Source organism: Coptis chinensis, chromosome 1 (assembly GCF_015680905.1).
Source record: "Coptis chinensis isolate HL-2020 chromosome 1, ASM1568090v1, whole genome shotgun sequence".
NCBI lineage: Eukaryota > Viridiplantae > Streptophyta > Magnoliopsida > Ranunculales > Ranunculaceae > Coptis > Coptis chinensis.
Window position 1 is genome coordinate 33013755 of NC_141456.1, and position 72089 is coordinate 33085843.

At 37.2% G+C, this 72089-nt stretch overlaps 2 protein-coding genes and 1 long non-coding RNA gene across 3 annotated transcripts; all 3 read right to left on the reverse strand.

Annotated features, from left to right (window-relative positions):
- Positions 1-8155: 8155 nt before the first annotated feature.
- On the reverse strand, positions 8156-8981 carry LOC147523540 (uncharacterized). Its single transcript, XR_015196577.1, has 3 exons — positions 8737-8981; positions 8530-8602; positions 8156-8429 (listed from the first exon to the last, which is right to left on the reverse strand). It is a non-coding gene; the product is annotated as an uncharacterized LOC147523540 (long non-coding RNA).
- A 29970-nt stretch (positions 8982-38951) lies between these two features.
- LOC147523541 (uncharacterized) lies at positions 38952-39473 on the reverse strand. Its single transcript, XM_086571456.1, has one exon. The coding sequence runs from the start codon at positions 39471-39473 to the stop codon at positions 38952-38954; it is 522 nt and encodes a 173-aa protein (XP_086427582.1).
- Positions 39474-40727: 1254 nt separating this feature from the next.
- On the reverse strand, positions 40728-42794 carry LOC147523542 (uncharacterized). The gene has a single exon (XM_086571467.1). It carries the CDS (start codon positions 42792-42794, stop codon positions 40728-40730), a length of 2067 nt encoding a protein of 688 aa, XP_086427593.1.
- Positions 42795-72089: the final 29295 nt, after the last annotated feature.

A 72089-nucleotide genomic window follows, 5' to 3' on the forward strand; every position in this document is an offset into this window, starting at 1 on the left:
TTGTTGCCAGTTGGTTTTCATTGTATTAGTGTTCTTTCTTTATATTAATGACTTAATTAAGCAAAGCTGAAAAAAATAAGTGGTTTTCTACTAACAATATAAAAGAATTAATGCTTGTGTGTTTTATTTTTGTTTTATTGTTTTTTGTTTTTCTTAATTTTCTTTAACTAAAGAAAAAAAGGAGAGAGGGAAAGAAAGAGAACCGGATGAAAGAGTAACAAGTTTTTCATCTGTAACGGGCCTTCACTTGATTGGGCTGTTAGCCTGGTACAACACAGTAGCTGTCCCGCTAGCATTTTCGGAACAATTTTTGTCGTCATGTGCTATTAAGTACATAATAAACACACGTTTCCTTATCTTCAGTAGTTAGTTTGGATTGGTCTTCCGTCTTCCTTCCTTTCTATCATTTATCTTTTAATTAAAAATAGTTATCTTCAGTAGTTAGTTTGGATGGGTCTTCCGTCTTCCTTCCTTTCTATCATTTATCTTTTAATTAAAAATAGGGATGCATGCACATCTTACAGGAGAACAAAAGTTAGACCCAACAAATTGACAATTAGTTTCTCACTCAGACGCCAAAGAAAAAAGACCATTAGTATCATCGAATGAGGCTTCTTTCATTATTTAATCCGATGATCATATGAAGTTAAGAATGTTGTGATTGGTTAAATCCTTCCGTGAGTCTTTCGAGTGATCAAATTGTAGATATTGACTGAGTTGTAACTTGTAAGTATTATGCTGTTTGATGTCAGTGAGTGCGTATGCATTGAGACCAATGACCAAAAGGTAAAATAGTAGCAAACAAACTTCAAATATGACCCTGTATGGCTGTCGACCTTATTTCATTAGTCTTCGTTTTTGGTTTTGTTTTATTGTCTTGGATACTAAGAGAATTGTGAATCTTCTTATGAATTCAATAAAAATTTAGGCCAGCAATTCAGAATATACAAGATATAGCTATATGGCTAGATGCATGGAACGTTAATGCCAATAGAATTGAGCCAACAAGCAAAGTTCAAGTTCCACTCTGTGTTTTCAAAGTCAACACACCCAGTGGACTGCATACCACTCAATAGTCATGAGATAAAAAATAAAAAAAATGCGCCATTTTAACACAGAGGAAACACTCAATGCAAAGAGAAAATTTATTTAGGAGAATCCGTTTTTTTTAGGAAGCAGTATTTGGTCTTCTTATACTGACGTACTGTACGTTAAGAAAGGAAACAGCCAACCCGAAACATGTTGATCCGATTTTATTGGGATCAGATTTTATTGGGATCATGATGTAGTTATCAAAGCTCTAATGTAGATTTTCCAAAGAATTAAATTTGTTTTGTAGTTATCAACGAAAAGAGAGTTACAGATAAAAAAATGCTGCCAGATACAAGTTTCTTTTTGTTGTTCACGAACTAAATTAGATCTTGTATATGACATTTGGTGGGATTCCTTGTTTCAGACCCTCTACCCTGTACCTTTCGAGGGCGCGGCGCGCTATGGTTATGACGTAGATCAATTTCTCCTAAACATAGCGCTATGGTTATGACGTAGATCAATTTCTCCTAAACATATTGTATGGACCATTTTCATACCCTCTAATCTCACATGCCGGATCTTCTTAGTATTGTTATTTCTATGTAGAAGCTAATTTATGAGAAAAATGAAGTGTGTGAGCTTCTTCACATCACTTTCTATTTATTCAAATATAAGTGGAACCCTAAAAGTTCAATAAGGTAATTACAGGATTAACAAAAGGAAATAACAATACTATCCCTACTTACAGCATTTTGCATTCATTTTAATGAATACTTTCTTGTAAATTCATTCAATCAATCAACTATTTTGCATTCATTATAATGAATGCTCTTTTGTATATACATTCAATCAATCAAATGTTTTGCATTCATTCTAATGCAAGTTTACTTGTAGAAAAAGTGTTCTGCATTCATTCTAATCCAAACTTACTATGTAGACACATTTAATCAATCAAGTGTTTTGCATTCATTCTAATGAATGCTCTCTTATAGATGGATTGACCTCGTTTTCCTAACCTCTTTTCTCTCCCCTCTCCTCTCCTTCACTTTAAATCAATATTTTTGGACCTTTAAGTCAATATTTTTGGACCTTGAATGATATTGGCCTGTCCATTTGGCCAAATACCATACAAGGTGTACTTGCCTCTCTATACCCATTTTGGGTTAAGTTCTGTGCTCTCCTTTTATATAACTGTTATACCTTTGGGCTCTTCTACATGTGAGGTCAGTAGTCATGAATATGGCCACTACACATATAGATCGAGTGGTGTGTAACCAGTCCATAATTATGCAAGATATGCAAGGAATGTGCTTAAAGGAAGCAACATTGGGTGAAAACTTTGTAGAAATAAGTTTTCCATCAACTAAAAAACCTGTGGGTGATCTTCCCTTGATTATAATAAATGATATATCGTCTAGGCTTCAACTTGAGGATACTGTGCGATACAGATGCGTTTGTAAGTGTTGGTGTGACTTGATCAAATATCCTTTCTTTGCAGACATGCAATTCAGCAAAGGAGTTCAATCACTTAGCTTCGACTTCTCCAACTTCATATTTGTTACTCCAACATACATATTGTTGGTTATTTTAATCATTTTTGGTATGTTTACAAACAAAAAAGGAAAACGTTTTTTTTTTTGGCTGTAAGTCCGTAACCGACCTTTAGTTTGGAACGTTATTTTTTGACAATAACGTTGAGAGTTGACCGAACGTTACACTCTCTCAACTCTATAAAAACAAGGCTTTACAGCAGACCAATTACACCAGTTTTTCATATCTTTCCTCTCTTTAAGAAAAACTTCTCTCCCTGATAATGGCAGTAGACTATTAGTTCTTGTTCTCTCTTCCAGGTTTGGTTTTTTTTGCGGTGATCATCAAGACTTTTACAGAGGTCAAGCATTATCCCTCGAGGTTCCGTAATCCAATGCGCACTGGGAGGAACAGACCATAATACCTTAAAGAGAGCGACCTAGTCCGCGCCTCAGCTTCCAATTTCATTGTTAATCCTGTTTTTGCAGATTGTTTTCCAACACATATTACCGAGAGACAGTCTGTATTTGATGATGACGGGAACAATAAAAAGTGGGAAGGAAGAAAGATTCCAATACAAGGCCTTGTGGCAAATGATCTGCATATCGTTGGTTCTTGCAATGGATTGCTTGGCATGGTTTAGTTAGAAGGAAAGTTACAATCCGCTTACAAAAGGAAAGCTAAAATTGCCCAAGTTACCAGACAACTTTCCTAAGGTACTTTAACTTTGTGGATTTCAGGATTTGATCAATGTAGTTTTCAATTTGGTTTTGGATTTGATCAAGCCAGCAATAAATACAAAGTAACTATAGTATCCAATGAGAAATGCATGTCATGGGGGTGGTTTTAATAACTTCATCACAAAGGGTGACATCATAACATTACATTGGGTGAAAGATCATGGAGAACTTTACATTTTCCAGGCGAAGTAAGAATTTGTGGTGCAAAGACAGTGTTCTTGAATGGGGCCTTCTGTTGGCTGATTCGCAATGAAACAGAAATAAGGCCCAATATGGAACCTATCCTTGTGTTGGACATCAGCAACGAGGAGTTTCAAATCATTGATTTTCCAACTCTAAGAGCATTCCCAATGCAGGTGAAAAAGAAAGGAATGTGAAAATTTTCACCTCTTTTTTGTTCAAATCCAGTGCCCAATGCAAAGGTGAAAACGAGGGTGACTATTTTCCCAAGTCATTACCAGGGTGAAACCTTCAACCGAGATAGTGGCTAACTTGTGAACTTTGGGCGGGATGTTGGATTCCGTCTCGTGTGTGTGTGTGTGTTTTTTTTTGTAAATGGGTTTTTTTTTCAGACAGAATGTTTCATTCTGGCTCGCATGATTTTTTGACTTTTTTCGGTTTTTTTAAAAAATTTCAGACGGGACGTTTCATTCTGTCCGGAGCGTTTTGTTTATTTTTACGTCCAGACGGAATCTAACATCCCGTCCGAGATTAATATTCACATTTACATTGGGCAGTTTCACCTTACTTTTAACCAAAACGGTGATAAGAGGGAGAAATACTGCCTACGTGGAGGTGATAAGAGGGGGAAATTAAATATTGACATGCATTGGAAATGCTCTAACATGGCTGAACTAGTGCTGTCAAATGGGTCGGGCCGGGCCAAAACGGGCTAATAGAAAATGTATTAAGCCCTTGTCCGCCCTTCAGCCCATTATAGAGGGCTAAGGGCTGGGTTAGAGAGTCGGGATGAGGGCCAGGTTAGAAATCTTTTTTTTTCTCACTGTAATTTTTGGAGCAGACTAGCAGTCTTCATTCAATATTGAAATACTGATTTTATCCCATACTACAATGCAAACACTTAGACCCAAAATAGAGTGTTGATTTATGGTTACAAATACATGTTTAATGTTTGGGATCCAACCATACAAAATGAGGAACAAATACATAGTTCTAAGTCTCAGGTGGTTTATGGCCCCATCCACTGTCGTGATTCAGCAATTAGGTCATGACTTCAAGGCATACCTAAACATGTAGCACAACGAGTCAACGACAATATACATGCAACTTTATAAAAATGTAGTATGTAAGCAACTTGTTACAATAAACTTCATACAGATTCACAAATAACAGAACCACTGTTATAAAAAACTTGCTCAACAATTTAATTTCATCTGTCAATGAAAAATTATCAGCACTACGTCAGATATATTAGCAATATACAACTTTAGAAAATCTGGGGCACTAACTTTATCTTCTTAAGACTACTCTCCATTATCTTATGAAGTATTGTGAACTTGACTACCGTTATCTCCTTTGGCCTCAAATCACAGCAATCACATGCTCATTCTGCAAGAGTGCCTAACAATACAAGGATTTTAAGAAATTTAATAGAATGCACATATAGTTATGTAGTTCGCTTTTTTATGTATGATTTTTAATACAAACCCAAAACATACATGTGATTTACAACATAATAAGATCTAGATATACGTGAAATGGCAATATTTGTGTAGTGAATGCCAAATAGCTTTATGACTATTGATTGATCAGTCTCTAGTTTCTACAGGCTTGTCAAATATATGTCTACAAAATCACCCACTGATAAGAGGTAAAAATGATAGTTTTACCTACGAATACAATTACGACAAGGTAAGTAAAACTAAAGCTAATTCCTATTCTATATATCAATATTCTACACTCTTGATGCTATTGCAATAAGTGGAGTAGAGAATTCGTTCCACTCCTAGTTCTTTAGAATTAACGTTAACTACGATAATCAGTCTATCAAAGTCAATGAGAGTAACGATGGAAATTATACTACGATGGTAATTCAACTAATCAAAATACGATAATTCAAACTACGAAAATACTAAATTGACAATATAAGGAAGAATTAGGGGGATTTGATTCCGCCTTAATTCAACTTAATCAATTAGTGAGGAATTGTCGTAATCCGAATTGCAATACTTTCGCATAACAATTGGGTCTTTCTAATATCTAATTGTTCATGGTAATCTCTACCAACTAACAACTAGCATGTGAAGCAATTAAACACATTCTCATGGTGAACTAATTATTTTCTAGAATGGAATATATTATTGCAAACAATTCTACGCTAACAACAATCAAATTTCATAAAGGCTTCCTCAAACCCCTCTAATGGAGGTTTTAGCCTTGAATCATTATACTATAATTTCTAAAACAAGAACAATCAAAACAAGTCATTATTAAATCAAAAGCCATATAATGCACTCAAAGAATCTTGCGTGTAAAATACACTGATTTGAGTAGCCAACTCAGATGGCATAAACCAATTGTATCACTACCAAATATGCAAAATTTACATTGCAAGTCTAAAAAATCTGAAGGCAATCTCAAGTATCAGGACAAGGAAATTAAGCTACATAACTAAGCAACATAACATGGAAATCACCTGTACAATATCAACTACTCTTGAAAGGTAACACCGACCCACCATAGCACTACAAAAATATGTGACCTGAATATACAATGTGATACCTACACCACCACAATCAGCAAACATAAAATTAAACTTAGTAAGACATAGTAATACTTAAAGAATAATAATTATTATAAAAAGGATATTGAAAAAAACTAACCATACCTTTCCAATAAATGGCCTAGTCACTAGTCAGACCATTCATCTCCCCACCAAAAATTTATCCAAAATTACCTACAAGTCTGAATTAGGAAAATGAAGCATGTACTTAATACTTGTTTGATAATGGAACGCAAAATGTAACCAAAATTTTATCCCCTTGTCCAAAATAGACATCGAGTTACAACTCGAGATCCTGCATCAGCTCTTCCATCACCTTCACACCATGATCTTGGAGCCCTTCTTCAGCTTGAAACCAATCCTTTAAGCACATCAAAGCCTTAACAGTCTCCGGCAACAAAGAGTTGCGGTACTGGCTGACCACCCTTGCACTTGCGCTAAAAGCTAATTCCAATGGAACCGTAGAAACAGGTGAAGTTAGTAAATCTCAAGCCATTGCCGACAGAATTGGATAAGTACCTTCCTGAGTTTTCCACCAATCCAAAATGTTAAATGGTGGCTCTTTGTCGACTATAATGACTAGCTGCTCCAAATAATGTTGCAAATCAAACTTGTTAGTATTGCTAGAAGATGCTCTTCGCTGTAACAACAAGTCAAATATAATGGCATCATCATCACCAAAATTAGGTACCGGTTGATTCAAACCAAATTCAGTATTACCCATTCTCTTTTCATATTCTTCAAAGATCTCAGCCAATTTGGTTTTATAAGTCTTCATTTTCAACTGATTAAATATAAGTTCTGAGTTTGGTACAACTTGAGGCTCAGATTCATAATTTAGGTCCACACACAACTCAAGAATCATAAACTTGTATCAGGGATCCATGCATGAAGCCAACCCAAGAACCAAAGGAACATCTTTCCAATATCTATCATATTTTTTTCTTATGCTAGTATACATAAGTTTGAAAGCAGGTTCACTATCACTTTTTTCAAGACCAACAAGATTTTGCTCAACTGATAACAAAAGGCACTAGATGTAACATACCGACTCCCTGAAAGCAACTTAGTCGCATCCTGGTAAATCTTTAAAAGATCTCTAATAACAATAGCATTTTTCCAATCAGTAAGAGTATGAGTATTTGCATACTCCTCACCAATCACCATAAAAGAAGAGATCAATAATTTTTTGGTACGGTATTGCATCTCTCAACATTATAAAGGTGGAATTCCACCAAGTCGGAATGTCAACGGGCAATCTTTTTGTCTTCATGTTCAAAGATTTACGGTTCTCAAAAAACTTTTCCAGATTACTTTGAGAAGACTTGAGATGTTTCACACTCTCTCTAATGTTATTAAGGGACACCTCAACATGCTTTAATCCTGCTTTTACTATCAGATTCATGACATGTGCTATACAACAAAGATAACACAACTTTCTACTTAATGTAGCATCACCAAAAAAATTATCTTTCAACTGAGACACAACACTATCATTGTTAGACGCATTATCAAAGGTTATAGTTCCTATCCTATCACATATCCCCCAACTCAACAAGTTGGCATATATTGCATCACTAATCGCTCTTCCAGTGTGAGGTGCAGGAAGCACGAGGAAACTAAGGACCCGTTTATGAAGTTTCCAGTCTTTAGTTATAAAATTGGCAGTTATACACATATATCCTAGCTTCTGATTTGACGTCCACAAATATGATGTTAAACAAACTTTACCAGGAACACTACTCAAGATATCTTTCAAAGCAGATCATTCTTTCTTGAAAACTCAACATCACATCACTTCTCATTGTTGAACGACAAGGAGGTTTAAACTGCGGACCAAATGCCATCTTAATCCATCTATGAAAGGTTGGTTTCTCAACTTTCACAAATGGTAATTCCTCAACGACAAAGTACCTAACAGTTTCTCGATGGGCAATTATTTGATTAAACTTAAAGGAATAAACCACACCATTCTCAATTCTACCAATTATTGTTTGACCCTTCTCAGTTGAAGTTCTAGTAACACAAGATTCTGCATGCCTATCCCCTACCCCTAGTAGAAAGATGAGTTTCACAAATTTTACAAACATCACTATATTTAACAGACCCATTAGGTTTTTTTTACTTCACTACCATCGTCATTCTTATCAGCCTTAACACTAAAATGGCTCCAAACAGAAGATCTTGGGCGTTTTTTACCAATGGATACTGAAGTAACTGAACTAGTAGGGGGCGGAGAACCAACTGACTCTACAAACTGAAGGTTCAACTGGAGATTCTACCTCAGAATCACAATCCAATATGTTATCCATCTAGTAAAGGAAATATAACAAGCTGAAGGAAGCAAACCTAAGGAAATAGTAATTTGTAACGCAGTGTCAACTCTACATTTAAAAACAAATGAGTATATAATAGAATATTAGTATTTATTTTGATCGATGAGAGAAGTAACTAATTTGAGGACAGTACTGAAAATCATTTTACCTTGACAAAGACACTTTGACGTGATTCAAGGACTTCTTATAGCTTGGTTCTCCACCACTACCAAAACAATAACCTTGACCATAAACAAAAAAAAAATGATAAGAAAAAGCAAGCATATGAAATAATGTTATCAATTAATTAATGAGGTTTAAAACATAAAATAATTGAAGTATAAAAAGAATGGAAACTAACCTTGAGAGATTCAACCTGTCGGCAACCATCTTGAGCATTCTATTTTCTATTAGTGAGGTAAAAATGAGGGGCAGGGAAAATAGGGTTTGTTGTTTAGTACCTTTTATATTAACTACAATGACAACTTTACCCAATTTCTAAAAGGGTAGATACTATAACCCTAAGGGTATTTTAAGTAAAACAAAACTTTGATATGGTAATAAGGTAATTATAGATGAGGGCTTACTACGGGCCTGAATGAGGGCCTAATTAGGGTCGGTTTGTGGGCCGAGCTTAATGTTTGAAGCCTAGGCCCTTACCCTCCCCTCATATGTTTGAGGGTCGGGCCGGCCCTGCCCTCAAATCAATGCGGGCCTTGTTTTAAGGGCTTTTTCAGCCCATGGGCTGGGTCGGGTGGAGGACTTGAAGGCTGTTTTGACAGCACTAAGCTGAACATTAGCCATGAGAAATTTGAATCTGCCAAGTTTCCACCTGACCAGTGCCGGCTTAACCCAATAGCAAAATATGCGGCTGTTTAGGGCCCCCCAATATAATTCAGCCCACCATTGTTTGTCAACACACCACTGCTTTTGAGCCCCCTATTTTAATAGGTAGATAACATTTTTACATTAGAAAGTAGAAAATTACGTTAGTTCTAAACATACCCTACGTTTCCCCCTTCTCCAACACAAAAAACCCTCGCATCCATTGCCATTTGACTTTTGCTTAGGGCCCCAATTGTCTTGAGCTCCCCAAGTCCTCCGAATATAAACTAATAAATTTTGGTGGGACGCTAGCTTTAGTTACACAAAATAATGACTTTTAGGGATCCGGTTCACCTATATTTCAATATGGAAAATAGTGAGTAGCCGGAGTGATGTTAGATGGCTCTACAAATACAAATTTAATACGTCTCTTGACCATTGAAACATAGTTTGCAAATTGTTGGGCATATTAAGTGATGGCAGTTTCTTATTTCAAGCAGAGGAGTGTTATGGTTATGAATCTAATCCTTAATCTGTGATCATAAATAATCTTATTCTTTATAATCAGGAGAAGAAATATAGTATCATTGTGCCAAGCCTTGTTTGTCCTAATACATTGGCAACTGAGTCGATCACAGTATGTGGAGTTGCTAATGAGCACATTAATGGAAGCGATGTAGCTGAAACAAGAAGTCCTAGCCCTATGAGAAAAGGCAGAGCTAGCAAAAGAGCTAGATCAACACCAAAAAAAGAAGAATGGCCACCACAAAACTCCAGGTAATAAGTTACAAATATTAGAAAAGTTAGAGGGCGAGAGTCAATTTTGTATCGTCGAATGTTAATATTGTTGGGGAAAACGATACCAATCAATCCCCGCTAAGATAGCTTGTACTTGCACAATCTACTACTCTAATAAAAAATTTAATCTTTCACTACAACCAATAACCACAATCCTAAACTATCGATATAACTATCACTAACAGACAATAGAAATATAAAGCATGTAAAACATACTACAGCACAAAGATGTACCGTGGTTCGGGCAATGATGCCTACTTCCACAAGAGCTAATCCTTTTATAAGTATGGAAAGAAAGATTACAATCACTCCTCTCAAGTCTCTCCACTTTACTAGATCACTCTCTCCTTACAAGCTTTTCGTTTTGCAAGGGTTTTCTCTCAATTTTGATGGCTCTAAAAATTGGGTTTCTATTCAAAACTTGGTTTTCCAAAACCTAACTTCTCTTTTTATAGTAATCTAAAATTCCAGCACGTCTGCAAAATTTCGCGTTTACTATAGAAAAATCAGAACCTGAGATGTTAAAGCATGAGCGTGGGCGCGCTCTCAGATAGGCAAATCTGAGCGCGCATGCGCCCTCTTATTTTTCCATCGCAAAACTTCAGCAGACATGTTTCGTGAGAGGTTGAAAAAAAACTATCTTCTTTTTCATGGCAAGGCCGCGGGCGTGCCTTGGTCACAACCAATCTGGGCGCGTGCGCGGTCAAACCTCGTCACACGAACAGTACCTCTTTTTCTTTTCTTCCTCATGTGAGGGATAACTCCAACAATCTCGTCCTCTCGAACAATGAGGGGGGCACCTCCATGCATTCCCAAATCAATAGGAGAAGTGTGCTACAATTTCGGCGGTAGCACAACAAACATCAAACTTACCTTTTGGTAAGACTTTGGTTATCATATCTGACTCGTTCTTGTTCATATGGATCTTCTCAATACACAAATGCTTGTCTTCGAGAACTTCTCTAATCCAATGATAACGCGCATATATGTGCTTAGATCTAGAATGAAAACTCGGATTCTTGCTCAAATGGATGGCGCTCTGACTGTCACATAAAACTACAAACTGTTTATGCTTTAGCCTTAGTTCATCAAAGAACATCTTCATCCATAGCATCTCTTAGCAACACTCAGTGGCTTCAATATACTTGGCTTCTATAGTGGAGAGGGCAAAAAACTTTTGCAACTTAGATTGCCAAGAAACTGCTACCCCTACATAAGTAAACAGATAACCAGAGGTGGACTTCCTCGAGTCAACATCACCTTCCATGTCTGCATCTGTGTAGCCTTCAAGTAAGGTCTTACTTTCATCAAAACACAAACACGCCTTGGAAGTGTCATTGAGATATCTCAATATCCACTTAACACCTTCCCAATGCTTTTTACCCGGATTTGACATAAATCGACTTACAATACCAACGGCAAAAGCAATATCCGGTATTGTACACACCATTGCATACATCAAGCTACCCACTGTGGATGCATAAGGAATCTTTTCCATTTGACTCTGCTCATGCTCACCCTTTGGATATATATCTTTGGTCATACAGAACTGGCCACCAGGCGGACAACTGACTGGCTTCGCTTGATCTATGTTGAATCTTTTCAACACCTTCTTAATGTAGCTTTCTTGAGAAAGCTACAACTTCTCAAGCCACAACTTCTCAGTTTTTCTATCACGAGTGATCCGCATCCCAAGTATCTTCTTTGCTTGACCTAAATCCTTCATCTCAAAGGACTTACTCAAGTTTTTCTTCAGCTTGGATATCTTGTTGATGTTTTGGCCAACTATCAACATATCATCCACATACAACAAGAGCACTATGAAATCCCCATCTGGAAATTTCTGAACAAGCACACAATGATCGGGATCAGACTTCTTGTATCCATTCTTCACCATAAATGACTCAAACTTTATGTACTACTGTCTCGGTGCTTGCTTCAACCTATACAAGCTATTTTTCAGCTTGCATACCAGGTACTCCTTGCCTTTTACCTCAAACCCCTCTGGTTGGTTCATGTAGACATCTTCTTCAAGATTTCCATGAAGAAAAGCTGTCTTGACATCTAGTTGCTCAACCTTTAGGTTCATACTTGCGATCAGACCCAATACCACCCTGATAGAAGTCATCTTAACTACAAGAGAGAAAATTTCATCAAAGTCAATACCTTTCCTTTGACTGAATCCCTTCACAACAAAGCGAGTTTTGTGCCATGGGTGTGGATTATTCTTCTCATGCTTGACTTTGAAGATCTACTTATTCTTGAAAACTTTTCCTCCTTTCGATTTCTCAACTAAGTCATAAATGTGATTCTCATGCAAAGAATCCATCTTATCATGCATGACCTTTAACCACTTCTCCTTGTCTGTACCTTCAAGAGTCTCTTGATAGTATGGGTTCTCTACCATCAGATAGTAAAACATACATATATATGAAGTGGATACCTGGTTGAAGTTTGTGTCTCTCTGTCAGACCTCCTTGCCCCATCTTCTTGTGGCTCAGGAGGATGACTTCTACTTGCTCAGGTGGTGGTTCATGCACTTTATCTACATCTTCTATATCAATAGGTTCTATCCCATCATGAGCAATAGGATCATCATCATGAGCTTCAAACCCATGGTTCTCTGCATTCTTAATGCCTCCTACATGTTCTATAATAGGAATTTCTGGTTCTAAGTTAACAAGATCATTTATGAAAGCTTCTAGCTTCTCAACCTTCTCAAAGTCTACTATGGTTTGGTCTTCCAAGAACACAACATCTCAACTTCGGATTACCTTCTTGTTGATCGGATCATAAAGTTTGTAGCCAAGCTTCTTATCCTTATAACCCAGAAAAATGCAATGTTTGGCTTTCTCATCAAGCTTGGATCTCTCATCCTGGAAAATATGAACAAATGCCCTGCACCCAAATATCCTCAAGTATCCATAATCAACATCTCTGCCTAACCATACTCTCTCTTGATAATCACTATTCAGAGGCTTCGAAGGCGATAGGGTGATCACATGTACGGCTATGTGCATTGCTTCCACCCATTAACTCCTTGATAACTTAGAGTGAGATAACATTCATCTCATCATTTCTACAATGGTCTGGTTCATCCTTCTCAGCTATACCATTGTATTGCGATGTCTTGGGAACGGTTTGCTCATGACAAATCCCATGACTCTTGCAATACTCTTAAAACGGCCCAATGTACTCACCCCTATTATCTGAGCGAATACACTTCAACGGCTTCCCTATCTCTCTTTCCACCATGATATGGAATGTCTTGAACACGCCATGTACTTCATCCTTGGTCTTCAGATTATATGCCCATATCTTTCTTAATGCATCATCAATGAAATTCAAGAAGTATAAAGCTCTCCCGTGGGACTTCACTTTTATAGGACCACATAAGCCTGTGTATACTAGCACAAGGAGGTTCTCCTTCCTATGAGAGGGGAATCTTTAGAAAGACACCCTGTGTTGCTTTCCAACTAAACAGTGGGTACATCTATTTGAATACGTACCTTTTATGTTTGGCAAGGCCTTTTGCTTGGCAAGAACTTCCATGCATTTTTCTCCCATATGACACAGTCTTTTATGCCATAGTTTGGAGGAAGTTTCTTCTTGTGCGGCATTTAACTCTATTTTACACAAACTAGGCTGTGTCTTGTAAAGCAAGCAAGTTTTCTTCCTTTTGGCTACTACAATGGAACCTCTGCTCAGTTTACATACCCCGTTACCAAACGAGTTTAGAAAATCATCATCATCTAACTTTCCAGCAGAAAATAGGCTTAGCCGAATGTAAGGGACATGGCTTAAATCCTTGAGTGTCAAGGTGTAGCCGACATTGGTTTATACATGAACATCCCCTATGCCTATAATCTTGGAGACACCACTATTACCCATCTTCACTTCACCAAATTCACAACAGTTGTAGGTAGTGAAGAAACTCCTATGTAGTGTGACGTGATAGGATGCTCCTTTATCTATCACCCACTCTATATCCTAACATGAGGTGCTAACACAGTATTCACCACAATCTGACACAACTCCCACTAGACCATTGTCGACTAGTGCAGTAGTATCTTTGCCCGTGCTTCCGTTCCTCTTTACCATGTCTTCATGTACACAGTTATTCTTGTCATCCCTCTTCAGTGTTCTACACTCATACCTGAAGTGACCCTTGGTGGCACAATAGTAACGTTGTCTCCCTGCCTTAGGAGTTCTAGCTTCACCCCTAGATTTGCTTTTGTCATCACCTCTAGAATGAGATGGTTTTATGCTTTTACCTCTCCCTCGCTTCTCTGTGCCAAGGATCTCTGAGTGAGAGGAGATATTTCATGAACCCCTTCTTATCTCCTCATTCAACAATGCCCCGGTAGCCATCTCCATGGAAATGATTTCATCCTTAGCGGCTCCGCCAAGAGAAACTGCTAACGTCTCCCAATTGTCGGGTAGAAAGTTTAATAGGAACAAAACCTCAACTTCATCACCCATATAAATCTTCATCAAATACAATTGATTGATGGTATTTTACACTTCATTAAGATGCTCAAACATTGAGGAACCTTCTTTGTACCTCGTGTTAGCAAACTTTTTAATGAGTAGTACCTTGTTTCCGGCCGACTTCCTCTCATAGAGGTCTTCGAGTTTCTTCCCAATTGTCGGGTAGAGTGTTTAATAGGAACAAAGCCTCAACTTCATCACCCATATCAATCTTCATCAAATATAATTAATTGATGGTATTTTACACTTCATTAAGATGCTCAAACATTAAGGAACCTTCTTTGTACCTCGTGTTAGCAAACTTTTTAATGAGTAGTACCTTGTTTCCGGCTGACTTCCTCCCATAGAGGTCTTCAAGTTTCTTCCACAAGCCAAAAGTGGTAGTCTCTTGGGATACATGGTGGAAGACATTGTCATCAATCCAATGTCGAATGTACCCAATTACTTTTCTGTTAAGCTTGCTCCACTCAACCGCCACTATTGCGTCTAGTTTTACCCCTCCATTCTTAATGGGTTGTGTCAAGTCATTGAAATAGAGCAAGCCTTCCATCTTGACTTTCCAAATAGTGTAGTTACCTCTATTTAGACTAGTCATACAAGTGTTTATAGAATGGTCCATCTCTACAAGCTATTTTAACTCAAATATCCTTTCATGAATTTTGTCAAACACCTTCTAGGCAAGATTTGGATAACAACCTTGTTGGGCTTAATCCAACCTGGCTCTGATACCACTTGTTGGGGGAAACGATACCATTCGATCCCTACTAAGATTGCTTGTACTTGGAAAATCTACTACTCTAATGAAAAATATAATTTTTCACTACAACCAACAACTACAATCCTAAACTATATATATATAACTATCACTAACAGGCAATAGAAATATAAAGCAAGTAAAACATATCACAACACAAAGATGTGCCATGGTTCGGCCAATGATGCCTACTTCCACAAGAGCTAATTCTTTTGTAAGTATAGGAAGGAAGATTACAATTACTCCTCTCAAGTCTCTCCACCTTACTATATTACTCTTCTCTACTTACAACCTTTTCTCTTTGCAAGGGTTTTCTCTCAATTTTTCTTTTTTTTTAAATATTTAGAGGGTTAAGGCAGACCCACATCAGTTACATTAAAAGACCCTAGCCCGAAGGCTTACATTGCCTGAAAGGAACCTAGCCCGAAGGCTCTCGCCGATGCACCCCACACCGGTTACATTGAAAGACCTTAGCCCGAAGGCTTACATTGCCCGAAGGCTCATCAACCCCGAAGGGAACCTAGCCCAAAGGCTTCCGCTGATGTGCCAGTTTTTAGTAGACCCAACCGCCTCCACCTTGTCCATGAAGACTTGCTTTCGCTCCTTGATCCACCCATCGTAGCAGCATCTTGGCTATAGCCCGAAGGCTCATTTGGCCTAAAGGCCCATCACATAATTACACAAGAAAGAAATTCCAACCAACACTTGGTAGGATTCGAACTTGCAACCTCTCCCATGAGGAGAGGGGTACACAACCAATTGAGCTAGAAGCTCTTGTGTAAACCTAACTTCTCTCAATTTTGATTGCTCTCAAAATTGGGTTTCTATTCAAGACTTGATTTTCCAAAACCTAACTTCTGTTTTAAAGTAATCTGAAATTTAGGCGCCTCTAAATTTTCGTGATTTATCAGAGAAAAATCGAACCTCGAGATAAAGAAGGCATGAGCGCAGGCGCGCTCTTAGATAGGCAAATCTGAGCGCGCCTACGCCCTCTTATTTTACCATCCCAAAACTCTATTAGACATCTTTCCAAAGAGGCTGGAAAAAAAAAATATATATTCTTTTTCACGGCAAGCATGCTGGCGCTTTGGTCATTAATTAATCTGAGCGTCGCATCACACACCTTTCACATGAACAATACCTCTTTTTCTCTTCTTCCTCATGTGAGGGATAACTCCAACAAATATATCTTTTCCCTTTTTTATGTAGAATAGAATTTTTGTTAGCCAATAGTCATAGCAGCTTTTCGATACTTAATTGCGCTTAATTTAAAAGAAAATATTGTGTAACTAGAACCTGAATTCTTTTAAAAGAATAAAAATCAATTAAGGACGGATACAAGTGCTTAATTTTTTTTTTAAAGAATTATATTAGAAAAACAATTAAAACGTATAAGGATGGATACAATCTTTATGGAGTCCATACTCTGTACAGTAATTTGATATTGTGATTAGATTGATTTCAGGGAGGGACCAAAAAACTTCTTTCATCGTAGGAGCAAGATCTGGGTTTAGTTGTATTGCGATGAACTGAGTATTTTAGTGTCAAAGTTGTTGTTATAGGAGTGAGCTTGGATAAGCTGCTTACTGCATAGGATCGGTCTGTGGACATAGTTACAGCAAAATTGACTCCATTTCTCACTTTCCATAGTTCCAGTGTTCCACCATAGCACTTAAAAAAAACATATAATTTAAAAGGAGCTCCAATGTGTTGCTAGACTCATGGCAAAAAGCTAGGCTTCAAGTTGAGGATATCATGTGATATAGATGTGTTTGCAAGAGTTGGTGTGACATGACAAACGATCCTTTCTTCATCGACATGCAAAGGACCAGAGAAACCCAATCACTGCATCTTCTGCTTCAAACTCTCATTTGTAACTCCAACGAATTAGCCAGAGACACTCTGTATTTGATGAAGACAGGGCACGATATTAAGTTTATAGGCAGAAAGATTCCAATACAAGACTTTCACACAGACGACCTGTGTAGAGTAGGTTCTCGCAATGACTTGCTTTGCATGCTTCTGCCAGAAGGACTGGACCATTTTTTTTATATTCAATCCACCAAAGTTACCAGACAATCTTGTTTTGGATTTGGTTTAGGTTTTGATTAAGCCAACAAGAAATATAAGATGGTTGTTGTATACAATCATACACATGGTAGAATAATTACAAGGAATTATCACAGAGTAACAAGATAACATTGGGTGAAAAATCATGGAGAACTTCACATTTTTCAAGCAAAGTAACGAGACACGGTTCCAGTGTATTGTAAAGCCAGTGTTCTTGAATGGGGCTCCATTGGCTGATTCACAATGAAACGCCAAGGCCTAATTTGGAAGCTATCCCTGCGTTGGACATCATCAATGAGTAGTTTCAAATCATTGAGTTCCCAACTATTTTAATATGTCACATAATGGATAGGCAGAGTGATGGTAGATGACTCTGTGAATACAAGTTTAACGCGCCCTGTGAAGATAGAGACATGGAGTGCAAATTGTGGGCATGTTTATGATTCGCAGTTTATTAGTCAAGTAGTAGAGTATTTTGATTATGAATACACAGTCGCACTCTTTATATTCCAGAGAAGAAACACAATATCATTCTCAAGGTACCTCAGAATCTAAGACACTGTCGGGCAACTTCTTTTGTCCCTAGCTTAGCTTGTTTGTCCTAGCATCTTGGCAACTGAGTAGACAGTACATGGTGCTGCTAATGGACACGCTTGTGGAAGAGATGTTGCTGAAACGGTTGGGGAAAACGATACCAATCGATCCCACTAAGATAGCTTGTACTTGGACAATTTACTACTCTAATCTAAAAATCTAAACTTTCACTATAACAAACAACCACAACCTAAGCTATGGAATTAACTATCACAAACAAACAATAACAATGTAAAGTAACTTACCACAATGAGACAGAATATGTAACGTGGTTTAGCTAATGATGCTTACTTCCACAAAAGCAAATCCTTTTATAAGTGTGGGAAGGAAGATTACAATCACTCCTCTCAAGTCTCTCCAAACTTACTAGATCTCTCTTCAATAATCTCTCCTAACAAATTTTTTCTCTTTGCAAGGGTTTCCTCTCAATTTTGGTTGCTCTCAAAATTGGGTTTCTCTCAAAGACTTTTTCTTACTAAAAACCTAACTTCGGTTTTATAGTAATCTGAAATTTCGGCGTGTTTGTGAAATTTCGGTTCATTGGAGAAAAATCAGAACTCGGTATGTAGAGGCAAAGGCGCGGGTGCCCTTTGGAACAAGCATACGAGGGCACGCGTGTGCCTCCTTATTTACCAAATTCCAGTAACATTGTTTCGCGAAAGGGAGAAAAAAACTATCTTCTTTTCTTAGGCAAGGGCGCGGCGTGTGCGCCCCTTGGGTTAAGCATCTTAGGGCACGCGTGCTGATAAACTGTAAAACAATAGTTTTACTTACTCTTAACTATTTATGCTATGAATAAGTAAAACTAAAGCTATTTACTACTCTATATCAAAGTTATCTACTCTCGGTTATCGTAAAATATGTGGAGTAGAGAATTCGTTCCACTCCTAGTTTGTTTAGGCGTAAGGTTTCGCTAGTTTAATTGATTCTAACAAAAATGAATGAGAGTAATGAATTTAATTATACTAATACGGTGATTGTAATTATGATAACTAAATTATACTAATGGCAAATTCATATTAAGATGTGAATATGGAGAAGGGATTATGGGGATTTGATTCCACTTGATGTATTCCTAATATACTAGTGTAGATTATTGCAATCGTAATCAATAAAGATTAAGTATTTGATCCCTAATTATTAATGGCAATCTCTACCAACTAATAATTAGCATGTGAGGAAGTTCAACCCATTCTCATGGCGAATCAACTAACCTACTAGAGTGAAACTCTTAAAAAGTAATAATTATAACTAACACATTAGGTTTTCATCAAAGCTTCATCAAACCTCTAATAAAAGGTTTCACTAAGAATCATGAGGCTATTGCAAACATAATAATAAATAGAAAAAGACATCACGAAGAACTACTTTATTAAAGATACTTGAATTAAATAAACTAAAGCTTTTATTAAAAGGTTCTAATGGAGGCTACAAACTAAACTAATTAACAAAACCTAACTTAAACTAAAGAGGGAGAGAGAGAGAACCCTAATTTATAACTAAACTAAAAGGGGAGTAACCAAGTTTTATTTAGCCTTCCTCTATATGTAGGAGAGGGTTAGGTTTACAATTTCGTGCATGAGCTTTGGAGCCATGTTTTGGGCCATGAAATCAAGCCCAAAACCTTATTACATATGTCCAAAAAGGGTTGCTCTGCGCAAAATTACTGCAACACCCTTTTCATCCACTTTTCCAGCTCTTATTAGGTTAAAGCTTGGAACATTAGAAAGCTCTTTCCGAGCCAGTCGTTTTGACATATAATAGGCCCAATTCCGAGGTCTGAGTCCAAAGATACGGCCTGCGAAAGTTCTATTGACTTTTCTACTCTTTTTCTACCCACGTTGACTTTGACTTTTCAGCTTTGACTAGGCTTTAAAAAGGCTTTTTCTCTTTGAAACTTAGGCTTTAACCATAGAACATCTTAGCAACCAACCTTTGCTTATTTCTCTCGCAAAAGTGACATATTTCTTCACATATTTGATTCCAAGACCTGAAATACACAAAAGCACGTAAACAGTACTAACTCTTGTTTATTATACACATAATTGGTCTAAATGTAATATTATTAAGGGGTTAAATCTACAGTATTGGGCTCTTATCAAACCACCCCCAAATAGCATTTTGCTTGTCCTCAAGCAAATATGAGAAATTAAAATAAGTGACCAAAAATTGAGTTCTAACTAATCTCGTTTCCCCGAGTGCAATTTCATTGACCATATGCAATAAGGCCTTAAACCACTAAGAATTCCCTAGTGGACGAGTTATAGCCTCATGAGAGTTTTCCAGAGAAGGTACTCACAAACTTCATCTATACTACAACAACTAAGAAATAAAATTATTGTTTCCTTATTTATTCTCAGATATCTATACATCTCACTAGTAATGAATACAGAATAATCAATTCGAAATCTAAGCTAATACGTGCATAATAATTAATCATCCACGGATAAACATATACATAATGAACTATACTATGAAATGCAATAACAGCTTTGTTTCTAAAACTTTGGAATATCGTCTTTAAGTAGATCTTCACATATATGTCAAGACAAAAACACTCTGATTTTTCCACTTAAGTTTTGCTCACTCCAGTGTGCAGTGGGCACACTTTACCTTACAATCTCAATGACACACAAGGAAGCCGAAGTCGATCAAACATATCTGCCACTTACTATCACAGTAACCTATTCCTAATTAAGCTAGAGGTCTTTATTAGGTGTTGTGGGGATTAGGTGATGGTTTAATAATGAAAAAAATGGATATTCAAAAAGAACAAGTCTGAGATAATAGAGTCTTCATATTATGTAACTAGAGAAAACCTTATTCTTACTTTGTTTCTACACTTTGTTTTCATCCTTAGCCATTTTTTTCTTTTTCTTTTGGCTTTTGACTCCTTTGATTATGTTTTTGGAGTTCTAACTTTTTTTTATTTGTTTTTTTTTTTTCTTTTTCTTTGGATGGAAACTTTTTTTTCTTTTCTTATTTAAAGCAACTAACAAATTCTTTGTTTCACATGTCTTTCTCTTTTCTATTCTTCATTTCATCTCTATTCTCAGACTTATTCAAAAATGGGTAGGCTGATTTTATTTTTATTTTGTTTTGTAAAAGGGTAAAGGATTTGCGGTTTATGAAAGGCTAAAGAAAGGCTCGGAGAGGCGGCTAGCGGAAAATAATTTCATATAGGTTTGAATTTCTTGCTATATCGATCCAAAAAGGGCCTAAATTCTCACTTAAGGATATAGTATATTGATCAAGCAAGTGAACGTATGATTTCTTTATTCGGTTTGAACTTCTCCCTTGTGTCATTTCTCAAATATTTCATTCATATAAGGCTTTAAGGCTATATTCTCACAGGATTTGTAGAATAAGTACTCTAGCCTAGAATTCAAAAACTTATTGCCAATACAAACATAGATGCTCATGCAATATATTTATGGAAAGATACAATGATTATTACTTACATATTAACCTAAATTTCTAAAAACTATTCTAATTTAAGAGCTAACGTGAAACTTCTAGACTAATATCATCATGGAGAAGGGAACAATACCATTATCTCAAAATGCATGATATAAATACTTTTTATTATTTTTTTATTTTCTAATTTTTATAAGACAAATAATACGTAATATACAACATAATATGTGCTTAAACATTTACAACGTGTTTCTATACCACCCCCAAACAATTTGGGAGAAGGGGGTTCATGAAATAATTCAATAGCACAATTAAATTATATAACTAACTAATTTTTATGATTTTTAACATTTTATAAATAAAAGTGCGTAATTTACATCCTTAAAGTGCCTAATTTTTGCAAATGTTTCTATCCTACCCCCAAACATTCGAACGCTTTGTCCTCAAAGTGTAAAAATATAAGGAAAGAAATTGACCATAGAAACGTGATAAAAATTGGCAGTACCTGTAACATAAATATTATAAATGTAATATGATAACATGAAGCACAATAAAACTGTTACATACTAACTAACACAAATTCTACTGGAGTAAACATGACAGGCAAAGAGTGGCAAAAAGATTTTAAATGAAATACCAAAAATACGCCACCTCCAGACAAAATTTGAAAACTCTTTTTAAGTTTGAAAATTTTTGTGGCCTATACTCCATTAAGGTGGTATTTTACAAAAAAATTATATGGGTCTTTTAAAGTCAGATTCCCCTAAACTTAATGTGGGGTCGTTTTAAGTCAGATTCCCCTAGATTGTGCACACCCCCAAACAAGCAAGGAACTGGGGTGGCACAAAATAGATGATGCGTGGTCAACTATAAACTAATAGTCTAAAGAGTTGGGGGTCTAGCCATAAAAACATGAAACTAAATGTACCCCCAAACAGAATAAAGTTGTATAATTTGAAGTAATCATGTAGAAGAATAAAAGAAAACTTATGCAAACCATTAAAGAATATATGCAAACCATCAAGTTGTATGTGTTTTAAAGAGTTAGAATGATCCAAAAGATGAATTAGTGATATTTTAGGTGAGAAAGGAATGAAGTATGGATCCTGATGTCTTTCATGAGGCTCAGATGAGGAAAAATAAGACAAACTAGGTTTCTCACTACACTCGGTCAAAGCTTGGCTCTCAACTACAGGAATGGTGTACTCATAGGATTGTGTGTTAGGCAAACACTCTTCACCGTGAGGGTTAAAAAATTTATAGAGGGTCTTTGAGGCAATTGGCTCAAGTGCAAATTCAAGATTTCTTTGAAATAGCGGGTGAATGGATGGCTTAGTTGTGGTAAATGGTTGGATTTTAGGAGGTGGTAACTCAAGTGGATGGTAGTTGGTTGGTGGTTCATCAGTTGGTGGATCCTCACATGCTCTTAAGAACTCTACATCTGGCTTGGCTGAATCCACAAGGTTGTACGTGGTTCATGGCTTTATCTTTAAGAAATTTATCTATTTCTTCCATTGTTATTTTCTCAACTGCCAAACTAAATTTAGATTCATATTGCGCTAAAGAAGTTACATCGTTTAACTCCTACACATTATCTTGTTCATGCCTTAGATTATAATTGTTAATCTATATTTCCTCACCCTCTTCCTCTAAAACACTATAAGTATCTTCAATGACATCATTCAAATGTGTCGAGGAATCATCCAGCCAAGTGCGGTTAGTAAACATAAAGGCCTGGATATGCTCAATAGGAGGGTTCATATTAAGAGAATGCCAATAGTTATTAAATGCTTCCTCCGTCACATCTTTATAAATATCTTCTAATGTGTCATCATTATATTCACCTTCAGATGGATCAGTGTGAGGTTCCTCGGAGGCATCTCTCAAATTTGAGTGGTCATCCAAAACAAGTCCTAAAGAGTCGTCTTCAAGAATATCCTCATCTAGGTGGTGTGTGGAGTCAACATAATGGTTAATGGGAGGGTCATGGGTAGGTAATGGTTCATGAAATTCAGGGTAGGTCTTAACTAGGTCGAATGGTGTGGTTATGGGAATAGGTTGTTCTACTTGTATGTCGATCTCTGGCAAGGTTGAAAGTTCTTTGTTAGGTGAGGGGATCATGGAAATCATCTGGGATATGTTCTGAAGCATAGTTAGGTTCTGAAGCATAGTTAGGTTCTGAAGCATAGTTTGGGAAATTCGTTTTGGGAAGGGTGGCGAACTAGATGGTTGGGTAATATTTGGTATGGTGGAAATGTCTGGCGTAGGTGAGCTTCGCATCAATCTTGTCCGTTCTAGGTCCTGAAGTATTATTTTGTTTTGGGCTATTATTTTGTCAAATGTCGTTAGCATAAAGGAAACTTGGTTGTGTGGTTCTGGTTGGTATGGGGTTTGATAGTCATAGGTATTGGCGAATGGATATGATATGAGTCCTTCTTAGGATATGGCATTTGAGTGACTCTGGTTGATCTCGTACTGTGATGGGTTTGGTTGAGGTCGAATAAATTTGGGACATGAATGGGCGGTGTGGTCTAGATATGAACAAATTGTGCACAGAAAAGTGTTTGGTTCATTGTACACACTTATTACGGAACTAGAAGTAAACGACACTAGTTGACTTCATGTATTGTTTGGATGACTAGAAAACTCTTAATTGTAAGGGTTACTATAAAAATTTGAAAATTGAGGCTCATAATTATTATTATATCCTATAGTAGGCTCTAACTCTTGATATGATGGGCAATGAGAAGCCCAATGGTAAGAACTACCACAGCATGAACATGGTGAAGGGTTTGCATAAGAACCACATGATTGTTGGTCTACATATTGATATGCCATAATTGTAACGCCCGTATTTTTAAAAGACATATTTAATTATTAATTAATTAATTTAATTATTTATTTTCAAAATTTGCTGGATTTGGATTTGAGATACGTGGGCCTGGTTTCTGGGCTCGAGTCTGTGTTGGGCTTGGGTTTCGGACCCAAGTATATAAACACATTTTTCTAGAAAATAGGGTTAAGAGAAAAATAATATATTAAAAATGGAGGCAGAGAGAAGCCGGTTTGTTTGAGCGTTGAGCCGAATTTAATCGGGCTAGGAGGATTCGTCGAAATGCTCATACAGTGAGTAGCTATTTGGCTATTTCACCGATTTGTAGTTTACATACATCGGGCGATAATCGTTTAAGCTTTTTTATAATCGCTTCATTATCCTATTGTATTGGAATTCGTGCTATTTGTGTTATTAAATTTTATTAAATTCCGGATTTGAATTTAACTGTTAAACTGTCGGGAGTGATGGGAAGTTGATCTTCGGATTGGAATCACTGGCAGTCGGGTTTTTATTTGTTAAACAATTCGGTTTGGGCGAATTGGTTTTGTTTATGGGTTTTTGGGAGTGGAGAGTGCGTCACACCTCGGAGATCGAAGAGTCGGGGACAAATAATGTTTTTCCCATTGCATTAGAAATTCGGGTGTGATAGTTTGGTATCGAGCATTTGGTTAGCTTAGACTAGGGTGAGTCTAGGTGATTCTCGGATCGTGGTTTATGGGTAGTGTTTAAGAAGTTTTATTTTCAAAACTATTTCCGCTAGTTGTTTTGTTTTTACAAAGAAAATGAAAAGAGATATAAAAATAAAGAGAGTCAATATATTTCTTGATTTGTTTGTACGTGTGATGTGTATATTTATATTAGTTACTTTTGTGGAGTGCATATGGAATGCTTTTATTTTTCCTTATCATATGAGGAGTGGTTATTTGTGTAATATGTTAATTATTAATGGATTTGATCAAAATGATATGTGCTGCTATAATGTTGTTTTATTGTGGGTGATCATTTTCACGTGGAGTATGGATTAAGTACGACCACATGTCTGTGAACTTTGTATTTGAGTGTTATGATATTATTCAAGAAATAATAAGATATTTTAATCTATATTGAATGAGCTGCATTAACTGATGAATGAGCTGCATTAACTGATGACTTTGTGACGTACTGAGTAAGGAACTAATTGCCTCGGTGTTGGAGGAACTATCTCGCCTCACTCGTACACTTTGATGGATGAATAATATTTTGAAGTATAAGAGAGTAATTTGTTAGATGTGATTAATTATAAATAGAAAAAAAAATAATAAAATATATCGTGTATTCTTTTTTTGAGATGTGTATACTTATGTATACACGTTTCATTTTATACTTTTGAGATTTCCTTTGAGATGTGTATACTTTATGATACACGCTTTCTTATATTATTGTATATGGATGAACTATCACCGTGTATATATGATGATAATATGATTTCACCAATAAGACATGCATGTGTAGGTTGTTTTCTTAGGGTTACGTTATTAATGATTAATTAAAATAATTGTGATAATTGTTATTTTTAAACTATATTGGAATTTATGTAGAGGATGTCCTAATATAATGATGATCGTATTTCAACAACAAACGGATTTTTATTTTGTCTTATAAGTGTGCTTCGTGCCGATAAATTATGACACGATAGATTAATATTGTTAAATTTGTTTCACATGATTTTGGCATATTCGAGTATTTATTCCTAATTGTTTTGTTTCAGTCTATATGATTTTGATAGATGAATATGAAAAATTATTTTTGGATACGTGTTATATTTGATCTAGTTGCAAGCATGAATTAGGATTCAAGGGTGGTTTTAAAATTTAATATTTCTGGGAGCATGACTAAAGTAAATATAAAGTTTTATTGTAGTATCAATGACATGAGTGATTTTTATATTTTTAGTGTATCTGGACACTAATTTTCTTTTATGCATGATAATAAAAGACTCCATAATGTTTTATGCATAGATGAACTTACCCTGTATTATTGATTAGTTACGTAGAATATTAATTTTCGTAGAGTTTACTACGTGTCAACCAACTACATGCTAAAAAGAAATGGTGTATTTATCTTGCGTTTAAGTGACTATAATAATGTGTTTTAATATAGACAGTTAAACTATAATAGATTTTGTAATGGCATGAGGATATATATTCGGGTATTATTTAGAAATAATTAATATCAATGTTATCTTGTTTAAGTTTAATCAACGTGCATTCTTGGGTATGTTCTAAGTTAATAACCAACGTTTTTGTTCGTATAGCTTTACTTCCGAATCTCGGGACGAGATTCTTTTGAGATGTGTATAGCTGTAACGCCAGTTTTTTTAAAAGACATATTTAATTATTAATTAATTAATTTAATTATTTATTTTCAAAATTTGCTGGATTTGGATTTGAGATACGTGGGCCTTGGGTTTCTGGGCCCGAGTCTGTGTTGGGCTTGGGTTTCGGACCCAAGTATATAAACACATTTTTCTAGAAAATAGGGTTAAGAGAAAAATAATATATTAAAAATGGAGGCAGAGAGAAGCTGGTTTATCGAGTTGGGTTGGAGCCGCCAATTTAATCGGGCTAGGAGGATTCGTCGAGCTGTTCATACAGGTGATTAGCTATTTGGCTATTTCACCGGATTTGTAGTTTACATACATCGGCATATACTGTTTCGTTTTTTTATACTGTTCATTATCCTGTTGTATTGGAATTCGTGCTATTTGTGTTATTAAATTTTATTAAATTCCGGATTTGAATTTAACTGTTAAACTGTCGGGAGTGATGGGAAGTTGATCTTCGGATTGGAATCACTGGCAGTCGGGTTTTTATTTGTTAAACAATTCGGTTTGGGCGAATTGGTTTTGTTTATGGGTTTTTGGGAGTGGAGAGTGCGTCACACCTCGGAGATCAAAGAGTCGGGGACAAATAATGTTTTTCCGAATTCTGTCGGAAATTCGGGGTGTGATAATAATGGTTTAAAAAAATATTTTAAGACAATTAATATGTAAATAAAACTCTAACTATAAGTTTCTAGATAGGCTTGTGCGTTAACGTTTACAATATATAACGCTAGATGGTTTTTTCTTACCAGACCTTAGTCTCAGGCAAGGCTAAGTCCAATATGAAAGAAATATAAACAACAGTCAAACAACAACCTGATATACTAGAATTAAAACTCCTCTGACAGAAGAGACAAGGAGTGAAAGAAGGAGTACTTGAATGCCTCCTTGCTACTCGTTTGAATAGCATCTTGTATACGCAATCTCAGAATATTTAAGAAGTTGGAAACACTGAATAACTTGAATGAAGAGAGTTGGAAACTAACCGGTGAAAAATCGAACTACTTCAGAAATAGGCGCGAGCGCACTTGCAAACAGACATAGAAGGGCGCAGGCGCGCTCTTGCTTGACTAGGTGTCCAGCGTTTTTAGGGCGTGCACACTCTCAAAATAGCGTACCTAGGGCGTGGGCACGCTCAAAGCAGAATTCTGAAAAAAAATTATTTCTGAACCTAACAAACACAGTTAGAACCAAACAAGGGTGGGTGGGTTAAATGGGGTCTTGGTAGGGACGAAAATACTAAAGAAAATGAATCTAAACAAAACTAAGATGGCAGCGGTGCCATTTGATAAACTGTAAAACAATAGTTTTACCTACTCTTAACTATATATGCTATGAATAAGTAAAACTAAAGCTATTTACTACTATATATCAAAGTTATCTACTTTCGGTTATCGTGAAATATGTGGAGTAGAGAATTCATTCCACTCCTAGTTTGTTTAGACGTAAGGTTTCGCTAGTTTAATCGATTCTAACAAAAATGAATGAGAGTAATGGATTTAATTATACTAATATGGTGATTGTAATTATGATAACTAAATTATACTAATGGCAAATTGATATTAAGATGTGAATGTGGAGAAGGGATTAGGGAGATTTTATTCCACTTGATATATTCCTAATATGCTAGTGTAGATTATTGCAATCCTAACCAATAAAGATTAACTATTTTATCCCTAATTATTCATGGTAATCTCTACCAACTAATAATTAGCATGTGAGGAAGTTCAACCCATTCTGATGGCGAATCAACTAACCTACTAGAGTGAAACTCTTAAAATATAATAATTCTAACTAACACATCAAGTCTTCATCAAAGCTTTATCAAACCCCTCTAATGGAGGTTTAGCTAAGAATCATGAGGCTATTATAAACATAATAATAAATAGAAAAAGATATCATGAAGAATTACTTTATTAGATATACTTGAATTGAATAAACTAAAGCTTTTATTAAAAGGTTCTAATGGAGGCTACAAACTAAACTAATTAACTAAACCTAACTTAAACTAAAGAGGGAGAGAGAGAGAGGGAGAACCCTAATCTACTATCTATATACTAAAGAAAATCTCTAATGGAGGATTTTCTCTCTCCTATGTGGCACTCTAATATGAGAGTTAGTTTTTTCTCTCCCCTATGTGGCACTCTAATATGAAAGATAATCTTTTCTAATAACCTACAATCCCACATTCATGGAACCTCTTTGGAGAGTGTATTTCTAATTCTTATATTTAGAGATTTTGAATGTATTTCCAATTCTTATATAATTTATCAAATAAAAAAAAACTTCTAAAAAATAGGTGATTTGTAAAAGGTAATTTCTTATTACGAATCAAACACTTTTAGTGTTCCAATTCTTATATATTTGATCAAATAAAAAAAAAATTGCTAAAAAATATGTGATTTGTATAAACTAATTCCCTATTACAAATCATACAATTTTAGTGTCTATGATAAAGCACCGACTTATTTCAAAAATATGCTTAACATGACCTCAAAACATAGTTAAAAATAATTATACAAAAAATAACATCACAAAATATATAATAGAAAATGAAAAAAATAAATAAATAACGGCAAAGTAATAATGACAAATATTTTTAAAAATATATAATATTGAATGAAACTAACGTCAAAAAACAATTAATGGGGAACCAAAAACTAGACGCAAATGCATCGAACTAACCTCAAATAATATTTAACGAGAAATTGGAAATTGAATGCAAATGTAAGCATTAAACTAATCTTAAAAAGTAATTAATAGAAAATTGGAATATGGATACAACTGTATTAAACTAACCTCAATGAATAATTAACGAAAAATCAAAACTTGGATGCAAATATATCAAACTAAAAAAAAAAAAAAAAAATCGGAAAATCAAAAACTGGATGCAAATGCATTGAGCTAACCCTCAAAGATTAAATTAACGGGAAATTGGAAACTCGATGCAACTGCATTGAACTAACCTAAAAAAAATTAATTATAAATTGGAAACATGATGCAAATGCGTAGAACTAATCTTAAAAAATAATTAACAAGAAATCAGAAACCAGATGCAATTGCACTGAACTAATCTCAAAAAATAAATTGGATGCAAATGCATTGAACTAACCTCAAGAAATAATTAACTGGAAATCGGAAACTGAATGCAAATTCATTGAACTAACCTCAAACAATAATTAACGAGAAATCGAAAACTAGATGCAAATGCAACTTTATCAAATAATAAACGAGAAATCGAAACTGAAACTGGATGCAAATGCATTAAACTAATCTCACAGAATAATTAACAGAAAATCAGAAAATGGATGCAAATGCATTGAATTGACCTCAAAGAATAATTAACTGGAAATTGGAAATTTGATGCAAATGTATTGAACTAACTTAAAAGAATAATTAACGAGAAATCAGAAACTGGATACAACTGCATTGAACTGATCTCAAAAAATAAATAACGGGAATTGAAAATTGGATGCAACTGCATTAAACTAACCTCAAAATATAAATAATGGAAAATCAGAAACTATATGCAAATGCATTGAACTAACGTCAAAACATAGTTGGGTTATATGTTGTGGGAATGTCTCGATAAATATAGTTTTACATTTAAAATGGTGTTTATCTTATCTCTTTCCCTATGATTGGGAACTCCTTGCTATTCAAGTAGCTTCAATATATATGAACTTCACCTTATTAGGCAATCTCACAAAACTTCAATCAAACTTCTTTTATTAAACAACAAAATGAAGTTGAAGGATTTTATCAAAGGTGAGTTCTTTTTTTTTAATAGAGAGTGAGGTTTTCACGTTATAAGAAATTTGGTTGAGTGATCAATATAATATTAATATATAATAGTTCTATATATTTGAAAATATTTTTCAGAATAATTAATATAACAACACTTGTTTGTAGATAATATTTGAAGATTCCACATAGTGAGTCATGCATAATTTAAAAAATAATTAATGGGAAATTGGGAACTGGATAATCTTCGATGATCCCACATAGTAAATCAATCATAATTTACTTTTTATGTCATGTTTGCAAGTACACTACAGATGGATCAGTAGAAGTTGGTATTACACACCACATTGGATAATTAAAAGGAAATTGGAAACTGGATTCAAATACATAAATGAGCTCAAAGAGTAATAAACGGGAAATTGGAAACTTTATGCAAATGCAATAAACTAAAGTCAAAAGGTAATTAACTAGAAATCGGAAACTGGATGCAATTACATTAAACTAACGTCAAATAATAACTAACAGGAAATTAGAAATTGGATGCAAATCCTTGAAAAATATTTAACGGAAAATCGAAAACGGTATGCAAATACATCAAACAAACCTCAGATAATAATTAATGGGAAATCGGAAACTGGATGCAAATGTATTGAACGAAATTCAAAAAATAATTAACAGAAAATCAAAAACTGAATACAACTGCATTGAACTAACCTCATAGAATAATTGGTGGGAAATCGGAAACTAATTGCAAATGTATTGAAATAATCTTAAAGAATAATTAACGGGAAATCAGAAACCGAATATAATTGCATTGAACTAACATCAAAGCATAAATAATCAGAAACTAGATGCAGATGTATTTAACTAACCTTAAAGAGTTATTAACGATAAATCGAAAACTGGATCCAAATGCAATGAACTAATCTCAAAGACTAATTAACGAAACATTGAAAAATGAATGAAACTGCATTAAACTAACCTAAATAAATAATTAACGGGAAATTATAAATTTGATGTAACTGCATTGAACTAATCTAAAAAAATAATTAACGGGAAATCGGAAACTTGATGCAAATGCATTTAACTAACCTCAAAGAACAATTAATATAAAATCGAAAATTGGATAAAACTGCATTGAACTAACCTTAAAGAATAATTAATGAAAAACCAAAAATTGGATGCAACTGTATTAAACTAAAATCAGAGATTAACTAACGGGAAATCAGAAATTGGATGCAAATGCATTGAAATAACTTCAAAAAATAGTTAACTGGAAATCGGAAGTCGGATGTAACTATATCGCACTGACCTCAAAGTATAAATGTCTGCTTTTTTAGCCTTCTCACATGAGTAATTACGAGTAATTAGGAACCCAAAATGTAAGTGAGTTTATAAAAACAGACTCTTACATGTATGCAAACTATATAGAAATTATAAACTATCGAACTAACCTAGAAAAACAATTAATGGGAAATCAAAAACTGGATGCTGATGTATTGAACTAACCATAAAGAGTAATTAACAGGAGATTGGAACATGGATGCAAATGCAATGAACTAATCTCAAATACTAATTAACGAAACATTGAAAACTGGATGCAACTGTACTGAATTAACTTTAATGAATAACTAACGGGAAATCATAAAATGGATACAATTGCACTGAACTAACCTCAAATAATAATTAACGGGAAATCAGAAACTTGATGCAACTGCATTGAACTAACCTCAAAGAATAATTAATAAGAAATTGGAAACTGGATGTAACGTACTACGTTAAACTAACCTCAAAGAATAATTAATGGTAAATCAAAAACTTGATGCAAATGCATTGAACTAATAACCCTAAAACATATTTGTATTATATGTAGGGGGAATAAATGTCTCGACAAATATAGTTTTGCATTTTAAGTAGTGTTAATCATAATTCTTTTATTGTGATTGGGAATGTCTTGCTATTCAAGTAGATTCAATATTATCTTCGCCACATTAAACATTCTCACAAAACTTCAATCAAACTTCTATTGTTAAACCTAACAATAAAAAGAAGTCGATGAGTTTTATCAAGGTTTGATGCTTCATTTTTATAGAAAGTGGTGCAAGAAATTTAAATGAGTAACTAATATAATTTTCATATCTCATAGCTATGCATAGTTGCTAATATTTTTTAGAATAATTTAATATAACGATACCCGTTCGTAGGGCACGTTCATGTGACAAAAAAATTTAAGTGGGAGTAGTGTATTCTTTGAAGATATGGAAACAATCAATCTGTTTTAGTGATTTGTACACATTAGTACGTAAGCCGAGCGGTGATGATTTACTGCTAAATCACTATAAATCTAATAAAACTATTATACAAGCTAGATCGAGTTTAAGATAATTCTATTTGAAAATTACAGATTAATATCCTAAACCACAAGGTGAAGAGGCTATCTCAATTTGATCTCTTAGTTTCCAAGTACTTATGCACCATAATCGCTGCTCATTAATGTATTTCGATTTATTTTTAATAAAAATATATTCTGATTCAAAAATTTGCTAAATCACCATAAATCTAAGAAAACTATTATACGAGCTATATCAAGTTTAAGATAATTCTATTTGAAAATTACAGATTAATATCCTAAACCACAAAGTGAAGAGGCTATCTCAATTTAATCCCTTAGTTTCCAAGTACGTATGCACCATAATCGCTGCTAATTAACGTATTTCGGTTTATTTTCAATAAAAATATATTCGGATTCAAAAATTTGCCGCTAAATCACTATAAATCTAATAAAACTATTATATAAGCTAGATTGATGTATACTCAAATATTACAACCTATGAACTCACTAGTATTAGGCTATCTTTTCTTCTCTCTCTCTCTCTCTCTCCTACTTTTCTCCTCTTCCTCTTTTTTCTCTCCTCTTTCTTTATATCTCTTTTTTTTTTTTCTAACTCCCTTTCTCATCTGGTTCGTCCATCTCTTCCTATCTCCTCTCTCTCTTCTCCACCTGTCCTTTATATATGGCAGTTCTCGGCAGTTAGGTTACCGCGGATCTGATCCGCTTGCGTCATGTATCCTCTTCACTACTCAGCATACGGCCCACTAGCCACATCACCTCCATCTCCATCTGGCTCGTCCATCTCTTCCTATCTCCTTTCTCTCTTCTCCACCTGTCCTTCTCTATATATGGCAGTTCTCGGCACTTAGGTTACCACGGATCTGATCCGTTGCATCATGTATCCTCTTCACTACTCAGCATACGACCCCCTTGCCACATGTAACATCCTACATCATGAATATGTCCACTACAGATTCCCTCTCTCGGTCCTGTTGATAGTCCACAGACAGACAATGGCGCCGAGACCTAATGTCTATCGTCCGAGGTCTATTTATATTATTTACCATTGTTTCCTCTGCTATGTAGCATGTGCTCCATCTATATCGACACGTGGGAATGGCGCATGTGACTCTGCCTCTGACTTTGCGAATATCAAGACCCCACGTGTCCCCTTTTCTCTGGTTTCTAGCTTTGCAATTACCTATTTACCCCTGTCCCTTCAAATCCCACTCAAACTCTTCATTCCCCTCAAACCCCAAACCCTTAACTCCCTTCTCTCTTTTATTCCCTTCACCTCAACTTTTCTTTTTCCTCCGCATATCTCTCTCCCTTTCTACAGTTCCTTAATCTTGTGGATCTAGCTTGCATCACCTGAGTTTCTCTTTTGGTCACTCCATTTTCTTAGCTACTACGTATCTCAGGTTTGTTTTTCACCGTCAATCTTCCTTTTTTTACTGTTATATTCCTGTATTGGTACTGTTATGCGCTCCTTCCTTCTTTCATAGCATATATTCTTCCCCATTGTTTCAAGTTACCACTACAATTGTTAATTTTAGCATGTCGGGATCGGAATCGGTGGATACCTCCACCACCAGATCCGATAGATCTAAGACTTCCACTTCCAAGTCTAGTCATCCCATCGCGGATCGATCAGGATCCCCGACCTCAGATTCTACCGGTCCGGCCGCTGTCCTCTCTACTTCAGGGAGGAAGGCTTCTCTTCCACCCCCTCCATCATATTACCACAGACCTAATTTAGTTGCAGTCAAAGCTGCTTATGGCATCCCAGATGATGTAGTATTAGAACACGTATCTGGCATCACTCATTTTCCCCACTTGGTACCACCGCGGCCCGGTTGTCTTGTTGCGACCGTTGGCCAAATCGCGGCAGGTTTGCGTTTCCCTCTGACCCTACTTGACGTCGAGGTATACAATCATTTCAATATCCCACCCTTTCAAGGCATAGGTAACCTCTGGCGTGTTATGTACGCCGCTAACCATTACAATAAAACCCACACTCCTAAAATCCAACTTCAAGACATAATCAGCCATTTTTATGTGAAAAAAATCACCAAGTTTGGTAGTGTAAGATATCTGTCTTTCTGTACCCATCCGCGGAAGAAGTCCTTTGTCCTCCGCCTTACGACTTATAACAAGGTGTGGCACTACTATCCATTGTATGTGTCTGGAAGTTTCTTTTCTGCGGATCTTCCTTCAGAAGTTTCTCTAAGGCACCTCAATTTCCTTAAGAGTGGTAAGTCAAACCCTTTAATCCGCCGTACTTTTGTATAACTTTGTTTTTTTAATCTGCCCTTTTCTCTGTGAATCAGGTTGGGCACCAGATTCGCAATCTCAACTATACACCGGCATCTTCTCTGCAATCTTTCAAGAGCTCCGTGATCTAGGAAACGCCCAGTGCGAAGTTCTCGGCATTGACCCTGAAAAAGGAAACCCTCTCTTGCTTGACCCCTCTCTACAAAATATTGGTAAGTACCACGGTCCCCTCTATAGGTTGCTGCCCCCAAAAGAACGAAAACCAAAATCCTCTCCACCTCCCCAACGAAAACGTAAAACCCACAAGTCATTTGGATACACAAACAAGATCTCCCACTCCCGAGTCGCCGCCCAAAGAGCCCAAAGAGCCGCTGCTCCATCAAACGCCCCTGCCCCCCATACCGCCCCCTCTTCATATACTGCATTAGCAGATTGGGAAGACGATTTTGCACATCCCTCTTCTGTTCCATCCTCCACCATGGCCTCCAACAAATCCACTAAACTCAAACTCTGGGATAGCGACTCAGATGGTGATGATCCTGTTGAAATCGCTGTCAAGAGCTCCCCAGCCAAAAAGGCCTGAACTGACCCTGTAGGTCCCTCTGCACCTCAAACTGAATCGACGCGGCCATCGACTCAGACCCGTAATCATGGGAAAGACCCCCATACGTCTGGTTCCCTCTCATCTGGTATCGTTGACATATGGCACCCACAATTCAAGGCCAGAGATCGTGAAGTTAACATCCGTGACTCGGCATTGGAAAACCCGGTGGTCGCAGCGTCTTTGTTTTTCAGCTCTCACCTTCCACGAGACCAAGCTTACGGCGATTCTGGCTCGTTCGCATATCACCGCGCAGCCATATATACCGGATGGGAAAAGGTGTGTTAGTGTCCCTTTCCCCTTCTTTTTCCTTGTAACTCTTTCTAACAAGTATCTGTCCTCAGATGAGCCTGGACATCGGCTATGTGGTACGCGGACTGACCAACACCTTGGAGGCTCTGAATGTCATGAAGAAGGAGATTGATGGTCCTGATGGTTGGAAAGCAAGATATACCAAGTTAGAAAAGGACAGGGATTATCTTCAAATCAATGCGGTGAAGGCCCAAAGAGCTTTGCAGCAAGCTGAGGACAAGCACCGCGACTATGTTGCGGGGGTCACGTCTAAACTGGATAGCCAAAAGGAGTTGGAGAAGATTGTTATTCAAGCTGCAGTGGATAAGGCTGTAAAAGATGCCTCTGACAGATTCTGAAGCTTGGCAGAGAAGAAGATAGCCCGCCAACTAAGTCAATAACTCGAAGAACTCTCTATTGCTGGTCGTCTACTCCCCATTGCTCCTTCAGTCCCTTCTATTAAAATTGCATCACCATCCCCAATTGCTCCTAAGGCCGCCTCTCTCACACCAATTGCTCCTGAGGCCGCGATACCACCGTCCCCTCAAGCCACTCCCAGCACGGTCACCTCTCCGATTGAAGTGGATGATGACATCACCACCGTGGTAGAGGCTACCTAGGTGTCTTCTCAAAGGGATGTAGCTGAAGGCCAAGAATGATGCACTGAAATTTGTATTTGTATTTTTATTCATCTGACATGCACTCATCTTGACATTTTGATATTTTGGGTTTGTATGTTTATACTCTAGCCTGTTTTTATGGGTATGCCCAGCAGGTTTTTAAGCAACTTACATTTGCCTCTCATATGTTGCTCAACTTTCTATCTTTTAATATGTGATGCCTATCCTCATTTGAATTACCTTGGTTTTATTAAACGTTGTGAAACTCTGTGGGGGCAATTCCGATTGCCCCCAAGTTGATTTGGATATGTATTCCACGAAGGGTTCGCTCACCTTAGTATTTGGACAGCTGTGATGCCTTGTAGGGGCAATTCAGATTGCCCCCAGTTTGATTCGGACATAGAGTCCACGAAGGGCTCATCCCCCCCCTGTCTTTGATCAACTGTGAAGCCTCTTGGGAGCAGCTCATTTTGCCCCCAGTTTGATTTGGACCTTAGTCCGCGAAGGGCTCCTCCCCGCCGCTGTCTTTGATCAGCTGTGAAGCCTGATGGGGGCTACTCATTTTGCCCCCAGCTTAATTTGGACCTTAGTCCGCGAAGGGCTCATCCCCCCCGCTGCCTTTGATCGGCTGTGAAGTCTCTTGGGAGCAGCTCAGATTGCCCCCAGTTTGATTTGGACCTTAGTCCGCTGGGCGCTCCTCCCCCCCACTCGCCTTTGATCACCGTGAAGCTGATGGGGGCAACTCATTTTGCCGACAGTTTAATTTGGACCTTAGTCCACGGGGGCTCATCCCCCTACTCGTCTTTGATCACCAGGTGAAGCTGATGGGGGCATCTCATTTGCCCCCAGTTTGATTTGGACCTTAGTCTGCGAAAGGCTCATCTCCCCCGCTGTCCTAACTCAAGCATTATTCATTCTATGTTTGGAAGAAATGCAATCTTTATTTCATTGACTTAGAATTCGAAACGCAATACATATTCTTATCACTCTACATAAATAAGGACTTTTCTTGTCCCACTGGAAAGTCAAACGTTGCTTCTTTCATGGAATTTCTTCAGCATTCTGATATTCCATGGTTTCTTAATCTCTGCCCCTGCCGGTGTCTTAATCTTGTACGTTCCAGAAGTTCCCTTCTCTGTCACGACATACGGTCCTTCCCAATTGGGTCCCAGTTTGCCGTCGTTCTCCTTCTTGGTAACTGGTGTAACTCTTCGCAACACCAAATCCCCAACCTTGAATGCACGCGGCTTTACTCGTTTATCATACTGTCTCTGTAGTTTTCAATGGTACTCCTCCAGTCGCATGCGAGCTATATCTCTTTTTTCCTCTATGACATTCAACTCGATGGCTAATCTCTTCTCATTTAGTCCCATTTCCACAGCCCTGGTTCTTGTCATTTTCTCTATCATTTCCACAGGTATGACTGCCTCTACCCCATATGCCATTATGAATGGTAATGCATTTGTGGAGGTTCGCGGTATGGTATGATAAGCCCATAAAACATGATTTAATTCATCGCCCCACACGCCATTCTGGTCTTCTAACTTTCTCTTTAAATTGTCCATGATGATTTTGTTCGATGATTCCACCTGCCAATTCCCCTCCGGATTGTATGGCACTGAGAACCCTTGTTTCACTTTGTAGGCTTGAAGGAATTAGCGCACTTTTTTCCCAGTAAATTGTGTTCCATTATCTGCGATAATTGTGTACGGCAAACCGAATCTACATATGATGTTCTCCCAAAGGAACTTCTTCACATTCTCCTCTTTGACTTGCTATAATGCCACTCCTTCCACCCACTTGGTAAAATAATCAGTAGCAGCCATCATAAATTTTCTTTTGCCGCTGGCCATGGGTAAAGGCCCAACTATATCCAGTGCCCACATGGCGAATGGCCATGGACTAAAGACATTATGTAGCAGCTCAGCTAAGGAATGTATGAGTTGTGCAAACCTCTGGCATTTTTCACATGTTGTTGCATACTCTGTCGCATCCCTCTTCATATGGGGCCAAAAATACCCCTGAGATATCAATCTGTGGGTTGTCGTTCGCCCAGCTGAGTGACTTCCGCAATCACCTTCGTGGACCTTGGCTAGCACTTCTTAGACCTGCTGAGGCCCTATACACCTTAACAGTGGTCCGCTGAAACTTTTCCTGTACAAATCCCCCTCTAATAGAACGTATCTCTAACTTACTTGCTCCATCCTTCGTCTCTCCTGTTTATTCTCTATCTCTAGTCCCCTCAAAAAAGTTTTTATTGCCGTCATCCAACACGACTCCTTCTCAGTGGTGAGCAGTACACATTCCTCTTCTGATGTACGTGGTTTGCTCAACACCCTTACTTCAATCGAACGACCCTCCGTTCCTGGAAGTATAGTAGCCACATATGCTAAAGCGTCAGCATGTCTATTTTCCCTGCGGCCCAAATGGGTGAATTGAATCTTTTTGAACTTGCTTGCTTTTCTTTGTAGGACCTCCAAATACTGCGCCATCCTTGGGCAGCGTGCCACAAACCCCCCATTCATCTGACAGATAACCAAGTTAGAGTCATAGTACACCGATAACTCGCTTACTCCCAGATCTTATGCCAAATCCAAACCTGCTATCATTGCTTCATATTCAGACTCATTATTAGAAGTCGCAAACCCCAGTTTCATTGACAACTCCAACCTTGTGTTTTCAGGAGTCACCAAAACAACGCCAATTCCATTCCCCGTATCGGTAGCGGATCCATCCGCGAATACTCTCCATCCATTCTGCATATCCCAAGGATCCAATGGATCATGGTTAGGTTCTCCCTCCTGTTCCATGACCATTTCCTTTCCCCAAGTTGGATCCTCAGTGGGGAATTCAGCCAGGAACTCCGCCATGGCTTGCGCCTTTTCTGCCGTTCTGATCTGATATTGGATTTCGTAACAACTAAGCATCACAGCCCATTTTAGCATTCTGCATGACTTTTCTGCCTTCAACGCTTGTTTGAGGGGTAGATTTATTATCAACATTACTGAATGAGCCTTAAAATAGGGCTTCAACTTTAACGCAGAGAAAATCAACGCCAATACGTACTTCTCAATTCTACTGTATCGCGTCTCCGCGTCTAGCATGGTTTTACTCTGAAAGTAAACTGGCTTCTCTATTTTTTCTACAATTCACACCAGGACTAAGCTTATCACATATTCCGAAACCCCCAAATACAGATATAGTTTCTCTCCCTGTTCCGATCGCGACAGTAAAGGGGCTTGTCCTAAATAAACCTTTAACTCCTGAAAGGCTTCTTCACACTCAGCGGTCCATTGGAAATCTGGCGTTTTCTTCAACAAACGATACAGTGGTCTACATTTGTCCGATGATTTAGAAATAAATCTGTTCAATGTCGCGACTTTTCCAGCCAACCGTTACACCTCTTTCACACACTGAGGAAACGGCATCTCCACCAATGATCTAATCTGCCTAGGATTCACCTCTATTCCATGATAAGTAACTATGTAACCCAAGAACTTTCCTGAAGTGACCCCGAAGGTGCATTTCTCGGGGTTGAGTTTCAACTTATGCCTCCGTAGTATGTGAAAAGTTTCTTGGAGACCCCCCAAGTGTTCCTCCTCTAACATGCTTTTTTCCACCATATCATCAATATATATTTCCATGCCCTTCCTAATCTTGCCTTCAAACATTTTCTCCCCTAACCGCTGAAATGTAACCCCCGCATTCTTTAAACCAAAAGGCATTCTTATATAACATTAAGTACCTCCTTCCACCATGAAGTTTGTTTTTTCCTGATCTGGGCTGAACATCGTGACCTGATTATATCCCATGGATGCATCCATGAAAGAAAACACCTTGAAACTAGCAGTTCTATCCACTAACTTATCCACTCGCGGCATAGGATAACAGTCTTTTGGACACTCTTTATTCACGTCTGTGAAGTCAACACACATTCTGACCTTGCCGTTCTTTTTTGGAACAGCGATGACGTTGGATAACCATTCCATGTATTCCACATCCCTGATAATCCCCGCACCTTTCAGTTGTATAACTTCCTCACGAATCCCTTCTGTGTATTTGGGTCTAACGCTTCTCCTTTTTTGTCTTATAGGCTTCGCGTCCTCCTTCATATGCAAGTGATGACAAGCAAACTCTAGGTCTATCCCTGTGATATCTTCAATCGCCTATGCAAATATATCCACATTCTTTGTTAACAACTGTACTAGCTTGATTTTCCATTCCTCCGGCAAGTCCGACCCGATCGATGTAAACTTCTCTTCCTCGCCCACCCCCAGGTTCACGACCTCAAGCTCATCCAAAGTTTTCGGTCCCTGAATGGGTTCGTATCCTTCTGTTGACTCCACCTCCTGTGATTGCTATGCTGCTACTTGCTTGGGTATCAACTTCTCCCCTACTATTCTGCGGACCATATTTTTTACAGTCACCTGATGTATGTTCTGCACGGCCACTTGATCCCCCCTTATTTCATATATCCCCCCCTTTGTGGGGAAGCGGATCATCTGATAATATGTCAACGGAATGGCCTTCATTTCATGGATCCATCTTCTCCCCAGAATGGCATTATATTGGGACCCCGTATCCACCACCATAAACCTAGTGAATATCGTCGTTGGACCTGCTGTTACTGGTAGTGTTAACTCCCCCATGGGCTCTGTCATGCTACCATTGAAGCCATACAAATTGGTCTGAAGAGCCTTTAACTGATTTTTATCGATGTTCATCTCTTCCATTGCCCCTTTAAATAATACATCCACCGAACTTCCACAGTCTATCAACACCCTCTTCACTAGATAGTTACCCATTGCTATGGTAATCACCAAAGCATCCTTATACGGCGAGATCACAGATTCCAAGTCTTTCGGGGTGAACACTATGTTTCCCTCACCCATCGCGGTTCCCAAAACTAACTGTGGCGTGCTCGCCACCTCATTTACCTGCTGTAAGCTAGCCGTCTTTCTCATCTTGTCTCGGTGTGCATTTCTGCCAAGTGTCTCTCCACTGAAAATGACATTTATAGTTCCTAAGATCCTGGCAGGAGCCTGCGCTCTCTCAGCATGACGTACCTCTGCGACAAATTCTCTGAGCATCCCCTTCTCAATCATTCTTTCCACCATCCACTTCAAAGCATAACACTCGTTAGTGGCATGGTTCCTAATCTGATGATAGGCGCAAAAGGGTTTCCCATCTATCTCCCCTGGTGTATTCCGCGGTCCTTCATAATGCTGCAACCCTTTGATCAACGGCAAGATTTCCTCTAATGGCTTGTTAAGAGGTGTATGTTCTATCTCACGGTATGGTTTTCTTTCGCATATATCTCTCCTTCCCCGATCTCCAGTTCTTTCAGGTCCACGACTCTCCCCTCTGTATGATCCCCCCTCTCTCTCTTCTCTCTTACCTTTATCTTTTCGATCATCCTTATCCACAGCCTGTACTGCCTTCCCGGATCTTTTTTGTTCCCTTGCATTTCTTTGCATGATGTCCTCGTACCGAATATATTTCTCTACCTTTGGGTATAGAGCATGCAAAATGGTGATTTCTATCTTGGACACTGACTCGTGGACTCTGGTTCCCTGTCTCAAGCCGTGCTGAAAGGAAATGACCGTTGTATGTTCATCCACATTCTCCACTCTCAAGGTCTCTTCTTTAAATCTACATAGAAACTCCCTTAACGTTTTCGCTGACCTCTGCTTGATGTTGAATAGGGCCGCGATATCCACAACCCTCCTTTTCTGGTGGATGAAATGATCCACAAAGGCACGCTCTAGCTCTTCAAATCTATTGATGCTCCGCGAAGACAACCGGTAATACCAATCTGAGGCTCCCCCCTTAAGGCTGGCAGGGAACATCATGCAACGCAGTCCATCATGCTTGCTTTCCTGCCACAACGGCATCTGTTGCCTAAAGTGATGCAAATGATCTGTTGGGTCACCCTTCCGATCATACCTTTCAAATCTTGGTTGACTGAATCTCTTAGGCACCACTGAATTCCATATTGAATCGGCCAGCGGATTCTTATTGAGGTTAGCAACTTCCTTTTGAGCGGCACTTTGGCTCACTTTTTCAGCCGCACGGTTCACTTCTCTATCTTTCTCAATCATCACCTGTACTACCTCCAGCGTGATGCCCTCTACTGGATCTACTCCCCGGGGCTGATACTCTTCATTTTCCCCTTCCACTTCACTACCTCGATGAACCATATGCTTCATTTCCTCTTGTGTGGTCTCCCTTTCCTTTCTTAACTCTATATTCTCGTTCCTCAACCTAACTATTTCCTCTTGCATAAGTCTAGTGGCGTCTACTGCCACATCAAATATCTCTTCCTCTCCACCCACCTCCCTTTCTTCGCTCACAACCTCCTCCACTGTTTCTCGAACTGCTTCTTTCCTAGGTCTTCCTACTCCTTTTTTTGTTACGGTGGCCATTTAATTTCGCTCTCCCTACAGACGGCGCCAAAATGTATACTCAAATATTACAACCTATGAACTCACTAGTATTAGGGTATCTTTTCTTCTCTCTCTCTCCTACTTTTCTCCTCTTCCTCTTTTTTCTCTCCTGTTTCTTTATATCTCTCTTTTTTTTCTTCTAACTTCCTTTCTCATCTGGTTCGTCCATCTCTTCCTATCTCCTCTCTCTCTTCTCCACATATCCTTCTCTATATATGGCAGTTCTCGGCAGTTAGGCTACCGCGGATCTGATCCGCTACGTCATATATCATCTTCACTACTCAACATACGGCCCACTAGCCACATCACCTCCATCTCCATCTGGCTCGTCCATCTCTTCCTATCTCCTCTCTCTCTTCTCCACCTGTCCTTCTCTATATATGGCAGTTCTCGGCAGTTAGGTTACCGCGGATCTTATCCGCTGCATCATGTATCCTCTTCATTACTCAGCATACGACCCCATTGCCACATGTAACATCCTACGTCATGAATATGTCCACTACAATCGAGTTTAAGATAATTATATTTGAAAATTATATATTAATATCCTAAACCACAAAGTGAAGAGGCTATCTCAATTTGATCTCTTAGTTCCCAAGTACTTATGCACCATAATCGCTTATCATTAACGTATTTCGGTTTATTTTCAATAAAAATATTTTTTTATTTGAAAATTTGTGTGAGACATTTTGTAAAGCCTTTTCAGCACACAAAATATTTAATAGATCCCGAGCGTATGCCCGGGTCCAAAATCTAGTTTACAACTAAACTAAAGAGGGAAGTAGACAAATTTTGTTTAGCCTTAACCCTCTTTATATAGGAGAGGGTTAGGTTTACAATTTCGTGCATGGGCTTCGGAGCCATGTTTTGGGCCATGAAATCAAACCCAAAACCTAATTACATATGTGCAAAACGGTTTCTCTGTGCAAAATTACTTCAACACCCTTTTCGTCAACCTTTACTACTCTGATTGGGTCAAGGATTAAAATTTTATAAAGATCTTTCCGATCCGGTCGTTTTGACATATAATAGGCCCGATTCCGAGGTCTAAGTCCAAAGATACGGCCTGCGAAAGTTCTGTTGACTTTTCTACTCTTTTTCTACTTGCGTTAACTTTGACATTTCAGCTTTGACTAGGCTTTAAAAAGGCTTTTTCTCCTTGAAACTTGCTTTAACCATAGAACTTCTTAACAACTAACTTTTGCTCCTTTTTCTTGCAAAAGTGACATATTTCTTCACATATTTGACTCCAATACCTGAAATACACAAAAACAAGTAAACAGTACTAACTCTTGTTTATTATACACATAATTGGTCTAAATGTAATATTATTAAGGGGTTAAAACTACATTTTTAGGCTCTTATCACGTGAGCCTTTTTCTATTCACATGAACAGTACCTGTTTTGCCAATCTTCCTCATGTGAGGGATAACACCCAACAATCTCCCCCTCCCGAGCCATGAAAGGAGATACCTCCACACATTCCCAAATCAACAGGAGGAGTGTGCTACCATTGGAATGGTAGCACAACAAATATCAAACTTGTCTTTTGGCAAAACTTGGTCATTGTATCCGACCTGTTCTTGTCGATATAGATCTTCTCAATGCACAATTGCTTCTCTTCAAGAACTTCTCTAATCCAATGATAATGCACATGTATGCGCTTGGATCTAGAATAAAAACTTAGATTCTTGCTCAAATTGATGGCGCTCTGATTGTCACACAAAACTACAAACTATTTCTGCTTCAGCCCTAGTTCATTGAAGAATCTCTTCATCTATAGCATCTCTTTGCCACACTCAGTGGCTGCAATATACTCGGCTTCTGTAGTGGAGAGGACAATACATTTTTGTAACTTAGATTGCTAAGAAACTGCTCCCCCTACAAAAATAAATAGATAATCGGAAGTGGACTTCATCGAGTCAGCATCACCTGCCATGTTTGCATCTGTGTAGCCTTCAAGTAAGGTCTTACTTCCACCAAAACACAAACATGCCTTGGAAATGTGATAAAAGCCTAAAATTGTAATTTTAACCCCTTAATAGTATTACATTTAGGCCAATTATGCTTATAATAAATAAGAGTTAGTAATGTTTACGTGTTTTTGTGTATTTCAGGTCTTAGAATCAATTATGTGAAGAAATACGTCACTTTTACAAGAGAAAGGTGTCAAATTGCTTATTAGATAAATTCTATAATTGAAGCCCAAGTTTCAAGGGGAAAAAATATTTTTAAAGCCTAGTCAAAGCTGAAAAGTCAAAGTCAACGCAAACAAAAAAAGAGTAAAAAAGTCAACAGAACTTCCGCAGGCCGTATCTTTGAACTCAGACCTTAGAATTGGGCCTATTATATGTCAAAACGACTAGCTCGGAAAAATATTTCTAATGGTCCAAACATCACCCCAATCAAAGTAGTAAAAGTGTACGAAAAAGGTGTTGTAGTACATTCCAGCATAGAAACCCTTTTTGGGCTTAAGTAATTAGGTTTTGGGATTGATTTAATGGCCCAAAACACATCTCCAAAGCCTATGAACAAAATTGTAAACTTAACCCTCTCCTATATAAAGAGGATGAAAGAAAAACTCTATTCTCTCTCTCTCCCATTAGTTAGAATAATTTAGGGCTCCCCCCTCTCTCTCTCTCTCCCACTTAGTTTAGTTTAATTAGGGTTTAATATACCTTCTCTCCTACCTCTTCCCTTTAGTTCAATATAGTTTTTAGGATTTATGTTATTAGCCTAGCTACCATTAAAATACCTTCAAGTTATTATTATTCAATTTAATTTCTTCTCTTTCTATTATGTCTTTTTCTCATTCTTTTATTCATGATAGTCCCATGAATCAAAGCTAAACCTCCATTAGAGGGGATTGATTGATGCTTTAATGAGGACTTGATTTATTAGTATAGAATTGTTGGTTAGAACTTTAAGTTTAGGTTTTTCTTGACTTAGTAATAAGAAGAGTTTAAAGGCCTAACATTTATGTTTGAACCTTGTGTTTAAATGTAAAGATTAGGGTTTTGCAACAACTCTATGCTTGCATGTTAATTATTAATTAAAGTGGATTTTAATCTCTCTTTATTCTTCTCCATATTTTATTCAAGTCCTATTCAATTGCTTTAATTAAATTAGTATAAGTTAAATTAATATATTTAGTTTCGTACTATAAATTCACATCTATAAATATTGCTCTAACCACTATTTCCTTGTGTTTGATTAATTAAATTTATTTAAGTCTAGAGAGTTAAGAGTGGAACGATTCCGTACTATATATATTGCATGAATATATATGTGAGAGTAGAAAATAAATAATTGATAACATAAGAATAAATTAGAGAAATCTAGTACAGTAGTGTGTTTCCACGTTTATCAAAATGCCCTTGAGATATCTCAATACCTACTTAACACCATCCCAATGCTCTTTACCCAGATTTGACAGAAATCAGCTTACAACACCAATGGCGAAAGCAATATCCGGTCTTGTACACACCATTGCATACATCAGGTTGTCCACTACGGACGCATAAGGAATCTTTTATATTTCTTTCTTCTCATGTTCACCCTTCGAACATATCTTTGGTCATACAAAATTGGCCATCAAGCGGATAACTGACTGGCTTCACTTGATCCATGTTGAATCTCTTTAACACCTTCTCAATACAACTTTCTTATGAAAGCCACAACTTCCCACTCTTTATGTCATGAGTGATCCACATCCCAAGTATCTGTTTTGCTTGACCCAAATCCTTCATCTTAAAATACTTACTCAAGTCTTTCTTTAGCTTGGATATCTTGTTGATGTTTTGGCCAACTATCAACATATCATCCACATACAACAAAAGCACTATGAAATTTCCATTTGAAAATTTCTGAACAAGCACACATTGATCGAAAGCAGACTTCTTGTAGCCACAATTCACCATAAAGGACTCAAACTTCATTTACCACTGTCTCGGTGTCTACTGCAACCCATACAAACTCTTTCTCAATTTCCATACCAGGTGCTCCTTGCCTTTGACCTCAAAATCCTTTGGCTAATCCATGTAGATATCTTCCTCAAGATCTCCATGAAGAAAAGTTGTCTTGACATCTAGTTGCTCAACCTCTAGGTTCATACTTGCGATAAACCTAATACCATGCTTGATAGAAGTCATCTTAACTACAGGAGAGAAAATTTCATCAAAGTCATCAATACGTTTCCTTTGACCGAATCCCTATACAACAAGGCAATTTTTGTGCTTTGGATGTAGATTATTCTCTTCATGCTTGACTTTGAAGATCCACTTATTCTTGAGAATTTTTCTTCCTTTCGGTTTCTCAACTAAGTTATAAGTGTGATTTTTATACAAAGAACTCATCTCATCTTGCATAACCTTTAACCACTTCTCCTTGTATGTACTTTCAAGAGCTTCTTAATAGTACATAGATTCTCCACCATTAGATAGTAAAACATACGTATGTGGTGGATGGGTACCTGGTTGAAGCTTGTCTTTCTCTCTCAGATCTTCTTACCTCATCTAATTGTGGCTCAGGAGGATGCACTTCTTCTTACTCTACAGGTGGTGGTTCATGCACTTCATCTACATCTTTTATCTCAAAAGGTTTATTTCCATCATGAGTAATATAATCATCATCATGAGCCTCAAACTCATGGTTCTCTGCATCTCGTTCCACAGTAGGAACTCCTGGTTTTAAATCAACAAGATCATCAATGAAAGCTTCTAGCTTCTCAGTATACTCAAAGTCTACTATTATGTGGTCTTCCAAGAACACAACATCTCGACTTCGGATTACTTTATTGTTGATCAGATTATAAAATTTGTAATCAAACTTCTCATCCCCATAACCCAAAAAAATGCATTGCTTGGCTTTGTCATCAAGCTTGGATCTCTCATCCTTAGGACTATGAACAAATGCTCTGCACCCAAAGACCTTCAAGTATCCATAATCAATATCTCTTCCTGACCATACTCTCTCTGGATAATCAATATTCAGAGGTTTCGAAGGCGATAGGTTGATCATATGTACGGCTGTGCACATTGCTTCTGCCTAGTAACTCCTTGGTAACTTAGAGTGAGACAACATGCATCTCATCCTCTCTATAATGATTCAATTTATCCCCTCGGCTATACAATTATGATGTTGTGTCTTGGGAATTGCCTGCTCATGATGAATCCCAAGACTTTTGTAATACTCTTCAAATGGCCCAATGTACTCTCCCCCATTATTTCAACGAATACACTTTAAAGGCTTCCCTATCTCTCTTTCCACCATGTTATAGAAAGTCTTGAACACACTGAGAACTTCATCCTTAGTCTTTAGACTATATGTTCATATCTTTCTTGATGCATCATCAATGAAAGTCAAGAAGTACAAAGCTCCCCCGTGGGACTTCACTTAATTTCATAGGACCCACATAAATCCGAGTATACTAGCTCAAGGAATTTCTCCTTTCGGTGAGAGGGGAATCTTTGGAAAGACACCATATGTTGCTTTCCAACCAAATAATGAGTCTATCTATTTAAATGCGTAGCTTTGATGTTTGGCAAGCCCTTTTGCTTGGAAAGAACTTCCATGCCTTTCTCTCCTATATGACACAATCTCTTATGTCATAGTTCAATGGAAGCTTCTTCATGTGCCGCATTTAACTCTATTTTACACAAACTATCTTGTGTCCTGTAGCAAGCAACTCTTCTTTCATTTGGCTACCACAAAGGAACATTTGTTTAGTTTCCATACCCCATTACCAAACGAGTTTTGGGAATTATCATCATCTAACTTCCCAGCAGAAATTAGGCTTAGCCGAATGTCAGGGACATGTCTTACATCCTTGAGTGTCAAGGTGTAGCCAATAATGGTTTTACATGAATATCACCAATGCCTATAATCTTCGAGACTCCACTGTTACCCATCTTTATCTTACTAAATTCACCACAGTTGTAGATAGTGAAGAAACTCATGTGCGGTATGACATGATAGGATGATTCTCCAGTATCTATCACCTACTATGTATCCTGACATGAGGTACTAACACAGCACTCACTATAATCTGACACAATCCCCACTAGATCATCGTCTACTATTACGGTAGTATCTCGGCTTGTGTTTCCGTTCCTCTTTACCATGTCTTCATGTACACAGTTATTCTTCTTATCCCTCTTCAGTATTCTACACTTATATCTGAAGTAACATGTTTCAACCCCCACCTACATAGTAAACGTCCATTAGTAGGGGTCTCCATCTTTATTCATTTAATCGACAAGGCTAAAGCCCAATTTGCAATATTATAGATCAATGTATAGGCCCATTAACTCATGTGCCTAGGGCTGAACCCTAGCCACATGGTTTGCCATTTACGTACATTAATTTATGTCTAGATTCATTTCATATCAAAGAGATAATCATCAATTAAGAGTCAGGTTCAATTACAATTACTTGAGCTGTAAGAAATCCCTACTCTACAGATATAAATATCAAACTATTTTTCATACAGAACTACATTCTTGAAACTTGATCCCATCGATAATTTGGGTACGTCGGCAACCGAAAGGTACAGTCTCATCATTCACTCGATCACCATCGCTTTTTCACTACTTTTCTACATTCTTCATCTCTTTCATCACCACTTAGTATCTTGAACATATTTGGCTGAAACATAATTGGCACCGTCTGTGGTTCTTATTCCACACCCTCGATCATGTTCTGCAAAAATTATAACGAATACTAGAAGAGCTCAAGTTCCCGATACAATTACTGTCGATCCACCCAACCATGATGTTCATGGTAAACCTGCGACAATGGACAACCCCCCCCATCTTACTCCTTTTCAACGCCGCACGACATCACTACTTTTCCACAAAGATATGGTCTCCGCAATCTGATACTGATAATATGTCAAATGCCTCGAAAAGCACCTCTTCGAAAGTTCAAGCATGTACGAATTGAAAATAGAACTGTTACTACAAGCGTCGTCTGAAATCAACCATTCCTCTCAAAGATGATGTGACATCTATCGCACCACAACATAACACACGCCAACAACATCGTAGCGTGTGGGATCGTTTACGTGGTGAAGATGAGATTCCTGTTGTTCGCAATGTACGTCATCCACAAGTTTTCAAAAATGGTGTTGTATCTGTCACACCACAACGTAACACACGCCAACAACATAGTTACGTGTGGGATCGTTTAAGTGGTGATGATTAGATTCTCGTTGTTCGCAATGGTTATCTACGAGTTCAAGACAATAAATATAGACTTCATAATGGTTACTTTTCATGAATCTTAGCAAAGCATATCTAATTCATATTTGTCCATTATCGTTTGATAGTGACGATGGTAATCTCATATTACTTGTTAGTGCGGCTCTTATATCAGCTGAATGGAGGCATTCTTGCTTTGAGAAAATTGCATTGGCCTTATTTCATGCCGTGAGTCGTCTTAAGCTTATTTCAAAGAAGGAATAGTCGAAGTTTATACTTATCAAATATCTGCTGCGCAAGTTTTTTCACAATGTCTACAGATCGAGTCGAAGAATGGAAAAGTTACTTTAGCGCTTATAATATTGTCTCTGACACTCATACAGTTAAAAGAGACAAACTTTGGTTTCGATAATGGCTTATTTTCTTATTGATGATATTCCTATGTCAGACGCATTACTCAATGAGGAACACGTCGACCCCTAATTGTCATTACCCCCCGGGGGCGATGACTTGAAATACTTATCGAATATATCAGCTGATTGTTAGATTTACACCGATAGTTTTCATAATAAATCTGGCTCCGGTCTTGATTTTGTCATCTTGAAGCTGAATGAAGACATAATTGGGAGGTCTCACATTATATGGCCGAGTACAAAACTGTCATTTGCAGTATACGCACAACTCTTCAGCTGGGGGCGACTAAGTTACGATTAATTATTCTAAGTTAGTCGTTAGCCACTTTGAATGATAATATGCAACTCGTGATGATAGAATGGACATTTATTTGGACTTAGTTCAACGAATTGCATGAAATTTTACATCTATGAGTATTGTACATTATCTACATTATGATGTAAGGCATCCTGAGTGATAACCCGTAAAAACTCAATTAGATTACTCTAACCTTATTCTTAAGGTATCAATATTTTATTTCCTACTCTTACATATAGATTCATGCAATATATATAGAGTCAGGATTCGTTCCACTCTTAACTCTCAAGACTTAAACAAATTCAATTGAACAAACACAAAGAACAATGGTGAGAGTAATGTGTTATGTGAAATTTCTATTCTACGATTATACTACGGATTCAATTTATACTAACAAGATACGATAATTCAACTACAGAAATACTACGTTGATTCTATGATAAGGAATTAGGGGGGATTTGATTCCACCTTAACTCAACTTAAATTGCTAACGACGAATCGTTAAGAATTGAATTGAATCAAGCCGCAACAATTAGTTCTTCCTAATCCCTAATTACACATGGCATTTCTACCAATTATAACTAGCATGTGAACGCGTTTAAAACTCATTCTCATGGTGACTAATCATTTCTAGAGTGGAAAGGAATTACGACTATTCTACACGCTAACACAAATCAAGCTTTCATCAAGGCTTCATGAACCCCTCTAATGGAGGTTTAGCCGAGAATCATTCCATAATCATTTCCATATGAATCTAAACTAAACATAATATCAAAATTCCAACTTTACTAATTTAACAAACAATAATTGAAATCTAATTAATAATTAAGAAATGATATCAACAAGAATTTAAACTAGATCTATAAATGTAATGACAAAAAACGAATTAAATAATAATAAACTATTTTATTAATCTAATCAAATGAATAACAATAATGTAATACTGAAATTGAACAAGAATTAACTAATGAATTAATGTAAAACTAAATCTAGATCTAAATTATTCTAATCTAACCCTAGCTACCATTACAAGGAACTAGTTTTCTAAATAAAACTAGATAACTTAAGAACTAAGCTTTTCTTTGTTTTTATATGCTTCAGATCCAAAATCGTGCATGGGCTTGGAGCCCTGTTTTGGGCCAGAGAATCAGGCCCAAAACCCAATTCTTTCAGTCCAAAAAGGCCTCTTCAGCTGGAGTTGGCTTTGACAAACTTTTCGTCCACTTCTACTCCTCTGATTGGGTCAAAGCTTAGACCATTGGAAAGCTCTTTCCGAGCCGGTCGTTTTGACGTAAGGTAGGCCCAATTCTGAGGTCTGAGTCCAAAGATATGGTCTTCGGAAGTTCTGCTGACTTTGTGCACTGTTTGTGACCGCGTGGACTTTGACTTTTCATCTTTTGACTGAGCTTTACAGAGGCTTTGTCTCCTTGAAAATTGGCCTTTAATCACAGAACTCCTTAGCAACCAAACTTTGCTCCTTTATCTCGCTAAAGTGGCACATTTCTGCACATAATGGACTTTGAAGCCTGAAATGCATAAAAACGCATAATCAGTATTAACTCTTACTTATTATTTACATAATTGGTCTAAAAGTAGGATTGTTAAGGGGTTAAAACTACAGTTTTGGGCTCTTATCAAACCACCCCCAAACAGCATTTTGCTTGTCCTCAAGCAAATATGAGAAATTCGAATAAGTGACCAAAAATGGAGTTCTAACTGCTCTCGTTTCGCTGAGTGCGATTGCATTTACCATATGCAATAAGGCCTTAAACTATGGGTGGGAATTTGGCCCTAACGACCCTAACCCGGCCCTGACCGACCCGACTCTAAGCCTTATAAAGCCCTCACAACTAAAGCCCTCCACGAGTTTAGGGGCCGGGCGGGCCCCCTAATGCCTTCTAGTAGGGGGCTAGGGCTAAGATTCTAAAACATAGGCCCGACCACTAACCAAGCCCTAACCGCCCCGTTTCATACTTTCACTCTAAATACACATACCATAATTGTCCAACTCTTTGTTAAATATTTTCAATTAAAATAACATTGTCCTTTGTAATTTATCACTTACACCCAAGGGTACTTCCAATAACTTGTTTTATATAACAAAAACTTCTCAACTTAGTAGCCATGAAAAAATGATGAGCACTAGCCTAATAAAAATAAGACTTTATTCCTTTGATCATCAAGTCAAAGTCCATAACTTATTATTCTCAATTTCTTTTCTCACTTATTTCTTATAAATTATATTTTTATTCACATCCAAGCCAAGTCTAAAACTAAAGGTTTCCTTCCACACCATTAAAGCAAAATACTGAGCGGACATTTGTAACATAGAAACCAAAAACACCCTTTGTCGGGAAAAATGACATTTGTAATCTCAAACCTTTCTCCATCACTTGTTCAAAAGCCAATATTTTCATTTCCATATACAAAGCTTGAATCACTTTTAAATTAGAAGAAAGGTAATATTATATTTGTTTGAATCTATTATAGAAATAATTTATGATATTACAAATAGTTTAACAACTTCCATGACCATAACCAAAACTATTATGTTTCTTCTTTATATCTATTACTTCTTCCTTTAAAATGATAATATAATTATTTGTCTATGTATTTCAATGTTAAATGTAATTTCAAATGAGGTTTGAGTACAAGGAAGAACAAATTCGAACTCTCGATGTACTTCAGTTGATTAGATTGTGGATGTGCATTTTAAATTTTTGGACTTATACAGATTATTACTAGATTGGTTGGACTTTGAGTTTGTAGATTATTGTACATTTTGTAATATAAATGAGTTTTAAAAGCGATGTAGTAAAAAAAAAAAAATATAGGCCCGCCCCTAAAGCCCCGACCCTAAAGCCCCTTAAAGAGGGCTAGGGTCGGGTGGTCGGCTCTTGAGGTTTAGACTTGTGACCGCCCCGACCCGCCCTATGCTAACTTTAGGGTCGGGCCGGCCAACCTAATATCCGAAGGGCTTTAAATGTTTAGGGCGGCTAGCCCGCCGCCCATTGCCCACCCCCTACCTTAAACCATTAGGAATTCCCTCTTGGGCCGAGTTATAGCCTCGTGAGAGTTTTCCATGAAGGTACTCACAAAAACTTCATCTATAATACAACGACTAAGAAATAAAACTATTGTTTCCTCATTCATGTCTCAACTATCTATACATCTCACTAGCAAATGAATAAGAATAACCAAGTCAAAACCTAAGCTAATATATGCATAATAATAAATCATCTATGATACAAATATATATACTATGAGTAATACTATGAAATGCCTAGCGTGTTAGTTTCTCAAAACTTCGGAATAAGCGCCCTTAAGTAGGTCCTCACATAAATGTCAAGACAAAACCACTCTGATTTTTCCGCTCAAGTTTTAGCTACCGATTAATGCGGTGGGCACACTTTACCTTATAATCTCAATGACAAACAAGGAAGCCAGAGTCGATCAAACACATCTGCCACTTACTATCACACTAACCTATTCCTAATTGAGCTAGAGGTCTTTATTAGGTGTTGCGGGGATTAGGAGATGGTTTAATAAGGAAGGAAATGGATATTCAAAAGGACAAGTCTGAGATAATAGAGTCTTCATATTATGTAACTGATAAGAGCCCAAAACTGTAGTTTTAACCCTGTAACAGTCATACTATTAGACCAATTATGTGAGTAATAATTAAAAGTTAACACTGATTACGTGTTTTTATGCATTTTAGGTTTCAAAGTCCATTATGTGCAGAAATGTGCCACTTTAGCGAGAAAAAGGAGCAAAGGTCGGTTACTAAGGAGTTCCGTGATTAAAGGCCAAGATTCAAGAAGATAAAGCCTTTCTAAAGCCCGGTCAAAAGCTGAAAAGTCGACGCGGGCAGAAACAGCACACAAGTCAGCAGAACTTCCAAAGGCCGTATCTTTAGACTCAGACCTCGGAATGGGGCCTACCTTATGTCAAAACGACCGGCTCGGAAAGAGCTTTCCAATGGTCCAATCGTTGACCCAATCAGAGGAGCAGAAGTAGACAAAAAGTCTGTTGAAGCCAACTGCAGCTGAAGAGGCCTTTTTGGACTGAAAGAATTGGGTTTTGGGCCCGATTTTCCAGCCCAAAACATGGCTCCAAGCCCATGCACGATTTTTGGATCTGAAAGTATAAAAACAAAAGCTTAGCTCTTTGTTAATGGTAGATAGTTAGACCTAGATTAAAGATTAGATTAGTAGCCTCCATTAATTAATTCTAGATCTAGTTTTTCTTAGATTTAATTAGTTTCATATCTTGTTTTTATTTAATTCCTTGAATGATTGTTCGTCATTTAATTAGATAAATAAAATAGTTATTATTATTCAATTTCGATTTTTGTCATTTGCATTTATAGATCTAATTTAAATTCTTGTTCTTATTTCATTCTTAGTTAATTAATTAGATTTCAATTATTGTTTAATTTAGATTAGTAAAGTTAGAATTTTGATATGATGTGTAGTTATAATTCAATGGGAAATGATGGGTTGATGATTCGAGGCTAAAACCTCCATTAGAGGAAACCTTGATGAAAACTTAATGGTATAGTGTAGAAGCATTGTAGAATATATTCCACTCTAGAAGGTCGTGATTCGCCATGAGAATGGGTGGACGACCTCACATGCTAGTTAGTATTTGGTAGAAATGTCATGAACACTAGGGATTAGAACTCGAAATTCTTGCCAAAAGAACGTAAGAATCGAGATACAAGAACCTATGCTAGGTTATCAAGTTGGATTCGAGATGGATTCAATTCCCCTCTAATCTTTTATCTAGATTCAAAAACAATCATATTTCCATAGCATTCGTAGTTTAAATTCAAATAATCAATTTCATATTGCATCGTAGTATAATTCCCCCTCGTAAAACTCTCATTAGACTTAAGACCGATTAATTAGATTAGAAAACATTCCATGCTAGAGAACTAGGAGTGGAACGAATTTGTTACTCCACGCTATTTCGATAGAATTGAGAGTAGAAACTTTGATAAATATAAACATATAGACACGTAAGATAGTTGTAGTTTACTTACGTTTTGAGTTTTATCGTTCATTTCGTAGGTAGACTATCTATTTTTACGTTTATCAAATGGTGCCGCTACCGGGGATCGAACCCGGGTCATCCGCGTGACAGGCGGGAATACTCACCACTATTATCAAATGGCGCCGCTGCCATCTTAGTTTCACTTTAGCATTATTTTCATAGTATAATTAGTCATTTTTAAGTCCCATTTCACCCACCCACCCTTGTTTGATTCATACTGTGGTTATTCGTTTCAGCATTGAAAAGTTCTGCGAAAAATTACAAGGAGCGACACGCCCATACCGAAGCGACCGCTAAGTTATCGAACACGGAGCGACATCACGCCAAAGCGAAGACCGCCATACTAAGCTGAAATTTGCCGGATTTCCACAGGTTTGTTTCGAATTTCAATTTTTCAAGTTTTTCAGTGTTTTAACTTGTTATATACACTGAACACGCGTAAACAAGACGCTATTCATAAGCGAAGCAAGGATGCAATCAGGTATTCCTTTCTTCCACACCTCGCATCTCCAGTTAGAGGTTTCTACTAGTATATCAGAATTGTTTGGAGTGTTGCATGTTTAGTTAAGTTCAACTTAGTCTTGCATGAGATTAAGGTCTGGTGGAAGAAAAACAACTAACGTAATTACACGGCAACGTCAACAAACAAGTCTATCTAGTTTCCCACCCACTACACCTCTAGCTACTATTTCACACACACCACCTGATATTATGGCTGAAGAAAGAGAGACTCCTCTCTCTGACTTTTATAAAGCCTTGAGCGATAGCCCTAAATCTTGCATCGTTCTAGCAGACCCAGTGGGGGATTTCCGCATCCCCCAAAATATATTTAATTTGTTACCCGTTTTTCATGGTTTAAACCATGAAAACCCTTATCGGCTTACGTCGTGGGATTGAACAAGTCCTTATAACATTCCACCATCCTACGGTTGGTGCGGAACAAATTAAATTGAGAGTATTCCTTTTCACCTTAGGCGATAAAGCGGCGTCTTGGTTAACTGCCCAAAGCCTAATTACTGTGGACTCGTGGGCCAAACTTGTTCAAATTGTTTATGGAACATTTTACCCACCCCTAAAGACGGATGAAATGCTTTCCAAGATTCACTTTTTCGAGAATCCTCATGAATCATTTTCGTGAGGCTTGGAATCGCTTCACCGATCTCCTTATAAAGTGTCCACACCATCACCTAGCAAAAGACACGTTAGTTCGTTGCCTTTTCAAAGGACTTCTACACCACCATAAAGAAGTCCTAGACATAATGAATGGGGTAGTTTCCTAAGCAAAGGAGCCTCGAGGCATATAAATTTTTGGAAGATCGGACTAAAGCTGTAATAATAATTGGGGGTAGTGACGATTACTCCCGCTCCCGCTAGTTCTTCTTCAATAGTTAAAATTACCGGTATGTTTGAGGTTAAATCAGATCCCGAGCTTAAAACTCTAATTGAATCCCTCACTAAAAGGTAGAGGCCATTTCTCGTACAACAAAAGCCTATCCCCGTCATGAATGTAAATTCAAATCCATGTAGTTTCGTTGAGTCCCGGAGCATCCCGACTCCCCGTCCCATATAGCCTATGAACATTCTTGTTCCATTAATAGTGAACCTAACGCCCTTTGGAGACAAAATCCCAACTTCGGTTGGAGAAATAACCAACAAGTCACACCTACGGTACAATAATCAATATGTTAGGTCAACGACGCTTATAACCAAGCTCCACCACAACAAGGATAGGATCAGGGTAATTATAATAATTATAACAACCAAGCGCAACCTCAACAAAGTCAAGCACAAGGTCAATGTAGTTATAATAATTATAATGCTAATAGAGGTATCGTTCCGGTAAATAATAACTATCACAATCCGCCCATAAATAATCAACGCGAGATAGTTCCAGTCACACCACCCGTGACTACTACACCCACACAACCGGATCGTCTTGACACCTTCATACAAGTGAGCCAACAACTTTTCCAAACCATGGCTCAATCTAACCAACACATTCTACAATCCGTTAATAATTTAAACCAACAGTTAGCCCAAAAGAAAGCCCAACCAAAAGGCGTGTTTCCAAGCCACGCGATACCCAACCCTAGAACAGCAAACACAGCCTTTGAGGTAAACGGTAATACTAGTACGGAAACTACATCCGTAGGTCAGCTAAATGCCATCACCACTCTCCATTCTGGACGAGTGGTTGATAACAAAGTAACTATGTCTATAGTTACCCCATCGATACTCTACACACCGATATCGAACTAGATACCAAAATAGAAACTGAAGAATCTACCCTTTGTAGAGGTACCAGCTTTAAACCACAACCTAAGAAACAGAAAGCCAAGGTTACACATCAAGTCGAGCCATACGCTAAATATAGAGCGAAAACCACCGTTCCCTCGAAAATTAGCCATGCTAACCGGGGATACTAACTTTGAGGAGATTAGGAACGTTTTCAAAAATCTAACGATAAACCTTCCTTTTCTCGAAGCTATAAAAAGCTACCTAACCACGCTTAAGTTTCTTAAGGAGTTGTGCACTATTAGGCGTAAGACCAACATACTTAAAGGCGCTTTCTAACTGAACAGTTCCCAACTTTATCCGAAAATAATGGAATTGTTAAGTACAAGGACCTTGGTCGCCCTTTGTCGCTAATGCACCTTAGAAGATTCTCACACGACGACGATCGGCTTTACTAGACACGGGGGCTAGTGTTAACTTACTCCCATTTTATTTGTATAAACAAATAGGTCTAGAGGAGATGCAACCTACTAAAATGACATTGCAATTAGTGATCGGTCTATTAAGTATCCTAAGGGTGTGGTTGAAAACGTCTTTGGTTAAAGTCCAAAATTTTTACTACCCAAACCGACTTCGTTATCCTCGACCGTAAGTCACTAACGACTCTATACCTATCATTTTTTAAAGGCGTCCCTTCTTGGCTCGCCAACGCCTCATAAACTACGCGATGGTTCAATGTCCTTGTCCTTTGGCCATCTTTTACGTTGAGGTAAATGTTTTCAAAACAAGGACCAAGATATCCGATTCATCTACAAATGGAGAGGTTAGCATGATCGAGAGTTTAGCTCAAGATTACTTCAAAAACATGTTTCCGAAGAAACAGATTAACAAATTCCTTTCCTTCGGAAATTCCGACTTTAACAATGACTCCCTGGTAGTAGACGAAATCGAAGAAGAATTCCTGCAACTCTTTTGCACCGCTTCTTTACCATTTCGCGAGTCCCCCTTTGCCAACAACCATTCATACCTTGATGCTATGACGGAAGATGAATTTTTCAATCTCTATCCCAATGATCCTTTTAACCCACCTATTGAGGAATGTCTTGCATATATCAAGATTTCTGATGATATGGACTTGAGAGCTCTAACTGAGAATCATTCACCTTCCATCGCCAATATTCCCCACCCTCCACCTTTTCAAAGGAACCTCGAGTTTGCACTCGATCCTTTAGTTTCTCCTGTGCTTCATGATTTTTTAAATCCACCTAGTAAACAAATACTTTCCAAGGATAAACCACTTGACACCTTCATTTTCAGACTTGAGACAAATCCCCTAACTACACCATGAATGAGTTTTGTGCTAAACCCACATCCTCATTTTTTCCATGCTTTCCTCTAAAACTTATCCCAATCCACCATATTTTCCACAACCATTCACTTTTCCACACTTATTCACTAGGACACCCTCTCGCTCAAAGATGAAACATAAGGTGCATGCTCGGTTATGTTATAGGTCTATCCGACTTAAACTTTCATTCCACTAGGTCTGCGTCGTAGGAAATCTTGGTGCTTGATTGTGTTTGGATATGTTTTCTCATGATATTTATTTATGGAACGATCCACAACTATTTTCGGTTGTTGATATATGATAAACTGCATATTCATACATATGTTTAGATAAGTCTAGGGAATCGACTTTAAAAGACCCAAGTTTTAAATCAATACCAACGTTAAAGAGTCTAGGGCAAACAAAATTTTCAAACTTAAAAAGAGTTTTCCAATTTTGTTTAGGGGTGGCGATTTTGGTATTCATTTCAAATCATGTTGCCACCCTAAGCTTTGTAATGTTTACTCCAAGAGAGTTAAATACCCGGTTTAATTGTGCTTCATATTATCGTTATCATCTTTACAATATTTCTCTTCATTACAGTCGCCAATTTTTTGCCACGTTTCTATGGTAAATTCTTTCCTTATCTCTTTACACTTTGAGGACAAAGCGTTCGATTGTTTGGGGGGGATAGAAACATTTGCAAAAATTAGACACTTTTAGGATGTAAATTACGCACTTTTATTTATAAAATGTTAAAAATTATAAAAATTAGTTAGTTACATAATTTAATTGTACTATTGAATTGTTTCATGAACCCCTTCTCCCAAATTGTTTGGGGGTGGTATAGAAACACGATGTAAATGTTAAGCACATATTAGGTTGTATATTACGATTATTTGTCTTAAAAATAATAAAAATAAAAATAAAAAGTTTATGCTATACACTTAGGAATATTGGTATTGTTTCTTTCTCTATGCTTTTAATAATCTAGAAGTCTCCGTGTAGCTTTTGCATTAGAATAGTTTTTAGAAACTTAGGTTAATATGTAGGTAATAATCTTTGCATCTATCTATAAATATATTACATGAGTATCTATGATTGTTTGACAATAAGTTTAAAATCTAGGCTAGAGTACTTATTCTACAAATCCTGTGAGAATATAGCCTAAAGCCTTATATGAGTGAAACATTTGAGAAATGACACAAGGGAGAAGTATATTCGAATAGAGAAATCACACGCCCACTTGCTTGACCACTATACCATGTCCTAAGAGAGAATTTAGGCCCTTTTGGATCGATATAGCTAGAAATTCCGACCTAAGTATATTTTTTCGCTAGTAAGCCCCATCGAGCCTTTCATTAGCCCTTTCATAAACCACAAATCCTTTACCCTGTTACAAAAAAATAACAAAAAAAAAAAAAAAAAAAAAAAAAAAAAAAAAATCAACCTACCCAATTTAGATAAGTCTGAGAATAGAATAAGGAAGAAAGAAGAAGAGAAAAACCTGTGTAAACAAAAGTTAGTTAATTGCTTTAAAAAAATAAAGAAAAGAAGTTTCCATCCAAAGAAAAGAAAAATAAAAATAGAAATAAAATAAAAACTCCAAAAAAAATAGAATAAAAAAGAGTCAAAAGCCAAAGAAAAAAAATATATATGGCTAAGGATGGAAACAAAGTGTAGAAGCAAAAGTAAATAACAAGGTTTTCTCTAGTTACATAATATGAAGACTCTATTATCTCAGACTTGTCCCTTTTGAATATCCATTTCCTTCCTTCTTAAACCATCTCCTAATCCCCGCAACACCTAATAAAGACCTCTAGCTTAATTAGGAATAGGTTTGTGGGATAGTAAGTGGCAGATGTGTTTGATCAACTTCGGCTTCCTTGTGTGTCATTGAGATTGTAAGGTAAAGTATGCCCACCGCACAATTTGGAGTAGCAAAACTTGAGTGGAAAAATCGAGTGATTTTTGTCTTGACTTTATGTGAGAACCTACTTAAGGACGCTTATTCGAAGTTTAAAACGAACCTCGCTAGACATTTCATGGTATTACTCATTGTATATATGTTTATTTTAGATGATTGATTATTATGCATATATTAGCTTAGGTTTCGACATGATTATTCTGTATTCATTGCTAGTGAGATGTATAGATAATTGAGACATAAATAAGGAAACAATAGTTGTATTTCTTAGTCGTTGTAGTATAGATGAAGTTTGTGAGTACCTTCACTGGAAAACTCTCACGAGGCTATAACTCGTCCACTAGGGAATTCCTAGTGGTTAAAGGCCTTGTTGCATATGGTCAATGCAATCGCACTCAAATAAAACGAGAGTAGTTAGAACTCCATTTTTGGTCACTTATTCTAATTTCTCATCTTTGCTTGAGGACAAGCAAAATGCTGTTTGGGGGTGGTTTGATAAGAGCCCAAAACTGTAGTTTTAACCCTGTAACAGTCATACTATTAGACCAATTATATGAGTAATAATTAAGAGTTAACACTGATTACGTGTTTTTATGCATTTTAGGTTTCAAAGTCTATTATGTGCAGAAATGTGCCACTTTAGCGAGATAAAGGAGCAAAAGTTGGTTACTAAGGAGTTCCGTGATTAAAGGCCAAGATTCAAGAAGATAAAGCCTTTCTAAAGCCCGGTCAAAAGCTGAAAAGTCGGCCTTGGGGCAAAAAAAAGACACAAGTCGCCAGAACTTCCTCGGAACTTCCGAAGATCTTTAGACTCAGACCTCGGAATGGGGCCTACCTTATGTCAAAACGACCGGCTCGGAAAGAGCTTTCCAATGGTCCAAGCCTTGACCCAATCAGAGGAGAAGAAGTAGATGAAAAGTCTGTTGAAGCCAACTGCAGCTGAATAGGCCTTTTTGGACTGAAAGAATTGGGTTTTGGGCCCGATTTTCCAGCCCAAAACATGGCTCCAAGCCCATGCACGATTTTTGGATCTGAAAGTATAAAAACAAAAGCTTAGCTCTTTGTTAATGGTAGATAGTTAGACCTAGATTAAAGATTAGATTAGTAGCCTCCATTAATTAATTCTAGATCTAGTTTTCCTTAGATTTAATTAGTTTAATTTAATTAGTTTCATATCTTGTTTTTATTTAATTCCTTGAATGATTGTTCGTCATTTAAATAGAGAAATAAAATAGTTATTATTATTCAATTTCGATTTTTGTCATTTGCATTTATAGATCTAGTTTAAATTCTTGTTCTTATTTTATTCTTAATTAATTAATTAGATTTCAATTCTTGTTTAATTTAGATTAGTAAAGTTAGAATTTTGATATGATGTGTAGTTATAATTCAATGGGAAATGATGGGTTGATGATTCGAGGCTAAAACCTCCATTAGAGGGGTTGATGAAGCCTTGATGAAAACTTAGTGGTATAATGTAGAAGCATTGTAGAATCTATTCCACTCTAGAAGGTCGTGATTCGCCATGAGAATGGGTGGACGACCTCACATGCTAGTTAGTATTTGGTAGAAATGCCATGAACACTAGGGATTAGAACTCGAAATTCTTGCCGTAAGAACGTAAGAATCGAGATATAAGAACCTATGCTAGGTTATCAAGTTGGATTCGAGGTGGATTCAATTCCCCTATAATCCTTTATCTAGATTCAAAAACAATCATATTTCCATAGCATTCGTAGTTTAAATTCAAATAATCAATTTCATATTACATCGTAGTATAATTCCCCCTCGTAAAACTCTCATTAGACTTAAGACCGATTAATTAGATTAGAAAACATTCCATGCTAAAGAACTAGGAGTGGAACGAATTTGTTACTCCACGCTATTTCGATAGAATTGAGAGTAGAAACTTTGATAAATATAAACATATAGACACGTAAGATAGTTGTAGTTTACTTACGTTTTAAGTTTCATCGTTCATTTCATAGGTAGACTATCTATTTTTACGTTTATCAAATGGCACCACTGTCGGGGATCGAACTCGGGTCACCCACATGACAGGCGGGAATACTCACCACTATTATCACTAACTTAGAGAAAACCTTGTTATTTTCTTTTGCTTCTATACTTTGTTTCCATCCTTAGCCATATTTTTCTTTTTCTTTTCTTTGCCTTTTGACTCCCTTTTATTCTATTTTTGGAGTTTTTATTTATTTCTATTTTTCTTTTTTTTTTCCTTGGATGGAAACTTATTTTCTTTTTCTGAAGCAACTAACTAATTTTTGTTTACACAGGTTTTTCTCTTCTTCTTTCTTCACTCATTCTATTCTCAGACTTATTCTAGATTGGGTAAGTTGAATTTTTTATTTTGTTTTGTTTTTGTAACAGGGTAAAGGAATTGTGGTTTATGGAAGGCTAAAGAAAGGCTCGAGGGGCTTACTAGCGGAAAATAATTCATAGGTTTGAATTTCGGCTATATCAATCCAAAGAGGGCCTAAATTCTCGCTTAGGATATGGCATAGTGATCAAGCAAGTGGACGTGTGATTTCTCTATCCGGATTTTACTTCTCCCTTTGTGTCATTTCTCAAATGTTTATTTCATATAAGGCTTTAGGCTATATTCTCACAGGATTTGTAGAATAAGTACTCTAGCCTAGATTTGAGAAACTTATCACAACAATCATGAATACTCATGTAATATATTTATAGATAGATGCAAAGATTATTACCTACATATTAACCTAAGTTTCTAACAATTATTCGATGCAAAAGCTACGGGAGACTTCTAGATTGTTAAGAGCATAGAGAAAGAAAACAATACCAATATTCCTAAGTGTATAGCATAAACTTATTTATTTATATTTTTGAAATTTTTAACTTGAAAACAAATTCATATTATATATATATATATATCTATATCTATATCCTAACAGATGTTACACGTGTTTCTATGCCCCCAACAAGAAGCATGCTTTGTCCTCAAAGCATTTAAATAAAGAGGGTAGAAAAATACCATGGAAACGCATGAAATTCTGGAACATCTGCAAAACAAGGTTAGAACATACTAATATAGGAAATAAAAAGACTGACGCAACTCTATAAGAGTTCCACCCATTATGGGGTTAACAGAATTAAATTGTTTGGGACATAAGCAGACACTAACTGAAACTAAAAACTTACCTCCACTCCAACGTTTACTCGTCATCCTCCTCTTCTATAAAGAAGTGAGGTTCCTTCGCATCCTACCATGCCATTATAATTTGCCAAGCTTGCCGCCATTTATCATCTACGGATGCTAACCTGTTAAGCGCTACTTGGTCGGATGGGGTGTAAGGTGCAACCTGATGAGGTTGTATCCTCCACCCTTGCCAAGTCATTGCACGAAAAGATCGAATAATAGAATTGGTGGTCTCACAATGTCGACCCCAACCCAGTCCGTGAAACGGGCACAAAAAACAGGGAAGAAACATAGCATAATACGGCAAACTAATATAGGCATAAGAAGATACTTATGCCTCATGCTATGGGCTCATGCTAAACTAGACATTAAGGTCTTAGGAAGGTCATATAGCAGGCGTTCCTCAGCTAAAGCAAGGAAAACATTGCAAGTGGCATCATTCGCAGAAGAAAAATGTCACTCCCCTAATATGTTTAGCATGATAAAGAACATTACCGTATCACATTAAGGGACAAGCTACCAAGGGCTACGTTATATGTCCTTTGGTCCTCTACACGGAAAATGCCGGACCCATAATTCTCATGTAAAAGCTCATAGTTGTAGGCAGAGAAATTATCAACTATGTAGCCCCATGAGTCTTGAATCTTAGCAGGCATAGGAATCTCAATAACAAAAGCCAACAGGGGACTTAGTTATCTCCATTGTTTAATCATCAATGTTGATGGAGAACACTTGTTCTCCATCCATCCGATAAAAAGAATGTACAATGGTTATAAAAATACGAGGCAAGTCTGGGGAGTAAAGTTCATCAGAACTTACCATTAAAGATTGCCATCCTGTTGTATGATTACTTCGCGAAACCAAGCACCATTACTTTGGAACAAGTCTTCGAAAGACTGTTCCGATATGATACGCGGGGATGTCATCACAAAACTACTTTCTGGAACTACTGCAACTATCCTGGAACAACCCACGCAAAAAATCGGAAATTTCGCGTCTACTGAGTTCTGGGCGCAGGTGCGCTCCACTTGGGTGCAGGTGCGCTCGGGTGTTTTTGGATTTATAGTGTTTTGGGCCTGAGTCGCTTCGAACTTGGCTTGAGCAGTGCTCGGGGTAGAATTTCGACAGCGATTAGAGGCGCAGCGCTCCATCAGCAAGCGCAGTCTTTGTTGTAGTGCCGGTCGCGAAGGAAAATTAAGCGAAAATTGGGAGTGAAAAATGAGGGATGGATGTGAGAGATATGTGTGTGTGGAGAATGAATGAAGTTTATATAGGGTTAGGTTTCCAAAAACGAATCGGAAAATTTCCAAAACGTTTTAAGGCAATTGCCGGAAACAAAAATTTCCAAAACCGGAAACGGAAACAACCCATATTCTTGATTCTATAACAACCCTAATATCTTTTATACTGGATTTAGACTAGTAACTTCTAAACTCTCTTAGATTTCATCCTACCACCATATCTAGTCATAGGTATCCCAATTACGGCAATATTCTCAACCTTCACTCCAAAACAAACTCTAAAATGGAGAATCTTCTACAAATCATGATAGAATAAATAATACCACCCCCAAACAATTCGGGAAGGTGGGATTAACAATAAAATCCATGCACAATTTGAAAAGAACCACATTATATTAAAATTCAAATTCAAACAACATTTAACTACCAAATTCAAAGTTAACTACGAAATTTAACAACGTAACATCCTATCTACTAAAAATAATAAAAAACAACATCAAAACAACAAACAAGAAGAAATCTAGCTACTCTTCAAGGAGCGAGGTGGTGGTAAGAATAGGAATTTGAGTGATCAAGAATGGAAAAACCAAACACTTTATTCCCCAAACAAATTTTTGAAAACAGGTTTGTAAAATTTGTTTTAAAACGGGGTCTTTTAAAGTCGATTCCCGACTTAATGTGGGGTCATTTTACGTTCCGATTCCCTAGACCGTGTGCACCCCCCAAACAAGCATGAAACTAGGGTGGCACAAAGTGGATGATGCGTGGTCAACTATAAACAAATAGTCGGAAGAGTTGGGGGTCTAGCCATAAAAACATGATACTAAATGCACCTCCAAACGGAATAATGTTGTATAATTGGAAGCAAACATGTAAGCGAAAGCATGAAAACTTATGCATCCTATCAAAGAACATATGCAAACCATCATGTTGTAATTGTTTTAAATAGTTGGAATGACCAAAAAGATGAATTAGCGATACTTTAGGTGAGAAGGGAATGAAGTGTGGATCCTGATGATGTCTTTCATGAAGCTCAGATGAGGAAAAATAAGACAAACTAGGTTTCTCACTACACTCGATCAGAGCTTGTCTCTCAATTACCGGAATGGTGTACTCATGGGATTGTGTGTTAGGCAAACACTCTTCACTGTGAGGGTTGAAAAAATTATAGATGGTCTCTGAGGCAATTGGCTCAAGGGCAAAATTGAGGTTCCTTTTAAATGGTGGGTAAATGGATGGCTTAGTTGTGGTAGATGGTTGGATTATAGGAGGTGGTAACTCAGGTGGATGGTGGCTGGTTGGTGGTTCATCGGGTGGTGGATCCTCACATGCTCTTAAGAACTCTACATCTGGCTTAGCTGAATCCACAAGGTTGTGGTTCGTGGCTTTATCTTTAAGATTTTCCTCTATTTCTTTCCTTGTTATTTCCTCAGCTGCCAAACTGAATTGAGATTCACATTACTCTAAAGATGTAACTTCCTCGTTTTCTTGCACATTAACTTGTTCATGCCTTAGATTTGAATTGTTAATCTCCATGTCATCACCCTCTTCCTCTAAAACACTACAAGTATCCTCAATGGCCTCATTCGAATGTGTCGAGACATCATCCAGCCGAGTGCGGTTAGCAAACTCAAAGGCCTGGACATGCTCAATAGGAGGGTCCATATTACGAGAATGTTAATAGTTATCAAATTCTTCCTTCGTCACACCTTTATAAATATCTTCTAAAGTGTCATCATTATATTCATCGTCAGGTGGATCAGTGGGAAGTTCCTCGGAGACATCGCTCAAGTTTGAGTGGTCATCCGAAACTAGTCCTAAAGAGTCATCTACAAGAATTTCCTCATCCAGGTGGGGTGTGGAGTTAATATCATGGTTAATGGGAGGGTCTTCGGAAGGTAATGGTTCATGAAATGTAGGGTAGGTGTGAACTAGGTTGACTGGGTTAGTTATGGGAATAGTGTCGATCTCTGGCATGGTAGAAATGTCTGGCGTAGGTGAACCTAGTATCTTTAGGTTTCGGTTTATTTCCTGAAGTATTATTTTGTTTTGGGCCATTATTTCATCGAATGTTGTTAGCTGAGGGGAAGCTTGGTGGTGTGGGTTTGGTTGGTATGGTGTTTGATAGTCATAGTTATTGGCATTTGAGTGACTCTGGTTGATGTCATACTGTGATGGGTTAGGTTGAGGCTGAATGGCTGGTTGATTGTTATTGGTGGAATTACATGAATAGTTTGGATGACTAGAAAACTCTTGATTGTATGAGTCACTATAAAAATTTGAAAATTGAGGCTCATAATTATTATTATATCCTATAGTAGGCTCAGACTCTTGATATGATGGGCATTGAGAAGCCCAATGGTCAGGACTACCACAACATGAACATGGTGAAGGGCATTGAGAAGCCTAATGATCAGGACTACCACAATATGAACATGGTGAAGGGTTCCCATAATAATTACAAGATTGCTCTTGATATGATGGGCATTGAGAAGCCCAATGGTCAGGACTACCACAGCATGAACATGGTGAAGGGTTTGCATAATTATCATATGATTGTTGGTCTACATATTGATATGTCATATTGGTTTTTCAAATATATTATAGGGCAACTAATATGCAACCACAACTCTAAGCATACACTTTTAGATAGGCGTGTGGTATTTCATTTTAAGAAAACAAACCTGATTATACTAGAATTAAAACTCCTCTGACAGAAGAAACAAGGAGTGAAAGAAGGAGTACCTGAATGCCTCCTTGGTTCGCTTACGAATAGCGTCTTGTATACACGTTCTCAGTGTTTGTATGATGTTAGAAACACTGAATGACTTGAAGAAATGAAAATTTGGAACAAACCTGAGGAAATTGGGTAAATTCAGCAGTTTAGGGCGCAGTCGCGCTCTGTTTAGAAGGCAGGTCTTTCGAGTTCCAAGCGTTTGAAGCAAGTCGCTTATTTGGGAGCAGGTGCGCTCGTGGCTTGGCTCTAATTCCAGTAAGGTTAACGTGCTCCAAAAAATTTGAAATATTTACAGTAGTTTTCTAAGATGTATATCAAGTAGTCTGTAAAATTTTGATCAATCGGAGCTATGAAAGTCCCTCTACTGCCCTTCAAACTTTGTGAAACAGTTTTCGGACACAATACAAACAACCGAATAGTTAACTCATCAAAACAAAGCCAAAAATCGCCAATATTTTATAGGAGACTCCTGACAGATCCTACTTGTTCCTATAAAACTTTTAGAGCAATTGGAGTTCTACAAACTCTCCTTATGAGCTGGTGTTCCAGAAATTAAGTGTTTGCAAAACTGCAGAGACACACTAGAAACACTCCACTATTTAGGAGGTCAAAACAATTCAAAAACTCGTCAAATTTTTACTGCAAGCTCCTGACGTAGGATAGATACTCCTGTAAAAATTATAGAATTTTTAGAACTGCCTAAGTAACCTTACTCGACAGTTTTTCCAAGAACACATGATTTGAAAACTGAAATGCAGCACTGTAAAGATTGTATTTGTTCACAAGGTAAAACAATTAGGAAATTTCTGACAAAATTACAGTAAATCAATAACACATTAAGGATTACACCTGTAATTGTTTAGAATTTTTAGAAATTTACAAATACCTTTACTGCAGTGTTTTCCTCTGTGAATCCGCAGCCCCTATGCCTAAAACAGTGAACAGTTCCGAAAATTCAAGAAATAGGAATGAAAATTTAAAAGGGTGGGTGGGTAGAGAATGGGGGATTGCCCCTTGGATTCAATCAATTGAATTCTTGTCTTGAACGAGATTAAGATGGCAGCGACGCCATTTGATAACTCGTAAAAACTCAATTAGATTACTCTAACCTTATTCTTACGGTATCAATATTTCATTTCCTACTCTCACATATAGATTCATGCAATATATATAGAGTCAGGATTCGTTCCACTCTTAACTCTCAAGACTTAAACAAATTCAATTGAACAAACACAAAGAACAATGGTGAGAGTAATGTGTTATGTGAAATTTCTATTCTACGATTATACTACGGATTCAATTTATACTAACAAGATACGATAATTCAACTACAGAAATACTACGTTGATTCTATGATAAGGAATTAGGGGGGATTTGATTCCACCTTAACTCAACTTAACTTGCTAACGACGAATCGTCGTAATCCGAATTGAACTGCTTCGCAGAACAATTGGTTCTTCCTAATCCCTAATTACACATGGCATTTCTACCAATTATAACTAGCATGTGAACGATTAAACCCATTCTCATGGTGACTAATCATTTTTAGAGTGGAAAGGAATTACGACTATTCTACACTAACACAAATCAAGCTTTCATCAAGGTTTCGCAACCCCCTCTAATGGAGGTTTAGCCGAGAATCATTCCGCAATCATTTCCATATAAATCTAAACTAAACATAATATCAAGATTCCAACTTTACTAATTTAACAAATAATAATTGAAATCTAATTAATAATTAAGAAATGATATCAACAAGAATTTAAACTAGATCTATAAATGTAATGACAAAAAACGAATTGAATAATAATAAACTATTGTATTAATCTAATCAAATGAATAACAATAATGTAATACTAAAATTGAACAAGAATTAACAAATGAATTAATGTAAAACTAAATCTAGATCTAAATTATTCTAATCTAACCCTAGCTACCATTACAAGGAACTAGTTTTCTAAATAAAACTAGATAACTTAAGAACTAAGCTTTTCTTTGTTTTTATATGTTTCAGATCCAAAATCGTGCATGGGCTTGGAGCCCTGTTTTGGGCCAGAGAATCAGGCCCAAAACCCAATTCTTTCCGTCCAAAAAGGCCTCTTCAGCTGGAGTTGGCTTTGACAAACTTTTCGTCCACTTTTACTCCTCTGATTGGGTCAAGGCTTAGACCATTGGAAAGCTCTTTCCGAGCCAGTCGTTTTGACGTAAGGTAGGCTCAATTCCGAGGTCTGAGTCCAAAGATATGGTCTTCGGAAGTTCTGCTAACTTTGTGCACTGTTTGTGCCCGCATGGACTTTGACTTTTCATCTTTTGACCGGGCTTTATAGAGGCTTTGTCTTCTTGAAAATTGGCCTTTAATCACAGAACTCCTTAGCAACCGACCTTTGCTCCTTTATCTCGCTAAAGTGGCACATTTATGCACATAATGGACTTTGAAGCCTGAAATGCATAAAAACACGTAATCAGTATTAACACTTACTTATTATTCACATAATTGGTCTAAAAGTACAATTGTTAAGGGGTTAAAACTACAGTTTTGGGCTCTTATCACTGATTCTATCACATACTTATCCGTGGAAAGTCAAGTCGTCGCTGTCACGATAACACTGAATTAACTAATTATGCTGTCAAATGATTCCAATGAGCTTGGCACTGATAATGTCTCGGTATCTACCGACAACGATCATGCAGCTACCGATGCTCTAGAATTCCTGATGACCAAAAACTCTATCATAGCAGCATAAGTCTCAGTTATATTCTTCATTATTTGGGCAGAACGAACGATTTACTAGGCCTCAAAGAAATTCATTTATGACTATGTAAAACACAACTCACGGGGGCAAAGTCTCGCTTACATAGCAATGACCCAATGGTATTGGTGGCCACACATGCCAAAGGATGTTAAGCATTTGTCCGAGAAGTGTATGCCTTGTCAAAAACATAATATGTGATATAGGTCAAACTTCCCGCGATGAAGGGTCATTCAATCCATAAACCTTGGTCATTTGCAAAATGGGGCCTTGACATTATTGGTTTATTTCCGACAGCCCCAACAATGTTCGTTTCTTGCTCATCGTAACAAATTATTTTATTAAGTGAGCGGACAAAATAGACAAGTTGAACGAAAAACTGGACAACAATTTGTTAGTCTGTTTCCAGTTCAATAGTTTCTTTTCCATTATTATCTTTACACTTTTCAAGATTTGGTGATCAATAAGGTATTTCTTTCACTTCAGTTCTAATGGTATAATTTGGTTTCTATCGCAACATTATTATCGCTACAAAAAAATTTGACAAAGTTACCACGTTTAGCTTCGTCAGTCTAAGTTTGAACGCTTTTACGCTCGCTTAGTACGTTATTATCGCTACAAAAAAATCTGACAAAGTTACCACATTTAGCTTTGTCAGTCTAAGTTTGAACGCTTTTACGCTCGCTTAGTACGTTATTATCACTACGACAAAATCTGACGAAGTTACCATGTTTAGCTTTGTCAGTCTAAGTTTAAACGCTTTTACGCTCACTTCGTACGTTACTATCGCTACGACAAAATTTGACAAAGTTACCACATTTAGCTTCGTCAGTCTAAGTTTGAAAACATTTACGCTCGCTTAGTATGGTTCTATCGCTACAACAAAATCTGACGAAGTTCCCACATTTAGC

Bases quoted from the DNA above. Each gene is read 5' to 3' on its own strand.
- LOC147523542 (XM_086571467.1), bottom strand. From the start codon at position 42,794: ATGGCCACCGTAACAAAAAAAGGAGTAGGAAGACCTAGGAAAGAAGCA.
- LOC147523541 (XM_086571456.1), bottom strand. From the start codon at position 39,473: ATGCTAGACGCGGAGACGCGATACAGTAGAATTGAGAAGTACGTATTG.